This window comes from Ammospiza caudacuta, chromosome 16 (assembly GCF_027887145.1).
Source record: "Ammospiza caudacuta isolate bAmmCau1 chromosome 16, bAmmCau1.pri, whole genome shotgun sequence".
In the NCBI taxonomy this organism is placed as follows: Eukaryota; Metazoa; Chordata; class Aves; order Passeriformes; family Passerellidae; genus Ammospiza; species Ammospiza caudacuta.
The window spans coordinates 12,124,038-12,185,173 of NC_080608.1; the positions used below are offsets into that span (position 1 = coordinate 12,124,038).

A 61,136-nucleotide genomic window follows, 5' to 3' on the forward strand; every position below is an offset into this window, starting at 1 on the left:
GCTCAGAAGTTGGTAGCTATTTATTGCACTTGAACACCAAGAATAAAACTGACACTCGCCCTCCCTCCCACGCCCACCCCCACCCCGCTCCCCATCCCTCCCCAAACAGAGCATCCGATTTGAGCAGTGATCATTCTGTTCACAGCCGCAGGTTCAGAAAAGACAAAGGAAAAGGAAACAAAATCAATCCTCCCCCACACCCCCCCACCCTGCCCCGAGTTCCCACTGAATCCAACACGGTCACACTGCTCAACAGTTCGAGTGCACTTACAAAAAGAGAAGAGAAAGGCTTCAGCTGCAACCGTACGGACAAACAGACACGAGGGGACAGGCAGCTACCCCTCCCCGGGGCTTGATTTTTGTTACGTGACAAAGCTCGGTATACTCTGAATTATAATATATTTTCTGCAATCATCTTAAATAAATATTTCCATAGAGATTTCCTGTAAGTATATATATATTTTATATATATATATATAATATATAAGAGAGATAGATCTCATTTTCTTTCCTTAAACCACTGTTAACATATTTTCCCTGCTTGTCCAAAAAATGTTACAAAAGCCCTAAAATTGTGCAACAATTAGAAAAAAGGGACAACAATCCAAAGAAGGAAGGAGCCACTCGATACAGTCCCCTCCACTGCTCCCTCTCTCCCACTCCCTGTTGATGACCTGCAGGAGGGAAGGAGATTCAGATCAACTTGGTGGCAGAGTGGCCACCAGCCCCTGCTCTGGTGTCCCCACAGCCTGCTCACACCTGGGTTTCCCTGTCTGACACGGATGGGACCTGCACCTTGGGACACGGGCAAGGGTGAGGTCTCCTGGCTGGAGGATCTGTGCAGCATCAAGAGCGTGGGGTACACCACAACCCATCCTGTGGTGGGGAAGAAGGGTCAGTCTGTCTCCTGGGGTGATCAGAGGATGTGATCTCCTGCTGGCAGACACTCTTGGTCCATGGGGCTGTGTGGCTGCCCCTCACACACAGCACTGCAATCCCACCACAGGCTGCAGAGCTCACCAGGAGCTCCAGGTGGGAGGAGATGACTGCTGCCTGCTCCTGCTTCTGGAGATCCATGGGGCATCCATGGGAGGAGAGGCAGGTTGGGGGTCAGACAAGGATTTGGTGCCTGGCAGAAGGGGCATTTCATGCAGGTTTGAGGGGAAAGATAACTCTCCCAGCAGTGCCTGGCTGGGGTGAGGAGGAGGGTGCCTGCTCCTCCAGCAAAGAGCAGAGGCCTCTTTTTCTTCCAAAGGGGCTGCATCAGCAAGATGTGAGAAATGATGATGTTGTCAGTGGATCCTGGCAGGCCAGAAGGGAAAACAGGCAGCTCCCAAACCCACCTGTGGAGCTGGGAGCTCGACACCACTACAGCAAGTGCCTCCAGTTAGACATCCCCTGTGGTCTGGGAGAGGAAGAAGAGAGGATGAGTTTGGAGGACCTGGTTTGACCCAGGCACCAGGAGACCAGAGGAGAGGAGTTCTGTCTGTGCCAGGAAATGAAATGTGCCATAGCCTGATCTCCAGCCTTGAGGCCAATGGGACGGGAGGTCCATGGTGGTAAACTCCATCCCAACAAGGTGTCCCTGTCCATGCTGCTTATTAGGAACATCCCTGGACGTTGTCATTCCCAGAACCATGGTGGGGTTGTTGGGGCAATGCCCATTTGCATGTGTCAGGGACAGTGTCAACAGCTTAAAAGTAGAGATATGACAGCAGCATCCCTGGCTCTTCCAGCCAAAGAAGGATGGCGGAAACTTATTTATATAGCTTTCCTGCAAGTTTAGGAGAAATCAGCAAATGGGAAGGAAGACAGAAACAGATGCTTTCCATGGATACTGAAAGAAAAGGTGGAGGTCCATGAGTGCTTGCTGAGATGCTCTGGAGATACAGGAACCCACTCTGGAGAAGCAGGGCAAGGTGGGGCAGAGACACCAGGCAGGACAGACCCCTAAAGTGCAGGTGCTTAATGCTGCCAGCAAGGGCATGTTGGGAAGTTGGGTCTTCCTTGGTCAGGCTGCAGCTTGCCTGGAAGACTAGAATGAGTTTAAACTTCAGACTCTGCTTCCCTTGCAAAGGAGTGTTGCAAGGACATCCAGCTGCTTCCTGAGGAGATAATCTTAGGGAAATATCAAGGAGGAGAAACTCCTTCCAAAAAGACACCTCAAAGCCTTCCTGGGAGCCAAGACGCTTCTCCCTAGAAGTGACTGTGGGTTCTCAGTCAAAGAAGCTTGTATCTACCCCAGCATCTCATCTGTTATTCCCAGGGAATCCCACCAGACCCCCAGTCCTTTCTCAGTAGCAGCTGCTGGAGCAGCTTGACCCTCACAGCCCACCCAATGTCCACAGCTATCAGCAGCTTCAAAACCAGGCTGTGATGGCATCTGCCCTTCAGCCCCCATGCAGAGCCCTGATATGATGTCCTCCATCATCATCCACCTTATACCAATTCCCAAAAATCCTCTTGACACCTGGAGAGCTTGGACATCAGAAGGTGGATGACACTGACCCACGGCTGGCTTCAGAGCCAGCTCTGGAGAGGGAGAGAGAGAACTGTGAAAGAGCTGAGTCCTTCCTTTAAAAATTAAAAAAAACTTCAGCACTACATGACTACAGGAAGAAAAACAGATCTATAAAAACACCCAAACTCTACCTTAAAAGTTAATCCTTTCCCTGCATGGATTTCCCTGCTCTGGGGAACTCTTGCAAGCCTATGGTGCACAAAGGCATGGGGAACCCCATGGGCACCCATGGATCAGCTCTGTGATTTGCCCCCAAAAAGGCATCTCCTACAAACATCACCAGCAGCCATCACACTGCTGGCACAGAGGAACACACCAAAACACTTCTCAGGGCCTGTCCGTGCCCCAGCAGTTTAGATTTCTTCCCCTCCATCCAGTGGGAAAATATTTTTGCAGTCTGCAAGGACGCAGCTGCGTTTGGCATGGTGGCTGTCCCTGCCTCAACAGAGAGCAAAGCATTCAAAACCACAGAAAAGGCAAAATACACACTCAGAATTTACATGGAGGAATAATTTCCTCTATTTTTTTCCTTTTTTTTTTCCTTTTTCCTTTTTTTTTTTTTTAGATCCAAAACAAGCAGTTTTTGTTCATTTCTTTGTTTTTCAACACACGCACCGTCTAGAAAGTTAAACACCATGCAGACAAAGAGAGTGGAGCTAGAAAGTACCCCGGGGCAGCAGTGCTGCAGGAGCCTCACACCAGTGAGTGAAGAGGCTCCAATCAGGAAAAAGAGAATGTGAAACGGAAGAATTGCCAGAAGAACACCCACCCTCAGACCTCTACCTGATGGCAAAGAGGCAAGACCAACGTTCCCCTTCTCGGCCATGTTTTCTGTCCTGAAAGCCACATGTTGGTGGCACTCCCAAAGCCACCACTGTGGTTTGCCCTGCAGGAAGACCCATGGGGTGCAGGAAGGTGCCACGGTGATGTGGGTGCCCCTGGAGAAGGGGGCTCCTGGAGATGGGTGCCTTTGCCACCCAACACTGCAGGACAGAATGGGACAAGCCACCACAGTGTGAGAGGAGGGGGCTGGCAGCTGTGGGACCCCTGGCAGGAGCATCGTGGCAGAACAACCCCACTTCAAATGTAAACGCACTGAAAAAACAGCAACCCCCAAAAATCCCCCCTCCCGCCCCACTTAAACAGTTGAATGTTTCTAGTTATTACATAAAGATCCATTTCAGCAAATACTCAAAATCAAGTTACGAAATACACGGTAGGTTGGTTTGTTTTCCCTATAAAAAGGCATGCGCTCAAAGGAGAAGACAGCGAAAGGCTCGTTTGTTGTCGTTGAAGCACAATCAGATTCTGCAGTTTGTCACTAAAGCTTGCATTCCTTGTTGTCGCTGGAAGGAGTCACGGGGGCCATGGAGGTTGGTGCCCCGAGCCAGCAGCCAGCTCGGCTGCCCCCATCCCATCCTGGGAGCTGGGAGCAAGGGAACGCCAGTGCTGTGTGTGGGGAGCAGGGGTGGGTGCTGGGGTAAAGGATCCAGGCTGGGTGGTGGGTGAGGAGGAGGCTGCAGGGGCAATGCTGCCACCCAGACATGGATGGGAGAGCCCCAGCTCCCGTCTGTGCTGATGGGAAGCAGTTGTCATTCTCCTCCTCTCTTCTCCCAGCATCGCCAGTCTCTGCTCCAAAGGGAGAAGGGAGGAAGAAGGGAGAGCATCCTTCTTGGCACATCAGTTGCCCTGGAACCAGGGTGCAAACCTACTTGCTCTCCTGGGAAGGAGCCAGCCTATGCTGGGAAGAGAAAATGAACAGATAGTCTTTACTCACCCATCCAAACACGGCCCTCCTTGCACAGGTACGCATGAAAAATGGACTTGGCAAATGGATTGAGTTGCAGTTCCCTGGACGAGGCTGCTGGGAAGCAGGAACTCGGGTTGGGAGCAGGCAGGAGTCATGGCAGCAGACAGGGACCTTGATAGCAGCAAAGCAAAATCCACCAGCACGCAGGGAGGATGCAGCAGAGAGCGGCTCAAAACTGCCCCCTTTCCTCGGAGGGCTTCCAGCAGGGGTGGGGATGGAGGTGGATGATGAGCCTGAGCCCAGTTCAGGAGATGTGCTGAGTGAGGAGGCCACCAACGCTGTGCAGTCGATGAGGGGGGCCTGTACACAGCCAGATGCTTGGGTTTGAGTTCATGGTTTCTCTTGTTCTGGTTCATGCAGAGGAGAGGGCCCAGTGCCATGACCCTGGCAGGGTGGGGGTTGATGGATGCTTGTGCTGTACTGGCGGGGCTGTCGTGTGTGTGCGGTGAGAAGCGAGGGGTTATTCCAGCGGGAACCAAGCAGCAGAGCCAACAGCCAAAGTCCCGTAGGTGAACATGTCGGAGGGGGTCTCCCCTTGGTAGTCAGTCAGTGACAAACCCAGCATGGGCAGGGCCACACTTCAGCTGCAAAACACAAACCAGGAAGAGCCGGAATTCGCTTTGACCACCCCTTTGGCAGAGCATCCCTCTCCCTATTGCTATCCCACAGCAATCAGCCATCTCCCCACCACAGATCCTCAGGAGAGGATCCCACCTCCTGTGAGCTGCAGTGTGCCCATCCTATCCCTCGTGCCCTGCCCCTGGATGCTCAGAGGGATTACTGCGGTAGGACTGAGGGCGTGCCGGATCTGTGGAAGTGAACAATCTGCCATTTGCCATCTCGGTGGTGGCAGATGCATCCCTCTCCCCATTGCTATCCCACAGCAATCAGCCATCTCCCCACAGCACAGGATCCTAGCTCCTGTGAGCCACAGCATGCCTACCCCCAGCCCTCCCCATCCCTCGTGCCCCTGGATGCTCACAGGGATTACTGTGGTAGGACCGAAGGCGCGCCGGATCTGTGGAAATGAACAATCTGCCATTTGCCATCCCGGCGGTGCCAGATGCGGGTCTCCTCGGACTGGGCAGTGCGGGGGATCCCTCCAGAGTCCACGTACTGCGTGATGCGGATGTAGGCGATGCAGGCAGACTCGTCCCCCATCAGGTGGATGTGAGGGTTCAGGATCGTCGTGTGCACGGGTTTGCTGTTCCGGGACCACACTGGAGAGGGGACAAGCACAAGTGGATTCAGGCAGGGGAAGGAGTTTGGGTGGCTCTTGCTCAGGGTGGCAGCAATGTTGGAAGGGGAGACACTTGTGTTAAGCTCCCTGCTTGATGGTGATGAGTTAAATGCTGTACAGGTGGATTCAGGGTGGGTCCATCTAGAAAACAGCTAACCTAACAACTTCTACAGATACCTGGCCCCAGGTGACCTAACACCTCCTGCTGGGATCTTCCAGATCAGCCAGAGATGCTCCCACAGCAACCTTAGCCCTATTCCCTCCCTCTTGACAGGCACCTGGGAGGTGGCACCTGGGAGGTGGGAGGGGTCCCTCACAAAGCAAGTGAGCTGCTTACGGTTTTCAAAGTAGAATCGGTGGAAATCCAGGCCTTCCACAAGGTTGCCCAGAGCCTCAGGCTCAAAAGCAGTCATTCCAGGGTCACACATCTTCCTGGGGAGCCAGGAAAGGGAGAGAAAAGGGAGAGGTTATCTCACCACTTCTGGCATGAGAGCCTCAGGAACTCAAATGCCTCCTGCTCAGGATGGCTCCCTCAGCCTGAGGCTGAGGAGTGTCTGCACCAGTGAGTAATTATAGCAAAAATCTGACCTCAACCCTGCATTCTACCCAACACACCTCTCCTCCTGCCCACTAACTGTAGCCAAGGCCCCACCAAAGCGGGGTGCCTTCTCCATCAGTCACGCTGTGCAATTAAACATTGTCATCATCTTTACAAAAAAGGAAGACATCAGGGAAAAAGCTCATATTATCTGCTCTGTGTCAAAATATCCCTGCTGCGATCCTCTGAGAGAGGGATGACAACCTGCACTCAGTCAGACATCACTAATTACATCAGCCTTGGACACAGAAGAGGTGCACTCTGAACAGCATCAGCTCAGCAAGCAGAAATCATCTACACTTCAGAGCAGCCTGTAGCAATCTGGATATAATGGATTCCATGGATACAAACACTTCTTTCGCCATAAGTCATGTTTACAATTATTCCTCTTTCTGCAAACCAAAAATTGGGCTCATGTGTCAGAGAGACCAGAGAACTGTGGCCAGCTGAGCATAAGAGCAGCATCAGGCTCAGAAACTGATGTCTCCTTCTTCTCTTGGATGGTGCCCACTCTTTCCCACCACATCAACCTTGTCACCCTGCCCTGGGCAGCAGTAAAATCTCCTGGGCAGCACTGTAAGAGTGTGAGACCCTGGCCTGGGAGGCTGAGCCCTCACCCAGCCCAAACCCACACTGGGCACACTCACGTGTAGGACTCGAAGTCGCCATTGCTTATTGCTTCAATCAGCTGCTCTGTGACTTTAATGATTTCTTGCTTCCGTACTGTTGGTTTAAAGAGAAAAGGGAAATAAAAGGATAAAACAAACCAGAAGTAGGCACTGGTATTACCATATCGGTGAGAGATATTTATCTCATCAGAAACAGACCACAGGACTTTGGAAAATGTACAGGGAAAAAGCAGGAGAGCAACTAGGAGAGAGAGGTGGAGAAGGGCTCTTCATCTCTAGATTTTCAAAGCCAGGGCAAAACTGAAAATGCCTGTAATTTCCTAAAGAGCCAAAAGGTTAATCACCAATTGGGAAGCTACCCTTAGCCCAAAAGTTGGGACAGGTTGGTCTTGGCTGAAGAACCTTGCCAAGCTGGGACCCTCTACCCCATGAAGTCACAGCAGAGGCCAGCTAGGGCAAGTTGGACCAAGGATGCTCTCACCTTCTTTTTGAAATGGGAGGAGACAGTCTCAGAAGGGAGGAGAATGGGTGAGTGACATGTGCAGCCACCCCAGGAGATACAAGAAGGGACCCTGCAAAGGGCACAGAACTGTGCAGCCTCTGCCAGAGATTCCAGGCTCTGCTGGTTCATCTGGGAAGGGATGGGGTCCAAAAGTGGCTTTGGGGCTCCCAGGGATGCAGGAGGAACTGTCAGAGGCAACCCTGGGCTTATTAACAAAGCTCTGCTTCAAATGCAAATTGTCATCGTGCTTGACTTTTTTTCCCTTTGCATTGTGACTCATGAAAGGAGAGGGAGCGTGTTCCTAGGAGCTGTTCACAAAGGCGAGGGAATCCCATCACTTCCTGAGCACCACCTGCCTCCACAGCCAGGCCCAAGGAGCCCCTCTCCAGGAGGACAAGTTGTCCCATGAGCTCTCATGTCAGGCCAAAGTCCATTTTGCTTTGTGCCGAGATCACTTCATCGAGAGACTTTACAAATTAACACAGATAAATTATCCCCTGGGTTATTCTTAGAAAGCTGCCTCTGGCAGGTAGGCAGGCAGGCAGCAGACAGGGATTTCCCCTGGAGGCTTTTCCCAAAGGGAAGCTTATTTTAAAAGAGCAGCCAGACTGCTATCCCTGCAGATTTCTGCCATTTCCACACCTGCTTTCAGGGGACATCCCTGTTCATGGGAGCACCTCGCTCCTCACCAGCAGTGCCCCAGCTGCTCGTGTCAGCAACCCAGCAGTGAGGAGTTAAAGCAACTTCTGACAGGCCCTGAGGCAGCTTCATAGTGGTGGGTTTTGCTGTGGCAAATTTCTCATGAGGGGTGGCCATACCCATGGGCACCTGTACAAAACAACCTGCCCACCTTCCCACTCGCCCTCACTGGTACCTTTGGTGTCTTCATCCTCAATGGTGGTGTTGGTGCTCTCCGACGATTCCTGAGCAAAGAACAGAAAGGAGACATGGCGTGGTGAGGAAAGCCTTCCCCCCATGACAGATGTGCTCCTGTGTTCGACAGCCCCCCGAGTCTGACCCCACAGCTCAACTGTGCCAACAGACAGAAACCAAGGAAACGCCAGCAGGTCCAACCTGTCCTCAAGCACAGCTCTAGGGCAGCACTGGCAGAGCCCTCCCTGACCTCCACTCCTTGTGGCCAAGGGCACAAGAGGTGGGCTGTGGAGGGTCTCGTAGGAACGGCGCTGCCTTTCCTACGGACACCTGTGGGGACAGAGATGGGGGCAGGTCCAGGGGCCATGTGGAGGGTTCCTAGGAGCGTTGCCGGAGGGGCAGGGAGAGGGGCTGTGCAGGGGTGGAAGACACCATGTTGACTGTACAATAAAGAGAGAGATGTACAAATTAACAGCGAGAAGGAGCTGGGATGAGAAAGAGGGGACTGTGCAGGAGTGAGAGAGACCACACTGACCGCAGAGTAGGGAGAGAAATGTACAATAAAACAGTGCTTCCAAGACCCACATGGACCACTGAAGGCTGAGACACAGCTCTTTCAAGAAACAGCTGAGCACTACACAGATTTGGGGGGAGAGGGGTACTGACCCCCCGTCTCTCTCCGGGAGCCTCATCAAGGCAACTCTGCTAGCGGAGCTAGAGCAATGGCTCTGCTAGCTCTTCCCAGCAGAGCCTTGCTTGTGTATTACCCAGAAGACCCCGATGTAGGTTGGCAAGGTGTCCCATGACCATACAGTCCCCGCAGAGGCATGGAAGGTGTTTCTCCAAGGCTCCTTGGACCGATGCAGCCTGCAGACCTGAGTCAGGAGAACTGGGAGAAACGGCATGAGAACCCATCAGCAAGAACCAGGGCTGGCTTCCCACCAGCTGGTGGCCAGCGAGGGCCTGCACCAACCCTGTTAATGGGGTTTGTGGGTGATACGGCTTTGAGGATGTTCCCTCCAACCCCGCTGTCCCTTCTTCCCTACCCCGAGGTAACTTCCAAAAGCGGGGGAAGCTGGAACATGTGGAGAGGCCCAGCAATATCGGCATTTAGGAAGACGAAGGACACTCACCATTAACTGAACGCTGGAACTGGACTTTCTTTTCTGGAAAAACAAGGAGAAGAGATGGAACAGGAAGAGACATAGAGTGAGAAAGGCTGAGAGCAGCACACGAAAGGCAGCAGCTCCTGAGCCACCCTTCTTGGTCCTCATGGGCAAATGAAAGGCGCAGAGGGATTCGTGGCTCCTGTGGGGACGTGCTGCTGGCTGCAGTGTTGGTGGTGACTTGCCAGCTCCCTCCCCACATTCCTGCCAGCACTTTTCTCTCCTGACCTGCCACAATCTCTGAGGTTACTCATCCCAAGGACCTGGCTAATCCAAAAGGGAATCCCCTAGGAGTCACCGACCACTCTGGTGGCCTGTGGCCAGGCCAGGAAGCTCACAGGAACAGAAGCAGTGTGCTGAAAAGCTAAGGCATCTTCACCACAGCCCTGTGCCCAGTGTGAATGCTCTACTGACTTCTCCGGTTCTGCTCTGGGTGCATCTGCTGATGGCACTGACTGCTGTGGAGACACTCCTTTAGCTTTGAAACTAGACCAGTCCTAAGCTGGCTGGTTTAAGGCCAGAAAGGCGTTAAGGCCTCAAGGCAGGCTCGCAGTGTGGGAAGCAGTCCTGACCACAGCTCCAGTGCTTTAAATCAGGACTCCAAAGAGAAGACCTGCACATTTATCTCCATCCTTGACCACTACCACTAGGTCTTAAGGTTTTTGAGTGGGATGACCCCATATCCACTCTTCTGCTTGCAATCCCAAACTACTTCTAGACTCTCCTTCCTTACTGTGCTCTGCTCCCCATCTCCATCTTTAATTTAGCTGGGAGACAGGAGGACATGCCTGCTGACCTCTTAGCCCTTCTGCACCTCTGGCTCCCAGGGAATGAAGCCCAGTGTGCGTCAGGGAATACCAACGTGCAGAAATCAGAATCTGCAGTGCCAAATAAAAAAGTGCTGTACCAGCATATTTAACAAGGCACCAGCTGTGCCTGCCCTGCAGAGGGAAAAGCAGCACACACTGTGCAAATCTCTTGGAAAAGCCCATAGAGCGCCCCATTAGGGTGCGTGGATGGGCTATAGCATAAAAACTGATGATATCCATTCTCTCTCATTGCTCCTTCCACATCCTAACTGACTCCCACCAGCATCCTCAGTGAGTTTCCCCCTCAGAGAACTGCTGCTCTCCCCTTCCTTGCTAGGTCATAGAATCATGGAATCACAGAGTGGTTTGGATTGGAAGGGACCTTAAAGATCTCTCCAGTTCCCAGTAGACCAGGTTGCTCAGAGCCCCATCTAACCTGGCCTTGAACACTTCCAGCAATGGAGCGCCCACACTTCTCTGAACAATTTGTTCCAGTGCCTCAACACTATCACAATAAATAATCTCTTCCTTATATCCAATCTAAACCTGCCCTTTATCTGTGTGAAGCCATTCCCCTTGTTCTGGAACTCCATGCCCTTGTCCAAAGTCCCTCTCCAGCACCCTTGTAACCCCTTTAGGCACTGGGCCATCTCTCATCCTTCCTTCACCAAAAAAAAAGATGTCCTAAAGGACAGAGTGAGCTGTGGTATTTTGTCAGGAACCTCATGGAGAAAGGGAGCCCCTGGAGCTGGGCTGTTGCAGGAAGGACTGACAGCTTCTGCTACCCAAGGACATGAGACGGGGCAGCAAACTGCAGAGATTTCAGACGCAACAGAATGCAACACAAAGCAGCGACTGCACCGAGTCTGGACATACAGTGACAGGATGGGACACGGGGCAGTGAGCTCTCAGCCCAGGACGGGACAGGATGTGACACGGGGCAGGGATTCCATCGGTTTACAATGGGACAAATGTGACACTACACAGGGCAGTGAGCTGCTGGCACCATAGGGCCTCCCCCGGATCCCAGAGCAGGGCTCCAGGGGGAATTCTGGTCCCAGGAATGCTTTTAGTAGGTGAGGAATTTCCTCAGGAGGGTGAGTTTTGAGCCCTCTGAGCCTGGGCTGGCTCCGTGCTGGTGTTGGAGGGCTATGCAGACAGGCCAGAGGGCAGCTGCAGCTGCCTGCTGCCCACCAGCCCAGCTTTGGGCAGGAGAGGCAGGGCTGGCTGCCTGGGGTCTGCCTGCTCTCATGAGGATGGCCAGTCCAGCACCTTACACCAAGTGGGGACACCACTCTCCTGACAGTACCCACACCACGTGGCCCTGCTCTGAGCAGGCAGGACCATTCCCTTCCCACCGTGCCAACCACTCAAGGCAGGCTTCCAGGTTTCTACCTTGCTTTTCCAACCAGTTAAAGAAATTAACACTGCTCAGCAGTGTCCTGACATTTGCTGGTTGCCCAGTGGGCCATTACAGCTTCACCCACAACACCCAACGTCTCTGTGAATGAGTTATGCTGCAGTTCCCCCAGGCTGAGCATGGAAATGAGAGGTGGGGATGGTTATGCTGAAGGTGGACAATGCAAGGAAGCTGTTGGGAGTGTTGTCTCTACCTTGTCTTCTCCTGCACCTTCCTGGCCATCTAGCCAAGCTGTCTCCCATTACTTGTTGAAAAGAGGGCAATAAAAAAGCAAATTCATTCTCAGAGTTTGTCCACATTCTTCAGATGAGTGCTGGTGGGTAGGCTGCACTTGGAATGAAGCCTCATCATCTGCTCACTTCTGGCCAGCAAGGGCTGAGGGCTGGGGATGCAAACCAGCCTCTCTGATCCCGCTCTGAAACCAGACTCTCCTCACTGAGTTTCAGTGAAGAGCCAGAAGGTAGTTCACCCAAACAAGCTATTTTGCTGCAATAGGAAGTGCTTCTTTTCCCAGGATAATGTCTGCCCTCAAAGCTACTTTGAAGTCCAACAGTGAGCATCATTAGCAAGATGGGCTGGCAAATAGTTGTCTATCACAACACAAAAATTCAAAACTGTGCCTTTTTGCTGGAAAATTAGATTCAGGACTGTGCCTGATGAAGCCTCTTCATCCAGCAATCTCTCCTTTAATAGGTTAAAAATGCATCTCCTGTTTGGTCTCACCTGTGCTCCAGCAAGGAGCTTATACCAAGTCAGCTCTATCTGTGGTGCCACATCTTAGGTGACTCTCAGAAGCAACCAGGACCTCAGAGCAGCTGAGGACAGGCCAGCAGTGGCTGGCACAGGGGGTGTTGTGACTACCCTGGGATCTGCCAGCCCCAGCCCTATTAATTCTGTTCTGGGAGTCTCCTGATATCCTGACAGCCCAAAGTAATGTCCTCTCAGAGCCATCCAGGCCATCAGCCTCATGCTGCAGAACAACACTGCATGGCCAGAATGGCCTCTCATGAAGCTGAGCCCAGGTTGAAGGGTTGTGCATGGTCTCAGTCCTTGCAAGCTTCTCCTGTCCCAGATGCTGGGTCTGGGAAGAGTGAGAGAAACACACACCATCCCTAGACTGTCCAGCTTCACCAACCATCCCTACTGAGGAAGGAAGAAGCTGGCTGAGGGCTCTGCTCTTCCAAACCCTGCACCTGTCACAGCCCAACAGTGGGGTCCCTGCAAAAGGGCAGGAGAAGGTTCTGTAGGTTTTCCCAGCAAAGGGACCCTATGGAGGAGGAAGAGCAGCCACACTGCAGTCGAGCTCCCAAAGCTCTGCCTGATGGAGGATGCCACCACGATGGAGGATGTCACCACACCAGCTCTCCTTGCTGAGTGATCCATTGTATTTATGAAGGGAACAGGTAAGGAGAGAAGGAACCTCACATGGACCATTCCTTCCTGCAGGAGGAGTTTAACAGAGCTCAATAACCACTTCTATCCACCACACCTCCATGTCACCAGAAACAGCAGAATTCTGCTGCCTCCTGGAGCCACCTTGTCCTGGAGCAGTGCTGTACCACACTTCAGAGGGGCTGATGAACCTGCAGGCTCTGCAGCCCAAGAAACAAGACCCACCAAGCACCCGCTTGCTTTTAGAGCATCACCAAGCCATTTACTCTGTCGAAGCACCACCACGTTTGTTTGCTGTCTGCACTGGGAACAGGGGACAAGCAGCACTGTTAAAAGCACCCCCGTGTCACCCAGCAGCACACCAGCCCTTGGCACAGGATGGGGCAGAAACTGGGACCCGCCTCACCAGCTGCAGCTGGACCCCCATGCTGAGCCAGCAGGAGATGAGGCCACCCATCCCGCTAGAGAGCTACTGTCGGAGCCATGGTCCGGGGCTGCAAAGCCGCCTCCTGCTGTCCCCTGTCCTGCTCCAGCCTCTGCCTCTCCCCCTCCCTGGGGGCAGCGAGGGACACGAGGATACTGCCGGCACTGAAACAGCAGCGAGTTCCCGCAGCGCTCCCTCCATCCAGCACCAGCCCGCTGCCCTCGCCCCTGCGCCGCCAAGCCCCCGGTGCACTGCCTGCGCTGGCAGCAGCCCGGGGACACACCGGGGACACACCGGGACAGCCGAGCCAGCAGCTGCCCTTTAAAGCGCGGGGTGCAGCAGGGACTGCCGAGCGCAGAGTACGGGCACAGCACGGAGCCCCCAGGGGCAGCGGGGCACGGGAACGCTCACCGCCGGCACGGCACGGCACGGCACAGGGACACCGGCACAGGGACCCCCGGCACGGCACGGCACAGGGACCCCGGTACAGGGACCTCCGGCACAGGGACCCCCGGCACCGCCCGGCAGCACCGGGGCAAGCAGCACAGGGCACCGGGGCTCAGCTTACCTTCACGCCGTCATTCTTCTTGTTGCCACCACTTTTGCCTCCTGGAGAGAGGAGGAAGGAGATTAGCAGAGCCAGGCAGGGCACCAGGACCAGGAGGGCGAGGATCAGCAGCATGGTGCCGGGTGCCAGGGCGGCGGGAGCCCCCGGCCCGGCTGCTGGGGTTCGTCTTCTCTCCAGCAATCACCGCCGCACCCGTGGCAGCTCAGGGGCGACCTTGCCAGCGCTGTCCTGTCCTACCGCAGCTCTTGGCCCGGGGCATGACCCGATCCTAACGTCACGCCAAGTGCCCGGGGCGGCCGGAGGGGCTGGCAGGGCTGCCCGGCAGAGGCGGGCTCTGCCCGGGCGGTGCTGTTGACCCGGCGTGGTGCACTGTGGAGGAATGGGCTGCCCGCCTGCCGCCCTCTAATTTTAGCCCCATGCTGCCGGGATCATGTGCTGCCGGCCCGCCGGCCCGACAGCTGCAAGCCCGCATTTTGACAAGGATGAGAAGCAGGCGCCTTGCCCTGTGCCCACCCTCCGCTGCCGACACTGCCCCCGGCTGCACAGGCACTGCCCCGGAGCCCAGCGCAGGGTGGCACCGCCGGAGCCCAGCGCCTGTCGCCCACCAGGAGGGACTGCTGAGCCCCTGAGCCGTGCGTGGGACGGGCAGCACCAGGAGAGATGCTTTGAACTTCCTTCCTCTCAGGGCTTCCTGTCCGCCTCTCCCGGCGTGGGGCTGACATCGGATCCCCCCAGCTGCCCGCCACAAGTGCTAAATGTGTCTGCGCGATCCCCCCACGACAAATGCAGACACCAGCCCTGGCCACGGCCCTCTGCCCTGGCACCCCTGCCCACCTCCTACACCTGGCACTCGGGGAGCCTCAGCAAAGCACCCTGACACACCCAGCTAACCCTAAAGAGCTGCATCCTGAAACAGCCAGCTAACCCCAAAGAGCTGCATCCTGAAACACCCAGCTAACCCCAAAGAGCTGCCACCAGCCAGCTGAGCAGCGTGCAGGGCTTGCCTGGTGTGTGCCAGCCCTGCAGCACCACTGCAGGGCCATCCCCAGCGCTGGGCAGGGCAGGAGGTGACAGCGGTGGCTGAGCCCTCCAGTGACAGGGCTCCATCTGGTTCCATGCGTGGGGAATGGCCTGTGACATCCCATGTGCAGTGAGGTGTCCCCAGAGGAACAGCTCTCTGGGAGGGTTCTGGAGCAGAGGGATTCTGGCTGCACTGAGACCTCTCCAGTGCACAGGCCGGGCTGCCATGTTGGTGCTGTCACCATGGCAGAACCAGGGATGTAGGGACGCAGGAGGAGAGTGGGGAATCCTGCAGGATTAGCATCCACCTGCCTGGGGAGAGACCTGTGAGATCCTGCTGCCATCTGCCTGTGATGGTGCCAGGGGCCTTTCCCTGCTCCCGATGCAGAGGATGCTCTCCCTGAGCCACAAACATCTCCAGGAGGACACAAAACCAAACCCGCTGCTTGAGCTCTGCTGCCCCCAGCACCCACATCCCCATCCCTGCACAAACCAGCTGGTTGGGTGCATACAAACCCCAAAATCCTAAAGCACTGTGGATCACTGAGCCTCAACCCCACACTTTTTCTCTTGCATTCCAAGCCAGCAGCCAGCCTGGAGGTGCCAGGTGACCTCTCCTGGAGGAGCACCCAAAGCCACACATCCCCAGAGGTACGAGGCTGCAACTTCAGCATCCCGGTGACACATGAGGCAAAGCCAGCTCTCCAGGGACCCTACAGATTTGCCCTGGGGAGACAAAGGGATGAGTCCCAGAGACAGCACCTACCGGAGAAGTTCCTGGTGGCCAGCATGGTGGTGAGGATGGCTCCCTGGAAGACAAGGAAGGCAGAAGGAAAGGGTGTGCTGACCCCACGTCCCTGCACTCTGCTGCTCCCCCCATCCCTGGGGGAGGAAAGCCCTGCTCAGCACCTGTCCCCAGCCACAGGAAGGAAGGAACTGGCTCACGGATTGATATTCTCCTCCTGCCATCAAAAGCAGCTCTCAATACCTGACTCCATACCCCAGCACCATGGCTGGCATTGGGTTGCATCCTCTAAAACTGCCTTCCCTCTGAGATTAAAGGGATATTAAATATTTGCAGGGCACTTTTCATTCCCATACTGCCCTGTCCTAGATGAAGCACGACCCCACTGACTGGGGCCAGCAGCTGGCAACAAGGGGACCCACTGGGAGTGGGACTGGATTTAATTGTGATTAAAGCTGTGCCAGCTCAGAGCAGCAGGGCAGGGATTGCTCATGGGAGCCACGCAAAGATCACCACCACAAAACAACATTTGTAAAAATCCTTCCCCTTTTCCAGCTGAGTCTACTAACTAGTTGCTAAGTGTATAATGAGATTACTTTGGACTAATTGCTTACAGTAATGGATTACTATTTTGAAGAGTATGCCTGAACAAATTTGATTACTTGTCTAGCTGAAAAGTAATAATAGTTTATAGCCAGTTTCTTTGCCTGATAATCTTGTCAGTGGTCTGCAGCTGCACTGCTCTGTGTCACGCTGTGTTCAGGCCTGGAGCACTGATGGCTCAGGCTGTGGCACAGAGCAGCCTCACCCTGCTCTGCAGGCAGCACTGTGATTTCCAGAGCCCATTCCCAGCTCCCTGCTGCCAGCTGAGGCTGAGCAGCACCCAGGAAATGGGTGCCTCAGGGAGGTGCACAAGCTGGAGATGGTGATTTCAGAGGGGTCCAGGCTGTGGTCCATGGCAGCATCTGAGAAGGGAAAGGCTGTGGGGCTGCTGGGGTGGGTGAGCTTTTTGTCTGTCTGTGAATCACTTTATTCTTGGCTGCAAAGTGCCTTGGCCATCAGGCAAAAGGTCTAAGGCCTCTCAGGCCCATGTCCAGCCCCAAAAAGAAGCTACCTGGACACTGGCTCCAGTGGAAAAGTCCTCAACCAGTGTCCAATGTGACTCAGTGCTTTCCTTCGCAGTGGCTTTCTTTGAGCAGTTGGGAACTCCAGCCAGATGAAGCTGTCACCCCACTCAGCCTCCTTCCCCTTCTTCACAATGGGGGTCCCCAAATGCCCATTGCCCCCACACCACTGCCACAGACACCACCCTGTCATTTCCCACCAGGGAACAAGCCCACCAATGATCTGATTGTGCATTTAGCAGCCAGCTTGGACAGAGTTACCTTCAGCTTCCTGCGGGCATTGAACTTCTTCAGACAGTCCACAGTCTCCTGCCTGTGCATGCATGAGGCCACGGTGGCACGGTGCTGGGGGGAGAGAGAGCTGCCTCAGAGCAGTTCCGGGGGGAAGGGGTCCCCCAGCCTGGCTCTCACATGCTCACACACGTGTATGACCTCCCATGGCCGAGGCACGGGCCAGAGCTGCCTGCAGCAGCAGCAGCAGCAGATAAAAGTTTAATGGGCAGTGGGAGATGGAAGCTTTGGAGTCAGCAAGATCTGCTCTGGTGGTGGGAGTGTGTGGAGAACTGACTGCCCCCTGAGTTAAGCCCTTGGCTGACCAGCCATCTTTAGCAATGTGCTCAGGGTTTGCATGTGTGTGGTTAAGCCCACAGACTCCTCCTGCCTTTAGGATCTGATTCAGAGTGAGAACCAGCAGCTGAAACTGTGGGATGCAATGAAGGGTGCAGGGATTGCTGGAGTGGATGGATGGATAAACATGAACCTACTCCCATCGCCTCTGAAGACCCCCCCCCCCCCCCTCAGCACAGCATGACACTGAGAAATTAGTCAGTTCCCACCAGGGCAGGGAGCCTGTGTGTCCCTCCCACCACCAGGTCCCCCAGGAACATGCTGTTTGCACTCACAAGCTTTTATCTGCTGTAAAACCTCAAGGAAAATGCTGCTATGAGAGCACTGAGAGGAACCCTGCCAGGAAACCATCCTCTCAAGATGGAGAAGAGAGCTGGCAGCATGTTTGATAACAAGTGATCCCCAGTGAGATGTTCCCCACCTGTGAATCCCCCGATCTCTCTTCCTTGGGCCCCAGCTCACCGATATCCAGGGGTGCTTCAGAGCCTCGGCGGCCGTGATGCGCTTGGAGGGGTTTATGGTCAACATCTTGTTGATGAGATCTTTTGCTTCAGGAGTGACCGTGTCCCATTCAGGGGAGGGGAACTGCCAAAGCAAAGGGACGAGGGTGAGACATGGCAGAGCCCCTCTGCACTTGGGACAGGTTGGAGAAATGGTGCCACTGGAAAGAGCTGCCAGGTGGAAAACCGAAAAGCAGGAGTGGAAGAAGGAAGTTGGAAGGCTCGGGCTCTCCCACAAAGCCCTGAAATGTGCCAATGTGTGCACTGGGCATGGCAACAAGGCCAACATTCTGTGACCAGGACAGAGGAAAGTGCTTGTTCCCATCTCTCAGAATTTGTCTTGGTTGCTCTTCTAGAGCAGCAGTCTGCGAGGCAGGGACAGCAGGAGAGAGAGGAGACTGTGAAAGGGGCAGCAAGACAAACCCACTCACATCATAAGCCCCAGCCTTGATCTGCTGGTAGAGTCGGTGTTGGTCTTCATCCCAAAAGGGTGGGTACCCAACCAGCAGGATGTAGAGGATGACACCTGCCCAGGAGAAGAGATGGGATCAGTGGGAAAGAATTCATTGCTGGCAGCAGGGGCACACACACAGCCTGGGGACTGACCAAGCTCAAGCAGAAAAACAGAAATTAGGGAAGCATGAAGATTTGCTCACTGTTTAAAGATCAAAAGGCTTGGTTGGTGGGTCCAGTTCAGCACCTAGGGAGGTTCAGGGCTCTGGCAGGCACCAGGCAGAGCCCAAAGTGGGTGCCCTGGCAGGGGTGGGTGATGCCTCCTCCCCATTGTGGATGGAAAAGGGCTCCCCTCTGGCTGCAACTGCAGGGAGGCACTGCCTGACTGCACCAGCACCACAGGGAAAAGAGGCAGTGTCTCGCCTGACTGGGAGCTTTGTGTACATAATTCCCAGTAAGGCACCCACAGGGGGGTGATGCTTCAGAGAAGGGTCCCACTGGATTGTGAGAGAGTGTGTTGCCCAGGGTGATGTGCCATCTCCTGGGTAAAACCTCCACCCTGACTGCGCTGAGGTGTGACTGGAAACTGCAGCTTGGGACACGCTGGATGAGCAGCCTGCCTCATCCCACCCAGCTCATCCCATCCCACCCGGCACAGCCCGGCACAGCCCATCCAGGCGCAGCCCGGCCCCGGTGTGACTCACCACAAGCCCACAGATCCACGGCTTTGCCATAGGGATCCTTCCGGAGCACCTCGGGGGACAGATATCCCGGGGTGCCAGCGAAACCTGGCGCAGACAGCACAGTCAGCACACACAGCCCGTCACTGCCACCACCAGGCCCAGCCCCGTGCCCCGGCTCACCAGCAGGGCCTGCTCCCGGCCAGGCACAGAGAGCCCCTGTGCTGGCACATCCCGACCCCCGGGACAGAAACCTCTGTCACTCCTGAGGGCAGAGCAAACTGTTTTTCTGCCACTGCCAAACCCCAGATGGTGCCCAAGGCTGGAGTGCTCTGCTGTGCACTTCCAGCACTTTCCCCCCTCTGGTCTGGCCCTGTTGCCAGCTTGTCCATCTCACGAGGACACCTCGGTGACTCACAGAGTCCCCGTGGAGCTGTTTGCTCCACATCAGCCTGCTCACCCACAGTGCTTCCTGGGCTGGTGCTGTTGGGGCTCTCCCATAAACCTGGGCTGGAGGTCCTGGAGCCCCCCTGAACCACCATGCCCCACCTCAGGCCAGTCCCACTCACCAAACCACGCTTGCTGGTCACCCTCCACCTCGATGGCGAGGCCAAAGTCAGCCAGCTTGACAGCAGCCCCCTTCAGCTTGGATGCCAAGAGCAGGTTCTCGGGCTGCAGAAGGAGATGGGGGGTTGGAGAGGAGTGAAAACCCCTCAGGGTTCTGCTATTGGCAGGGGGAGCTTCCCAGCAGAGCACAGAGGAACCTCTGGATGTGCTCCCCAACTGCTTTGTCCTGCTCTTTGTCCTGGTGTCCCTGGATCCCAGACTCCCTACCCCATCTCCCGAGTGGTCTGTGCTCTGTGGGTTTCCCGCAGCCCTGCACGCGTTCCTCCCTGCTGTTTCAGCACCCTGGAGCACTCTGGGCGTTGTTCCACAGTGCTCTGCATCACAGATGGGGTCCCCTGTCCTCCCACGGCGCTCTGCCTGCAGCTCCTACCTTCAGATCCCGGTGAACCACCCCCATCTGGTGGCAGTGCAGGACGGCCTCCAGGATCTGCTGGATGCAGTGGCTGTGGGAGAGAGGAGAAAGCTCACACGAGTGCCTGGTGGGGCAGAGTTCTGTCAGACACTTCTATTCTGCTGCATTTCACCCTCTCCCCATCAGCAGCCCTTGCAGCCCAGCTCAGCATCCCCCTCCACTGACACCCACACACCTGTGGGGAGCAGTTCTAACCCAGCAGGAAGCTAACAGAGCTATTGTGCACCAAATAATGGTGAGCAGGAGCTTAGGGGACACAGCTGAGCCCGTGGGGATCCCACAGGAGCAGCACTGGAGGCGGGGAGCTGGAGACCAACAGTGGAACCACAATACCAGCAAAGATTAGGTCTCCAAACCCAGGCAGAGCAGATGTGCTCTGTGCAACCTTTGCCCCAGCCCCATTTCCCTGCTTTCCTCTAATGCAGGTGGCTCTGCTGTGTCTGCTTGCTTTATATCTAGTTCATTACATTCCAGCTCTGCTGTGTGCGTGAGACAGGAAGGGAAAAAGACAGAGGCACTGATCACTTCTGCTCCAAAACAGCTTATGTGCAAGGCAGAAGGTCTTTATTTACATGTATTTTATTTTATTTGTATGACACTAATAAGTGGATGGGCTCTAAGTGGATTCAGTGCAGGCAGCCCATTAAATGAGATTGTTTTCTGCCTAGAAATAAAGGATATTTCCGTGCAGAGAGGCAGTGTAGAGTTTACCACCCCCTTGGACGTACATACAGGCTATGCTTAGTAAAGCCAAGAGGCACAGTGATATGTGGAGACTGGGGAGGGCCAGATCATGTCCCCTCAAAAGAGTGAGACCAATACTGTCCCCTGGATGAGCTGTAGGGACCAAAGGGGTGGCTGAAACGGCTCTGCAGAAGGTACCTGGAAAGTGCCAGTGAGAGTGTGGGAGGGAGCAGAGCTCCAGCACAGCCTGTCTTGACTGCTCCTCCTCAGTGCTTTCAAGTGGCAAATGCCAGAGGAACACTTGCAGAGGGCTGGAATGCAGCTCCAGGGGGAAGGAGTGACATCTGCAGGGTGTCTATGCTATCGTGGCCCTGGCTGGCCACCAGCCTGGTGTTGGGTTTCCTCCCTGCCAGCCTGGGGAGCCCTGGTGCCCCCAGAGAAGGGAGCCCCCAGCACCCTGTTCAATTACAGAGAGGTCAGATGTTGGTTACCCCAGCATCCTGGGGATGAGGATGCTGTGGGCAATGGCTGGGAGCCACAGGAGCCAAAGTGGAGACCAGTGCTATGGCAGCACATGCACCTCCTGGCACAGGAGCTGGGTGAGCTAAAAAGAGCATTTTGGGTGGTTTTAGGGGTTTTTTGCACCACAGTTCCAGACTATGAGTATGTGTTGCAGAGTGTAAAACACCTCCCAGTACAGAACGAGCTGGTGCTGCAGAAAGCCCTCCCTGGGAGGGAGCAGCTTGTGGGAGAAGGGGACACCTCCTCCTGTCCCCTCCCCAGCCTGGCTCACCTGGCATCTGCTTCGCTGTAGTACTCCCTGGCCACAATGTCCTCAAAGAGCTCCCCGCCGGTGACCCTGCAGGAGGACAGGGCTGCATTGACTGACAGCACAGCACACCCAGCCCTGGCAATCCCCCAAAAACGGCACTCCACATGCATGGGGGGTGCAGCACAGGGACCTGCCCTCTGCCCGGCCTGGGGGACCCGAGTTTGGGTCAAACCCAGCCTGGGGAAGGGCTCAGGTGAGGGGGAGGTCAGGTCACCCCGGGGGCAGCACGGAGCTGCTGTGGGTAGGGGATGCATTACTCACAGGTCAAATATCAGGTAGTGGTGGCCCTCTTCAGAGATGCTGTCGTGGAGCCTCACTGCAGCAGAAACAGAAGGGTTATGGGGTACACCTGGCTCCCACCCCACTCCCTGGGAATGCCTCTGCTCCCCTTTGGGCACAAGCAGGAGCTGGGGAAGGGCACAGCAGGGCTATTTCTCTTGCTATTGCCACTGGCTGGGTGGGGGTCCCTGCTCACCACGGGACCCCAGCCTTGGCCCCAGCCTGAGGCAGTCATGCAGGCTCAAAGATCACATCCAAACTGGGAATGCCCCAGGGCTGTGCCTGGCCAGAGTTCCAGGCAGATGCTGGGCTATCTTGGGCACTGGGAAGGCTGGGTGTCCCCAGTCCTGTCAGGAGAGGTGCCCAAGCAGAGGGAAAGCTCAGCAGGGAGCTGAGCTAACAACTCTGGCACTCACAGGGCTTTTTATTTTCTGCTCATAACCTTCCTTTTCTCCTTGGGAATCTCTACGGGATGAATTTCCCCATCTCCTGGCACCCTCTCCCCTTGGGCACACCCCTTGCCAGGTGCAGCCAGGTACAAACCTGTCACCCTGCTGCATGCTGGTTATTCAGGCTCAGATCCCTGCTCACACTTAGCAGGCAGGTGTGCAGCAAGGGGACTGGCACAGAAACAGGTGGGGTGGATAAACAGACTTCTCTAGTATCCTCTGCCCCCACCTTGTATTTTGTTTGATTCCCTTAAGGCTATAAATATTCAATGTTTCCTCTCTCTCACCTGGTTTCAGCCTGATACAACTTTCAACATATTTGAGAATGTTGGGAATCAGGGAAGAAAAAAGAAACATTCAGGTGAGAGATTTTGTGGCAGTTTTTACTCCTAGCCCCTTTCACTGCATCTAAATCAGCGGAGCCCTATATGGAAACATCCTCCAGACTGAGTGTGAGCCAGGGGAGATAACAACCCCAGCACTGAGCACAGACACTGCACCGTGTCACTCTTATCTGCCAGGCCAGCAAACACCACTTTGCTGCTCCTTTTCCTGTCTCCAAGCTCCATGGGCAAATCCAGAGGCTGCCAAGAGCATGGTGCCAGCAGCATCACCTCACCTGGCAGGGCACAGAGCAAATGAGGGCTGATGGATGTCACCCTGTTCTTCTAAGCCTTCCAATGTTTATATTTTTGTAATGGAGTTTCACATGCACTTTTCATGTAAATAATGATTGTTTTGCATTCCTTTCTGGAGGAGGAGAGAATTGATGGACTGTTGGTTTGATCAGTGTGGCTGGAGAGGTGGCAATTTCATCCTCCAATCCATGGTCACTTTTGAAAGTCTATAAATATTGGAGTTTGGAAATAAACTACTCTCTTTTTACCTTGGACATTTCAGCGTGTGCATGTCGTTCATTTCGTGTCCTATTGTGACAGATGGGCTGGTCAGAATCTTTTCTGTGTCTCTTGTGGACTTGGCTACTGACACAAGTTGCTCATCTCATTCCCAGTTATCCCTCCTGACTGCTGGCCTCTGCAGACATCCCCTGTGCTCTGACATCTGTGTCTGCTCCGTTTTTCTCCAACATACAGCCCCAGCTTTTCTGCTTTCCTCTGCTGGAAGAAACATATTTCCTCCCATTTCATCTCGCCTGGGAGGGATTTGGGGGTATCATGCCTGGGATCCCACAGAAACCAAAGTATTCTCAGAGGGATTAGATGAGTTTGGTGTGGGTAGGGCCAGCAAAACCATAAGCATATGGTCCAGATACCGTCCCTGCTCGGGAAGTCCCAAAGCCTGTGGCTGCCAGGAGCCAAGAAGGTATAAGAGGGAGCAGCTACTCTAAATATAGCATGATCCTACAAGTATCTGTTACTGCCCATAGTCAGAGAGAGCCACACTGGCCAAACCACTCCAGCTCAAAGCTGAGAGCCAAGGCAGGAGCAGGACACAGCTTCAGGAATGAGAGTCAGAGGACAAGTACCTGCAGTTCAAACTCCAGGGCTGAGTGCAGCCAAAGTTTTCCCAATAAAGGAAGATTTCCCTGAATGGAAACAGCTCTCCCTAGTATATCACCCAGTGCTGTGGGGTCCTGGGGACCTGGGCCTGCCCCTGCACAGCTTTCCATGTGAGCTCTCCAGCAGGCATGGCACAGAGCACAGGTTGGTTCCTCCGGGAATTGCAGCACGGCATCTCATGGGAGATGGAAGGACCCTCCCTCCCTGCAGGGAGCAAGTAAGAGGACAGCAAAGGCCCTTGGCAGCTGGGGTGCTTCTCCCCAGGAAGGGCTGGACAGGGCTGTTTTGGCTCCTCCAGCAGCAGTGCCTCCTGTTCCTCAGGCCAGGCTGCTCTGCAGTGCACTGCTCATTCCAGCTCCTGTGTGGGTACCAAGCGCCTGTGGAAGCTGCAAGCCCAAGTTTCCAGGCAGCAGGAGCAGTGGAGGGGGGGTGAAAGGAAAGAGGGTGTGGGGTGGGGGGTGGAGAAGAGCCTCCTGAGTATAAATAGCAGCAGATTGGGCTTGTTAGCATCTCATGCTGTTAACCCCTTCCAGCCTTTGCAGCTCTGAAGCTGCCGGGTCACAGCCAAACAGCGAGGGGTAGTGTAGGGATGGGGGACAAGGACAGGGACAGATGAGGTGTTTCAGACCTCAGAGAGCTTGCCAGCCCCACAGGAAGGTGATGGAGAGGGAGGGGTGGAAGACAGCAGTGGGAAAGAGCTGTGGCCAAGCTGGGAACCCGGGGAACCTGCAGGTGCCATCCTGCAGATCTCACACGGTGAGCTCCTCCAGGTTTAGCATTTCTTCCTACTCACACACTTTGCAGTGTGTTCCTTCAGGTCTCGGCAATCCCTGCATGTATTTTGGTGCAAAGAGGAGCTGGAGGCCCCGGAGGGACCCCTGCAGGACAGCTCCTGGTGCTGCTGGAGCAGAGGCTGGGAAATGCTGCAGGGTCCGGCAGCCCAGCAGCGAAGGGGAGACCTGCCACGCAGCCGTGTGCCCGAGACAGATGGAAGCTGACAGTCTTTTTTGGAACTGAAATATTTATGGGACAGGAGCCACATGGCCTGTCCCAGTGGCCCTGGTTCTAGCTCCCTGAATCTGCCGCAGCAGCTCCTGGGGAAGGATGGATCCAGGTCACCGGAGCAGTGAGGGGGCCAGGGAGCAGCTCAGCCACACAGGAACCCTCCCAGCTCCCGACTGTGGGTTCAGAGGGCTGCAGAAACCACCAAATGCTTTCCCTAAAGCTGCAGGATCTCACTGGGGTTGGCACATCCTGGGGTGCAGCACAGAGAAGAGGGGGTTCACCCAGACCATCCACAGGGATCAAGAGCCTGCATCAGCATCGCTTCCACGATGGAGTTTAGGATATATATTTTTTTTTTTTACTGCAGTTTTTTCCCCTCCCCTCTCTCCCTCTCTCTCTCTCTCCTTCTGGCCTATTTTTGTCTTTTGCAGGGGCTCAGGAGTTTTCCTGAAACAGCTTTTCCGAAGGAGGCTACTTTCAGATGGACGGTCGGTGGGAAAGTCTTCGCTTCCCCCCGCCATCGCTCCTCCCACACGGCCCGCGCTGCCGCTGCTGCTGCTCCGAGCCGCAGCCGCTTTTTGGAGCACGCACGGCAATTCGGCACCGAGCGGGGGGAGAGCAGCAAAAATAGCCTCTTGCAGCCTCCTGGGGCTCCGCTGCTCCCCGAGGGAGCTCTGGCCAAGTGGGTTAGTCCGGACCTACTTCAGCCCCGCTGCACCCAGTGGGGGCATTTTTCCCCATGACCCCGTCTGGAGATGAGGAAGAGGAGGGATAGCTCTGCAGATCAGCCGGGCAGGAGGACACCGAGCCCTTCTCGGGCTCTGGGACAAGCAGTCCGTGCTGCTGCAGGCAGGGTTGGGTTGTGGATGGAGAGTCCCTGGCCCTGGCTGGGACATGGGAGGGCAGCAGAGCCAGGATGGAGCACCAGCCGTGGGGTGCACTTACCAATGTTGGGGTGCTTCAAGAGACGGCAGATCCGGGCTTCTCGCTCCAGCTTTTGGTGATCTGAAAGAAGCAACGACCATAAATTAGGATCTAAGGAAGGGAATCAATGGCTCTAAGAGGAGGTGTTGGCACAGGAAACCTGGGGGGACAGAGCAGCTTTTTTTTTTGCTAAAGAGTAACGGATTTTGGGATAAGTTCTGCATCAAGGCACGATTGGGCACAATCCCAGCACAGATGCAGTCCTTGGCTAAGCCCCTCAGGCACTGATGCCATGGGCAATCTAGGGTTTGGAATGATCCCTCGCTCTCCCCTCTCCCTTCTCTTTGCTGAACAATCTCTGATCACCTCCCAAATATCCTGGATCTGCCTGGGTTATCCTTGCTGGCAGCACTGTTCCTTTTTCTCCTATTCAGCCAGGCACAGGCAATCAGCCAGGACCCTGCCAGCCTGGCATGGTACAATTTGAGCAATTGAAGGCAGAGTGAACCAGAGAGAGGTGTGAGGATGAAATGAGGCTATGGGCTTCACTCCCCCTCGCCATCGTCAGCCATTCCACCCCAGGGCTTTGCTCTCCTACACGGCAGAACCCTATCTCAGAACCAGTGCCTGTCTCCAAACAGGAAGCACAGGTCCCACTCCCCAGCTTTCAGCAGCCTTGGGGATGTGAGACAACAGAGCTCTGGGCAAAGCAAGTTGAGCTGAGCCAAAAAATCCTCCGCCCTGGGACAGCTCAGAGTGAATCTGCACATCGTTTTGTTTCTTATCCTCTGCCCCTCTCTCCTTGCTCACACCTGTCCCAGCCGCCCTGCATGGAGGTGCCTGACTGGAGGCATTTTGTGCAGGCACTCAGCAGCCAGGACAAGCGAGGATATAATTAGGGCTGCTGTCTCTCAGTGCTCTCACTGCTACCTTGCAGGTTCACACCCCAGAGTCTCGCTCTGCATCAAACCAGACCTGGGTGTCTCCGACCGCTGAGCCGTGAAAGCAGAGCAGCCCCATCTCTGCAGGGCTGCAGCCTCCCCAGGGCCCAGGATCCTGTCCCAGAGGCACCCTGGGCCTGGGGTGAGCTTTGCAGCCTGTGCTGGAGGCTGTGAGCTAAAGGCTGAGATAACCTTGGTGGCCTCATTCAGCTCCCCACAGCTTTTCCCCCGATGGGTGACTGCCTTCCCAGGGTGGGACAGGGTGACAAGGAGGGGATGGAGTTCAGGATGTTCTCACAACTAAAGTGCATTGTGGGGTGGATGATGGGGATGGGATGGAGGGACAGTGAGACCAGTGGGGCAAGCACTTCACTGGGGATGTGGGTTACAGCCTCTCCTATGCCACAAACCCAGGTCCTGCACAACCAAACCCCATTTTTCCTTTAAAATCTCCACCTTTTCTCCTCCTGGCCCCTCTGTGCTGGCAGTCAGGAGGACGTCTAAAGGAACAGACCATGACTGGGGATGTTTTGCAGCTTCTCTCACCTTCTCTCCAATTCTCTCCTGCCTGCCCTTTGTATCTGAGGAGGTGCCATCCCCCCTGGTAGCACTGCAGAAACGGGGGGCTCCACACCATTAGCTAGAGTCACTGGTGATTCCAGCTGGCAGAGCAGGGAAAAGAACCCCAGTGAAGCCTCTCCAGGGGAGTGCTGTGCACTGCAGGGACAGCACAAACCCCAGGAGAGAAGGGAGAGGGGCAAACAGCCGGAGGAGGCGAGCGGAGGCAGGAGGGAGCACAGGGAGGGCGGCTCAATCTGCTGCTCCAGGCAGCCCTGAAAACTGGGAGGCGTTTGCCAGCTGGGGAACCCGGGCAGGAGCCAAGGGCTGAGCCCAGCACTGCACACCCTGCCCAGAGCCCAGCCTCGGGCTTGGAAGGCAGAAAATTATCTGCATCTCTGAAGAGAGGCAGGAATCAGTGCTGGAGGACCTCGGGGGCTCAGTGCCGGTGCTGTGCCGCTTTGGCAGAGCTGTGGGGGGGACCCTGCGACATGCTGGTTGAATTCCAGGTCAGAAAGGAGCTTGTCGCTCTTTTCTTCATTTCATTTTTGCCTTCGGAGGTCAGCAGTGGAACTGGGAGAGACACCGAGGGAGGTTAATTAAACCGTCCTGGCAGGGTGCTTCCTCCAGCACACATCCTGCGCTGCCGGCAGCCGCGGGGAGCCGGAGCGGGGACACGGCATCTGCTGCCTCATCCTTTCAATCCTCCTCACCACAGCTCCTCTGCCAGCTGGGGCACAGGGGGACAGAGGGGTCCCTGGCTTGGGGCAAGGCTGGGTAATGATTTCTGTGCTGCCTCACTAGAGATAGACCCACCAGGACAGACCCTCTAGGACCACTTCCAGCAGCAAGCCAATATGTTCCACCAGAGCAGAAAACAGCGAGGTCTGAGGACCCATTTCCAGGTAGAAATTAAGTCAAACCCCCACCTTAAGGGATGTTCCCCTTTCATTGATGTAGGTGTATGAGTAAGAAAACTTAGAGGCCCCAGAGCAGGGATGGGGTGTCAGTCAGCAGGGGCCCTCTCAGGAAGTTATCCTCCCAAAATAACTGTGCTACCCTGCACCCAGAGCTGGTCTGACTTGTTGCAAGGCTGTAACCATCGTTTTGCTGCAGTGTGTGTGCAGGGTGGTGGGGGGGTCTCAGGGACAGAAATGGGGTGCTCTGGCTCCTGAGGCAGATTGGGGTCAGGGAGTTGCCCTGAGCCTTGGCACGGCCAGGCTGCAGATGCTTCCCTGTGATCAGATGGCATGTGGCAAGCAGCCACCAAGACACCTCCTCGGGATGTTCACCCCATCCATCAAGGAGCTCAGGGAGTACCACAGCGGGGACAGGGTGGGATGAAGGGTCCCCCTCAATCAAAAAGCCCCCACCTCATTGCACATCAAAGGCATCATCCCAGCGCCATGCAGAAGGGACAAATTCCCCTATATGAGCCCTGCTCACCTCTTTCCTTTGCCAAAACCCCTCAGTGCTTACCTCGAGCAGAGAGCTTCTTGGTGTTGATGATCTTGGCCGCATACTCCTGTCCTGCCAGCACCTTCACGCATCTCCGCACGATGGAGAAAGCGCCCCTGGGAACAGCAGAAGGCAGAGCTGAAGGGCTTGGTGTGGGAGCAGGCACAGCTCAGCCCTCGTGTGGCTGTGGGGTCAGGGGCAGCCACAGGCATGGCGACAAGGATGGGGATGGGGATAGGTGCTCACTGGGGCAGGGATCTGTGCAAAGCCTGGAGGGATCACTTCCCTGCACCAGTGTCCTTGAGGAATGATGGGAGGAGGCACAGGCAGACCTAGAGAGGAATATGAGCTTCTCCCCTCATGCTCCTCTGGGACACCCCAGGCACTGTGCACTTTTCCTCCTCTTCCTCCTGGCTTTGCCCTAGCTGTTGCCAGGAGGGAAGGGGCAGTGATTTACTGGGGGCAATGGTTCCCAAGGGAAACCCTGGTGGCTGCAGCCACGTAGCTCTCAGCCACTCCAGTCTGTGTGGCTCTCCCTGTTCTAGACCTTTCAGTCACAGCAGGACTTGGCAGCTGTGCCCCAGTACAAAACTGTCACCCAGGCAGGGACAGCCCAGGGAACCCTGCAAGGCTGGAGCCCAGCTGGACAGGGATGGATGCTGCACCTTACACAAGTGCAAAGCTCTTCTGGGGTCTGGCAGGCGAGCAAGCATGAGGATGGGACGCTCCAAGCACTCCTGCCTGCCCGGGTACCCCCTGCCCCAAGTCCTGCCAGCTCCTGGCACTGCCAGTGCTGGTGCAAGGCTGGGAGCTGCAGCACTGCAATCACACGCTCATGCTCCAGCCCTGCTGAGCACAACCTTTGTGCCAGGTTCCCTTTCCTGCCAAACCTCTCCAATCGCTAAAATAACAACTATCAACAGCAATCCCACCTCCTGCCCCACCCTCCCCCAGTCCCCTTCGCCCGCTCCAGCTCCCTGCCGAGCAATGAAAGGCCTCGGGCTGCCGAGAGCGGCTGATAATTGATTTTAGCGGCGGGGGCGGCTGGAGACGGGCAATTTGGGTTGGAATGTGATTTTTAGGAGAGCAGGCGAGCAGCGGGTGTGGAGGGATGGGGATGGAGCCCCAGCAGGGCTGGCAGCCCACGCTGCCGCTCAGAGCATCGCTCATGGCACGTGCCAGGCAGGAGCTGGGGGAAAACATCCTGGTGCTTCCCAGCTTTCCTGTCCTGCCATTTCATCCTGGCTGCTCAAAGAGCTGAGCTGTTCATATCCCTGAAAACTGGGGAAGAATTAACTGGAAAGGGTGAGTGAAATGCTTCATGGCCAGCTTGCCATAGGTAGGCAGGCCAGAGCTATTGGCAGTCCTGTGGTCTCACTCCCTTCATCCTGCTGGGAACCCCACACTGTGCAGGGTTTGTGGGCTCCTCTGGATCCCTGGGACTCATATTCTCTATTTTCTTTTCCTAAAGACATGTGTGATGTTTCTGCAGTGGCAGGACAGTCTGCAGCAGAGAGTGCAGCAAGCAGGGATGTCCCTCTGCCCCAGCTCGGGGTTTCACTGCAGAACCCAGCAGGTTGGAGGGCTGTGGGTGTCCCAGACCCACTGGAGGCTGGGGACTGATGGGGACTGATGGGGACTCACTCCTAGTCCCAGTGTCCACAGCCACTTGCTCATCTTCTTATTTGAATTGAACAGCACAGAAGAGGGAGCCATGGGAAGTGACTGTTTCATTCCCCCATCTGCATTCCTGGCTTTTGGCTCCTCCAGACCTTCCTAACAGAAACCAAATGTCTATTTGTGGTCTGTAAAGCATAAGCAAAACCCTGTGTGCCTGGAGGGTGGGTGGAACATGGAACACTGGATACAGGTGCAGGATACCCAGGGGTACAGCATGCTTGCCATACCCCCATCCTTGTTCCAATTGGGTCCTTCGGTGGCTCTGCATTGGTCAGGAACCCTCCACATTGGGTGTTTGACCTCCAGCCAGGCTCTGCTCCCTGTGCCAGGCTGCTCCCTTGCTACTCAGCTCCATGTAGGGGAAAAAAAAAGCTCCCCTTTGCTCCATCTAAATACAGCATCTTTATGGTCTTCATGGCAAAGGCAGCATCCCCTTCCACACCAGGGGCTCATGCAGCACTGCAGGCACTGCTGGGGATGCCAGGCAGGGAGCTCAGCCCCCCTGAGCTGCAGGAGCCCCTCTGGAAGGAAGGAATCATGTCCTGTTCCCTGGCCATGGGCAGCAGCTCCCAGGGCTGGGTCTTTGGGTGGGGATCACCCCAACCCTGGTGGCAGCTGAGGATCCCCATCTCTGCCTGGCTTGGATGAGACAGCACGTCCCAGTCTGAGCAGAGGGCAGGTACATCACCTGCAGGGCCATGGGCACACACCGTGTCCTTGTCACCTGGCTGGCTGCCACCGCAGGGCGATGCTGGAGCCAGAGCCCAGCACAAGCCCTGTCTGCAGCCCCGAGCCCTGGCACTGCTGAGCCCCAGCCCTGCAGCCCCTGTCCCTTGATCCCTAGGCAGGCCTGACCCCGTGCCTTGTCCCCAGGGCCTTCCCCACCAGCTCAAGAGCGGCTTTGCCACCAGGCTGCTCCGCTTCTCCCTTTTTCACACCTTCCCTGCCAGTGCCCGGCTGTGCTGCTGCCACCCTCCCTCTCTCCAACACCTCCTCCTCCTCCGAGGGATTTTTTTCCTTTCTAGAGAGAAGAGTGTGGGCTGGGGATTTTTTGTTCCTCCATATTTTTTTTCCCCTTTTTAATAAGCCCCCTCCCCTGCAGCTCCGGGAGCGGAGGGGCTGATCCTACGGCTCGGCACGGTAATTGTCTCCAGCCTCTCCCTGAACCTGCTGCGGGGGCGTATTTGGAGGCGCCGATGGAGCTGCACTTGATGTTTGTCCTACTCCGGGGGGCCGTGGGCAGGATGCTCTCCGTGTCCCCCCCGCTGCCCCCCGCCTGATTCCCTCCTGCCAGCGTGGGGGATCCGAGCAGCCCTTCCTTCCCTTCCTTCCCTCCCTTCCCTCGCTCAGCTTTGCGGGGGCTGCCGCAGGAGTGGGCTTTCCCCGGCTCCGTGTGCCCCGCTCGGGACAGATGTCCTGCCGTGCTTGGGATGTGCCAAGGGCAGGCTCCGCAGATCTCCGTCCCCATCTCTGCCTGCCCACAAAGCCCCGCCGTGGTGCTGCCATGAGGTGTGTGGCATCTCCCCATCTCTGCCCTCTGCCTGCCCGGCTGTCAGGGTTGGTGACAGCCGAGCAAACGGCAGAGACACGGGGTGGGTGCAGCAGCCTGGCAGCCAGAGCTGCCCTCCTGGCGGCCGGGCTGGGGACACACCGTGTGCCCCACAGCAGCCGCCCCAGCCCCTTGGGGACAGCACACTCAGGATGGACCCTCTCTGCCCTGAATCCTTGCAGGACGCTGCTCCCTGGTGCGGCAGAGCCGTCCTGCCCAGCCCTGCCGGGACAGAGCCACCCCGGCTGCACCGGGAGCATCTCCCCGGAGCAGGAGCGGCACTTCCAGCGCGAGCAGCTGCCGCAGCAGAGCAGAGGTGCGGCACTTCGTCCTGATTTCCCTCTCCAAGCCCATGAAGCAGAAATTTCCCCGTGGGAAAGCGCTGGTTTTTGAATGTGCCAGGATGTGCTGGAAAGCATCCCAGCGGAAAATCCCCAACCAGCCCCACAGCACCTTGGCTAACCTGGTGAAGCCCCTAACTGGGGAACACCTCAGTGCTGCTGTTGTAGCTGCCCTCTGGAGTGGATGGAGGAGCTGTGGGATGCAGGGAGCTGAGGCTGCTGCCCCTGCCTCAGCCCAGGACTGGCGTGGTCAGGGGCGATGCTCGCAGGGGCGGGTGAGCTGCTGCGCCAGCTTTGCTCCTTTATTCCTTTAAAATGCGTCTGTCCAGGTGGTTTGAGACCACAGTGCCAGGCAATGCAGGCAGCCCCTGAGCCTGGGCGCTCAGCGCTCCAGTCAGCACCCACCCAGCAAAGCCTCACAGCCCAGAAACCTCCAGGAGCCTCCTGGTCTTCCCCCATCACTCCTGGCCTGTGAACTCCCCTCCACATCCCCACAGCCTCCTCTGCCCAGCCAGAGCCCCACAGCCTCACTGCTGGCATGGAGCAGCCACTGCCTCACCTGCCCATCCCCGGCCACCACCACAAAGCCCTAGAGCCCTGAAAAGCCAAGAAAAGTCTGGAAGAAGCAGGTCCCACATCCCACCTTGCCACCAGCTCCCCAGAGGGTGCCCATCCTCCTGCCTGCAGTGCCAGCTGGGGCTGTCCCTGCCACAGGGACCCACTCCCCAGCCCAATCCCCTGCTGTCCACCAGCCCCTCTCTGTCACCCTGATGCCACAGGGATGGGTGTGAGTGTCCCAGGACAGAGGGGTCCCTCTGCCTCCACGGAGCTGCACTTCAAATCAGCACCCCAGTGCCACAGTCTGCCTGGGGAATGTGAGCAGCACTCAGCCCAGGCAGCACAAAGTCCTCCTGTCTCAGCCTCTCCATTCCCCCATCTCTGCCCTCTCCCTCGCCCCCGTTTCACACACCCACGTGCAGGTGGGCACACACTCAGGCAAGGCTGCTCCCGCAGGGCTGCGGGCTCAGAGCATCCCTGTGCCTCTGGATGGACGGAGCTTCCCCTCCAGAGCACAGGCACCCCGAGCCCACCACCACACTGCCAGCCACCCCGCAGGGACGGCGGCCACACGGCCCACATTTACACACCAGCTCCAAAAAAAGGCACAGAAACCAAAACAGAGGCACATGCCTGCTCACTCCTGCACCGTTCACAGCCACACGCTGGGCGGGACGGGAGCATCCCTGCATCCCTCCACACGGGGAGCCTGGCATCCCCTGCTGCACCCGGGGTGCTCAGTGCTCCCCAGGATCCCCTTGCTGGGCACAGGCAGCTCTGTTTGCACACACACACACACACACACACACACACACACACTGATCCAGGCACACACGATGCCACCTGCACCCGAGGAGCTGAGCCCTCCCTCGCAGGAGAGCAGGGTCAGACAGGGCTAGGGCTCACCCGCACTGGGACAGGGCTGGGGAATACCCTGGATCTTTCCAAAAGCCACCAGGATTCTCCGGGGGCTGCCAGGCACACTGGGTCTCCTGCAGGTCTAGGTAAGCCCCAGTGAATCCACACAGATAAATTCCCTACAGAAATGTGAGGGGTGTCCACTGCTCTGGCTTTCCTCCTCAGCCGTCCTGTCCCTCCTCCCGGCTGGGGAACTTCCCAAGGGAGCTGGCAGCCTCCTTTTTTGGGAGCAGCTTTTCCATAAGAGGGGCAGCCAAGCCCTTCCCAGGCAACTCCAGCCCTCTGGGGTGTCCCAAGCCCCCAGCCAAGCCCCCATCAGCAGCCCCTGAACTCAGGCAGGGACAGAGAAGCAGGTCTGGGGCTGGAAGCCCCCATCCTCACTTGCGTGCCCTCTCTGATTCCCGCTGCATTCTCCCCATGCCCACCTCCTTTCCCTCATCTCCAGCAGTTCCCAGCTCCGCTGAGTCTCTCTCCCAGCCAGGGCACAGCCCTGCTCTGAGCATCCCAGCCCCATCTCCAACTTACTTGCCCAGTTCCTCAAAGAGCTGGTACTCCTCAGTGAAGCGGTTGCAGGTGATGGTGGCCATCCTGAGGGGCTGGAAATGCTCCCTCCCAGTGCAGAGTTTGGGGCAAGCAGCTCTCCTCTCGCTCCCTCCCTCTCCGTGTGCTCCCGGGGCTCTCTCCTCGCTGAGGTAAATAAGGGAATATATTTGATTGACAAGCCCAGAGATAATGATGAGGGCAATTTGTCTTCTCAGCTTCACAAGCCTTCGTCAGCATCGCCGTCCCCATGGTGACCACCGCTGCCAGAAACGCCCTGTTTCTGTTGCCGGGGCAACTGCTTCCCAACCCCGCCGCCCTCTGGGGGACCAGGGCCCTGCTGGGGACCCGGCCCGGGGGCTGCCCGGGGGTCACCCCCCTGCTGCACACGGGGGACACCTAAAATACAACTATTAATGGCAAATTAAAGGCTGTGGCAGTGGTAAAATAATTGGGGCAAAAAAGGTTTCCATGGAAACCGTGGTTTCCATGTTGCAGGAGGATGCTGTCACCCCAGCAACTGCTTATCTCCCCCCCCCCCCAAAAAAAAAAAAAAAAAAAAAATCCAGGCCCTGCTGGTACCTGCAGCAGCATTGCTGGGGGCCCTGGGGGCTGTGGGATGGGGCCATGCTGCAGCAGGAGGGAGCAGATGGAGCAGAAGTGTGTCAGGAGAAGCTGGAGAAATCATGGCAGGTCCCCAGGTCCCCAGACCGTCCTGCCTTCAGCCAGGGTCCCCAGAGGGGCTGGCCCTGATCACACTGCAGGGAGGGCTGGCTGCTCCCACCCCCCCTTTTCCCACTGTGACCCCCAAGGGCCCTGGAGCAGCTCCTGAGGGTCCCCCCAGAGAGGGGCGAGCAGCCTGGCCTGAAGCACAGCCAGAGGGGAGCACAGAGCCCTGGGGTGCTGTGTCCCTGGGCTGCCCAAGCCAGGGTAGACAGGGAGGAGTTTCAAAGTGGGAATAGGAGGAACGTGTGGCCCCCCAGTCCTTGGACTTTTTGTTGCTGAGTCGCCTCTCTGCTGTGCTGAGCCTAAGAAAGCACAAAAAGTGCAATAAAAGTGGAGCTGTGAGGTCCAAAACCTCAGGGAAGGGGTTTCCCTCTGAGTCCCCACCAACCCTCACTGGGGATCCAGCAGCACCCTCTCTGTCTACACCACCCCTTGCACTTTCCACCTGCTGACTTCCCCCAGAAGAGCTCTCTACTCAGCTTTTGTCCCAAATCTGGATGATTTTGCAGCAGCAGGGCCCTCCTCACAACAGGAGAAGGGACTCCCTGTGCCAGCTGGGAGAGCATTGCCTTTGGCAGCTGAGATGGATTGAGTTCCCTTTCAGGCTGCCATCGAAGGGTTAAAAGGAAAAGAAAAGGTTCTAACCAGACAAAAATAGGGAGAAATCTTTGAGAGGGGAGAGAGGAGGAGCAGAGAGGGAGAGAAGAAAGGAGGTGGAAGTGGAGGAGGACAGCAAGTGGCGGAGTGAGGAAGAGGAGGGGGAGGAGGAGAAAGGTCTAATGGCTTTTCCATTAATTGCACCATTACCCACCTTCATCCCCACCTTGCACCCCTGCATCCAGCCTCCTGCTCCTGCCTGGTCCCATCCAGGGGACCCTGCTGGCAGAGCAGGGACTGATTCCCAGCCAGGGAAGGGCACAGGGATGGGGCCACAGTCCCCAGGGGCTGATGACCTCCAGACCCACCCTGGCCGTGCCCTGGCACGGGCAGAGCACCCCCGGCACCCTCGCTTGGGCTGCAGGCAGTGCACAGGTGCCGTCCGTGCCCTGGGGACATCATGGTCCCCAAAACGCCTCCAGGCATCTGCACAACCCCTCCCCATGCTGCTCCACAAAAAGGGGGTTCACTCCCCATGCCAGGGCGGTGCCAGGAGCTGGGTGCTGCCATGGGGGCCGGTGCACCCAGGTGTTTGTGGGAGTGCTCTCCTCCTCCTGCAGCGTTCTGCTGCCAGCCCCCAGCAGCGCCCTGGGACCCCAGAGGCAGGAGCAGGAGGCCCCCACTGCCAGGACCCCCTGGGTGCCCGTGGGCAGCTCTGAGCCCCCTCCCCACTGCCAGTGCCTCCCACCTGCGCCGCGTTCGTGTCCCCGTGCGCTCGGCAATGTGACCTGCCCCCTCCCGTGCCACCCCCGCGCTGCCACACGTGCTCAGCCCCACACGCGTGACTCTGCGTGCTCCAGGGACGGCTCTGGCCCTGCTGCAGCCCGGCCCTCACCCGGGCAGGGCTGATGGCACAGTCCCCACCAGGACCCTGCCTCCCTCCCCAGGGCTCTCCAGGAAAAGTTTCTCCCTCTCTGCTCTTCTCTCTTTTCATTTATTTTTTTCATTTTCCTCGACATTTTTCCTTCTGGGAGTAAGGGGGTGTCAGACTTCTGCGTGCTGAACAGGCTCTGCTTTGCTGATAATGTTTTCCCAAGCAGGAACTGCTGAGTGGTCCCAATGCTGGGTGCCTGGGGACAATCCCAGGGGAGCAGGAGCTCTGGGTGGAACCTTCCACCTCTGGGCTGGGGGCTCCCCTGCAGGGGGGAGCAGTCCCAGTCCTCTCCCAGAGGCTCAGGATATCCTTAGGACGTGTGTTCCCAGCCATCCCAAGATTTGCTCCTGCAGGGCTTTGGAGCCATGCCGCTCTCCTGCTGCCATGCTCGGGTCTGGCCACCTGATGGAGACCTTCATCCCCAGTGCTCCTCTCCATCACTGGGCTGGCCTCTCCAAAAATGCATCCTGCTCTCCCCACCCTGCTCCAGCTCTGCCTGCAGAGCTCTGGATTCTGCATCCCAGCACGGGACTGGCCCAGGGTGAGCACCCGAGGTTGGATTCTGAACCCCAGCCAGACGGGCTGGGGCGCTCAGGATGGACCCACGTGTCCTGGGGGGCTGCAGCAGTGCCCCTGCTCCCAGGGGATGGGGCTTGCAGCAGTGCCTCGCACACCAAACCAGCCAGGCAGCCAATTACATACTGCAGAGATCCCAAAATTACTGGGACAGCTTCACATGCAAGCTGGGGTCTGGGGGATGCTCAGTTGCTGTCCTCTGGGAAGCTGAATTTGGGGTTATTTTTAGATAAGATTATAAATACCGTGCTGAAGAGAACTGATTTACATTTAGGGCTGTGTTTGCAAACGTGCCCTGTCCCTACAGGCCCAGCACCTGCTCCTGCAAGCACAGGAAGATGGTTTTGCCTGAGACAGGGTGCCCTCGGTGCCACCCTCTCCCCTGCAGCTGGGCTCATAGGCAAAGACCCTCCTGGGGACATGCCCATGAAACCTGGGGACACTCAGCAGGTGCCAGTGGCTCCCTGTGCACTGGATCTGAGTGGGGGAACCTGCAAAACCACTTGTGATCCTCAGATCTCTGGCACGAGAAAGGACACAAGTGCCCCCGATGCAGAACACCTTCTGAGGTGCTCAGGGTGCTCTGCCACAGCCACTGGGCAGTTTGCTGGGATGCCCATCCCCTGTCCTGACACTGGGCTCCTTCCCTCTCTCGGGTGGGAGTTGCCTGCAGGGCTGGAGAGGCTCTGACGCACCCCCAGCCCTGCCCGATGCATCCCATCCCTATTCCATCCCTGTCCTATCCCATCCTCTCCTCTTCCAGCCCAGCCCAGCCCAGCCCCACCCTCCTCTTCTCCTCCTCCCCATCTCTATCCCGTCCCAACTCCATTCGTTCCCAGCCCATCCCCTTCCCCCTCGCTCCAGCCAGCCCGGGTGGGGACAGCGGGTCCATGGCTGCAGGGAGGCAGCCACAGCCCCCCTCCATCCCCAGGGCCCCGATGCATCCATCCCCTGCCCTGCCCTGCCCTCCCCGTCCTACACCCGGCTCCTGCGGGGCTGGAAGGGAGGCTGGCAAGGAGGGGAGCCTCAGCCTGTCTGTGAAAACATCTCCCGGCTGCAGGGAGCTCCACCGCCCGAGCATCCCTCCAGCTGCATTAACTCCTTGGCAGCCAGAGCGTGCACACAGCCCAGGGGAGTTCAGCTCTCTGAAAGCACGGGGTTTTGGCACATGGCTGTATTCTCCCCAGCACAGACCATTAATGAACATTGCTCTGATGAGGAGAACACGTGGCAGCAGCTGCATCTCCTTTCCCAGCCCAATGTTCAGACACAGCACAGCTGGAATCAGGGGTGAAGGACAACTGCTGCCCTGGGGCTGGAGGCTTTGCTCTCTCCAAGCACCCAGAGATGCTCCTGCCCACCTCTCCTCTTTGTTTTCAGGGACTAAGATTTTCCTTCAGCAGTTTCTTCTTGCAAAGATTCAGAATCCAACTCTTTTTAATTAAAAATAGAGATGACAACAGATCCACCACTGTGGCCAGGCTGACTGCAAACCCAGCATCAGCCCAGCAGCTCCAAACCTGGAAAAAGGAAGTGTGACCAGAGGAACATTTTCATGGGGATGTTAGTAAAAAGGGAAGGGAGAAAGACTGAGCATGTTTTCATGGAAATTTCCATTTTTGAATGAAAAGAAAATAAAATAAGGAGTAAACTTGGATGCATTTATGTAAATATGGAAATGAAAGCTGTTTCCCGAGCCTTGTCATCACCTCATGTCCAGCCCTGCTCTCTCCCATTCCCTTCAGCACCAACTCTCCCTTAGGCAATATTTGTTCCCAAGCCCCTGCAGCATCACCCCCTGCTCTCCCCTGGCTTTGGCTCTGCCTGCAGCAGCCTCCTCTTCTTCAGCAAAGTGTTGCTTTATTTTCAGCAACTGCTTGGCTCTGCCAAATGGGAGCCGGTGCCGCAGTCCCACTGATGGAGCACATCCCCAGGGACCAGGCTGGCTGGTTTGGTTTGAGGTAGTGTGAGGATGTGGAGCATCCTTCTGGGGCTCACCCAGGTGATGCTGTGGGGACCAGTCCTCTTGGAGTAACACGCTAAGGGAGCAGGGATGGAGATGGGGCTGATGGAGGAGATGAGCCCCCTCTGAACCCTGTGCTTGGGATGTGCCTGCAGGGATGCAGGGATGCAGGAGTGCTTGGGGTGTGCCTGCAGGGATGCAGGGATGCAGGAGCCAGCAGGGTGGGATGGCACAGCAATGGGCGTGCGCGGAGCTGCAGGGACTGGCGCACACGCTGCCACACTCCAGCTTTTCAAACTCCTTCCCAGCTCCACAAGAAGAGGCCTCCTCTCTTCTGCCTTGCTGTCAGCTGGTTTTTTTCCTTTGTTTCTATAGAAAATCCCAATACCCCCAAATAATCCAGCTAAGAGTAAGAAAAAAAAAAAAATACAAACATGTCATTTTCTTCCCATCCTCATCCCTCTCTCACACACAGGACTTGAAAGAGCACTGAAAGGTATTCAGTGTGCATGCTGCCAATTGTCACATCTTTCAATGACAGATTTTAAATGAATGTTATTTTGCAAGGGAGAAAGAGAGGGGGGAAAAGAAAAAAAATAGAAAGCCCACACTGCTCATCCAAGAGCTGACAAGTCCTAACGGGCCTCATTTTCCAGAGACAAAAATAACTATTTTCAAAATTCACAGCAGGGCCTTCGCCTACACACGCTGCACCAAGAGAAACCTGTGGGGAGAAATGTAAAACACATTGTGTAAATGGAAATGCACCATGCATCCAAAATGATTTCAAAGCTATTTACCCCCTTCCATCCTCGCCAGCTCTCCTGCGAGCGCACGTATGCGCGCTCTCACCCCGCCGAAGGCACGGGGGCTCTGCTGGCTTCCCTGGGCCCGGAGCTCCGCTGGCCTCCCTGGCCCCTGGCAGTCCCTGGGCTGGCTCCCCCAGCCGTGGATGATGGGGAGGTGTTTTCCTCCCCACGCGTGCGCTGCTGGAAGAGCAGTGCCCATCTGCGAGGAGGGGACGTGGCGCGGTGCTGGCGGGCGGGAGACGGCCCCGTCATCCCCGTCCTCCACCGTGGCTTCAAAAGTCCTGCAGCTGCAAAACAGCAGATCAGCTTCTGCAGAGAGGTTCTTGAGATCTTCCCTCTGCCCCAGGTTCAGCAATGGGATGTGGGGACAGGGACAGCTCCAGCACTGGGTGGTTGGCTGGTTGGATGTGTAGGATTCATAGGGAGGAGCAGGGGTGCCTAGAGGCTTGCACGTGAAGGGGTGTCCAGGCAAATTTTGGGTGAAAGGCTTTGCTCTACCTATGTAGAGTCCACCACCAGAGCCTGGAACAAACCTTCCTCCCAAATGTGGGGCCAAAGAGAACCACCTGTCCTCTGGGAGCATCCAACCATGCCTCCATGGGCCACAGCTCCCCATCAGGGCTGCTCCTGGCTCCCCAAGTCAGTGGAGAGGAGAAGCCATAGCCCCACATGAGGTCACTGTAGCAGCATGACTTAGTCCAGCCACGTTGATCTCAGGTCTGACATCCATGGTCAGGAATCCATCCCTCCACAAAGAAGCAATGTGGTCTTGTGTTTGGGGAAGGCCCTCGAGTTCCCAGAGCAAGAGTAAATGTTGCAGCTGCTTGGGAGCAGGCTACAAACCAGGAGCAAATAGAGGGGAATGGCGAGGGTTCACGTGAAGGCAGAGCCCCCCATGACTCCTCCTGCCCTTGCAATGGCCAACACTTAAAGCTTATGATTGGCTGCAGAATCCTTGAGGAAAGGGTCTCTCTCTTTGGAAGCCACTGTGCAGGGCCAGCCCAGCTCAGCACAATCATTCACCACCACCAAGCACCACAGCAGAGACCACATCACCCTTCCTCACCCACTGGGAGCAGCTCCCTGTGGCCACCACTCCAGCCAGGGAGGAGAACTGTTTTGGAGTGAACCCTGGAACAAGGGAGAGCAAGAGAGCACTGGCCACCTCCCTGCCTGTCCTTCTCCCTCACTCCCATCCCATGGCACTGCAGTCCAGAGCTCCACCCTGGCCAGGATGGGTGGATGCTTGGGGAGTGTCCTGTCAGATGCGGTTGGACATGAGCCTGGTGTTCAGCTTGCGGAAGAAGGAGCGCAGCTTGCAGATCTTGCACTTCTTCTTCTTCTTCTTGTTCCTGCCTTTCAGGGACTCCCGGCCTCCTTCCCACTCCTCCTCCTCATCCTCAGTGGCCCACGGTCCCCAGGCACCGCCATTGAAGTCGGGGTGAGCGCGGGGGTTCTCGGCAGGGTAGCGCACCGGGATGGCCGTGCGGTTGTAGTGCACCAGCCTCAGCAGGAGGCTCCTGACCACGTCTGGCCGCTGCTCTGAGAGGTCGTAGCGCTCGTAGGGGTCGGCGGTGATGTTGAAGAGCCACACGGACTTCCTTGGGCCATCGGTGAGACGCTCCAGGTTCCACCAGCTCCCTGGGAAGTTGGTCAGGGTCTGTGGGGGTATCCAGTCGCTGTACCCTGGGTCGCCAGTGAGGAGCTTCCACTCCCCAACCCTGATGGAAGCTTGCACAGCCGTGTTCCAAATGCCGAAGCCGTCCTCCAAGGAGCCGTACTTGGCATGGTTGTACAAGGGGTCAATGTTGTGCAGGATTTCAGTGCGTGGCGACTCCTTACCCTCACTGATAGCAGGCCAGACATCGTAGCCATCCAAGCCTTGGACATTGCTCAGGTTGCCCCTGGCCAGGCTGATCAGAGTAGGGTACCAATCTGTAATGTGAACCAGCGCCCAGCTTGTCCGACGCTTGCGCTTGATCAGGGGACTGTGCACAAAACCAATGCCCCGCACTCCCCCTTCCCAGTACGTCCCTTTGCGACCCCGCAGCGGCCAGTTGCTTCCCCCGGAGAAGGTCTGCCCACCATTATCCGTGGAGAACACGATCACACTGTTGTCATAGTACCCATACTTCTTGAGGGCCCAGGTGATGTTCTTGACCGCCTCGTCCATGCAGGTGACCATGGCCGCGTACTTGCGGCGGGCGACGTTGCCCATGGAGCGGTAGCGGTAGATGTACTCCTTGGGGGACTGCAGGGGCGTGTGCACCGCTTGGAAGGCCACGTAGATGAAGATGGGCTCCTTGGGGCTGTGGGATGCCAGGATCTTGCTGACTCGCTGGGCATAGAGGAAGGTGGAATATTTCCCGCTCTGGTCCCACGCCACGTCCTCCCCCTCGTGCAGGTCGTAGCCGCAGACGTCGGGCCCGTCGCAGTTGTCGTAGGTGTAGTAATCCACGTTGCCTGTCAGGGAGCCCAGGAAGGTGTCGAAGCCCCGGCGAGTTGGCAGGCACTCCTTCTTGTAGAAGCCCAGGTGCCACTTGCCCACCATGTGCGTGGAGTAGCCGGCTTCCTGCAGCTTCTGCGGCAGGGTGACCTGGTCCAGGGGCAGGCAGTTGGGCTGCCGAGGGCGGATGATGGAGTGCTGCAATCCTGTGTGGATCTGGTACCTGCCAGGAGGAAGAGCCAGAGGAAAGCAATGGTGATGAGGAGCAGCTCTGGGTGAGGATGTGATGGCACTTTATGTGTTGGAAACCCAAAAACAAATGCAGATTTCCATGTCACCCAACCCAACCCAATGAAGCAAGCTCCAGCCAGGGACAGGGAGCTCCTCATCCGTCCATAAGTACCAAAAGTAGATGCAAAGAACACAGAGAGAGGCTCAGCAGACATCTCACAAAAATGCCACAAGCGTTTGTCCCCACTGCTGCCAGCCTGGGGAGGTGGCTGGGCTGTGTCAGGGCTGGGCAGCACAAGCAAGAGGGTTCATAATGCCCCACGTGAATGTCCCCACCATCTGTCCTCCCCTGCTTTGCACACCACAAAGATGTCTGGGACCCCTTAAGAACCATCAGGAGAAAAGGGACGCCTTTTCTTGGACTGTGGTGGGCTCTATCACCCCAGGCAGTTGGTGACCTCATCCATAGGCACCTCCCTGGGCCCACTCCTCAGCAGGAGGTGGTCTGGTGGGATCTGCCTCCTACAGGGAATGCTGACCACACAGCACTTCTCCAGAGAAAGCCCCACCTATCCCAGAAGGCAGAATGGCCCAGGATAAGGGGGCATCTGACTGTGGTGCCATGGGAGAGGACAATGGAGCAACATCCAGCCTGTGCTGGCCAGTGCAGCACTGAACACACATACAGGCAAAGCACAGACCAAGGGCCTCACAGCAAATCTCCAAGGGCCAGTGTGTCATGGGGACACAGCTGCTTGCCCAGCACCAAACACCTCCTGACCAGAGACCACCCTCTCCCAAAGTGTCATCCATCACCCAGCAGCATCCACAGTTTTGCTCTTACCATGTGCCACTCTTTATCCTCTGTGGAAATCAACTATTCACCCAGGAAGCTTTCTAGAGAAATCCAGATGTGCTGGAGGATCTCCATCCTCTGCCAACACACCAGGGCATCACTCTGGCAGCAAGCTGGGGTTAAGCCCCTCAGAGAAGGGACCAAAGGGGGACATGAGCAAGCTGTGAGCAGGCCCTGGCTTACCTGCCAGTTATCAGCTGGCTCCGGGACGGGGTGCAGATGGGCTGGATGTAGTAGTTCTCCAGCTTCACACCCTCTGCTGCCAGCCTGTCCAGCGTCGGTGTCTGGATATCTGAGCCGTGATAGCCGATATCGTGGTAGCCCTGGTCGTCGGTCAGAATGAAGATGATGTGGGGTGGCCTGGTGAAGGTGGGAGGCGGTGATTTCTCCATGGGGTCTGTGGCCACATCAGCCACCAAACTGGGCTTCATCCAGTCCCAGGACAAATAGCCAAAGCTGAGCAGGCTGACGAGCGAGAAGCCCGTGAGGGCATAGACGGCCATCCCGAAGCGCTGTGCTGCCTGCCGAGGGTGTTACTGTCCCAGCATCGCCCCAGAGCCACGAAAACAGGAGGGCTCCCCCTCCCTGCCCTAGAGGATGCTCCCCGCACCCCTCACAGCCGGTTTTGCGGGAGCAGCTTCCATCCAGGCACACTGGCGTGCACACAAAGAGCTTAATCCGCCGGGCTGGGTCGCCTTCAGTCAAAGGAAAACGAGCCCAGCGCTGCTCCAATCGCGCACATCTGCACGGCAGCACGGGCCCGGGGCCGCTCACCAGCGTCCCGAGCGCTGCAAACACTTCCTGCCTTCCTGGGGCTTTCTGCCTTTATGGAGAGCTCCACAGAATCCTCCTCAGACAAAGTTTCTGCGGCGCCTCGCCCGCTCCAGCCCTGCGCCTGCCCGGTCTCCAGCCGGCTCCTCGTTAAACTCCTGCGGAAGAGGGTGCTAAAGTTCAAGCCAGGGGTGCCGAGCTCTCCTCCGAGCTCTCGGGCAGGAGCCGCCCTCTCCTTTCCCAGCCTCCGCTCCGAGGCACGGTCCCAACATCTGTCAGGAGCTGTCTGAGCCGCCAGGTTTATGGGGAGCCGCCGGCTCGGCCCCTCCCAGCTCAGCGGCTCCAGCAAAAAGCTGGGAAGCCCCAGGGCATGCGGGGTCCTTCCTGAGCGTGGCATTCCCTGAGCCACCGACGCTCGGATCAGGGCCCTTGGTGGGATGCTCAGCTGAAGCCCCCGCAGCATCCAGCCCGGCAGGGCATCAGGGAGAGCTGGATCTCTGTCTGGGAGGGATGGCTGGTGCCGGCTTCCCACACTGGCAGGATCGTCATCCACAGAAATCCTGAGCAAGGAGAAGCTGCAAAAACTTGTTTGAACATCCCCAGTGTTAATAAAACCATCCTGGGATTTGTAGAGCACTGAGTAGTGGGTGCTGCTGCACACGTTTTCCAAGTGGGGAAACTGAGGCAGCAAAGGGCCATTGTCACATGAGAGGGGCAATGTTTGGTGGGAACCAGAGACTTCTGCCAGTGCAGGGGTACAGATCTGAGCTTGGGGTGCTGGGACAGGGGACCAGTGCCCTGATGCTTCAGGGAGGGGGCTGGCAGAGATGAGCAATGGCCCTGTGCAATTCCTTCTGCAGGGCCAGCATGCATCAGGGAGCCCTCGTGCCTGGTATGCCTCTTGTCCCCCCACTTTCCCAGCCAAGGACATGGCCCAGGAAGGGGCATTTTTAGCACAACCCCCTGTCAGAGCTGGGAGCTGCGCCCTGTGGCTGTTTGCAGTCCCAAAATGATGGGGACCTGAGGGGTCCCAGTACAGTGGGGACCCCAAGAGCCCCCAGCCCAGCCATCCCACCTGCCTTTACAACTGCAGGGCTGCGCTGGGGGCTCACTGGGGGCTGGGAGGGCTCTGCCTTCAGAACTGGCTCAGAAGAGCAGATGAGACAGATGGCTCCATGGCTCCCTACACATCTCCTTCCCCCACTCCCTGTCCTTCCACTGACCCTCCAGCCCCCAGGTGTCCCCCCTGCCCCACACCAGCCTGCTCCCTAGGACCCCAGACACCATGGAGGAGCAGAGAGGAGGGACCACCAGGCTCCTCACTCCCAGGGACTCCCTTTAGACACAGGCAGAAAGGATGGGGTCAAGGACAGGCACCAGGACCAGCTCCAGCCAGGGCTCAGGGGCTTGCAGGAGCACAGGGAGGGGTGCAGGGGACAGAGCAGGAGGCAGGGAGGGATCACTGTGTTCTGTGCTTTTCCCTGCTGGCAGCAACCCCTGCTCACTCAACAGCTCAGAAGGGCTGGGCTGAGCCCTTCAGTGAGCTTTGATTAATCCCCAGGGGTTCATCTCTCATTTCCTCCAACCAATTCTCTTCTCACTTTCCCTCACTCCTTCCCACCACTTGCCTCCCTTTCCTTCCCCAACACCTTTAATTTTGAACAATATCCTCCTCCTGGAAAAACTTGGACCTGACTGAAGGGAAGTAGAGGTGGGGGATCCAAAGTCTCCTGGGTCCTGTGTTCTCCTGCACACATGGCTCTGCACACACCCCAAAGCAGAGATATTGCCAGGGCTTGTAATCAGAGCTCTTCCCAAATAATAAATAATGCCCCATTTGGGTGAGTGTTACAGATGAGAGAGGAAATTGAAGATGTCAGGCCTGAGACATGGCAGAGAAACTGTGTTCAAGGCAACACAGATCACTGATAAACTGTGTCTTGCTTGGGGCCAGGGGATGAGCAGGAGGGAGGTGCAGGAGGGGGCAGCAGGAGGGATGTGTGGCCACAGGAGTGGGTCTGGAGCCCACCTACGAGGAGCAGGGCTGGATCCCACCTCTGAGGGGCAAAGCAGAGCCAAGCACCTCCTGGGTGTGTGATTTGCTGCTGAAGAGGGGTGTGGTGGGGCACATCCAGCTCACACCCTCAGGATGAGGAGGCACAGGCTGGGAGAGTCATCCTGAGCTTCAGCTGCTGTCAGTGGCCAAAGCTCAGGGTGGAAGGAGGGAAGGAGGTGGCAGCAGGGCTGACAGGGGCAGGGGACCTTCTGTGCCAGCCAGGGCAGCTGGCTCAGTTAAATCAGTGATGGGTCCAAGCTGGCCCCAGGTCTGGGGAGGAAACAGCAGGGTTAATTCAGCTGAGAGAGCTTTTCCAAGAGCCAAAGGGGGGATAAATAGTGAATCTGTTGGCAGTGACCCTGATCAGAAGGTTCAGGAACAGCTGGCCGGGTCTCAGCAGCACATGGACACCTTCTGGGTGCTCCTCCAAGAAATGATAAAAGGGTGAAAAGCAGCAAGGGGTGCAGTGAGAACACTCTAGATCCCAGGAAATGGGGTGCAATGGCACCCTCCAACCAGCCCTACTGATATCAGGACAGAGGCAGGAGAAGGGAGTGGCTAGCAGGGAGGAGGAGGAGGAAGAAATGACAAGTCTGGAGTTTTGGGGTCAGGACGATTTAAGCTGTCTGCACAGCTGCTCTGAGAGTGATTAATGCATCACAAGGTCTAGGGATGGAAAAAGCACTCATGGCCTGCAGGCACCCCTTCAACCGCTCTTAATGCAAGGCAGTCACTCGTCCAGCCTCACTCAGAGATGTCTCAAGAGCCAGGAGCTTCCTTGGAGAGCTCCAACATGTTGCACAATGGGGAGATTTCCCCTGGCAGGCGGCCCGGCTGTGAGCGCTGAGCCAGCCAGCAGACCCTGCCTGCTTTGGTCCTGCATCTGCCCTGGCAAGGACAGCCCTGCTCCTCCCATCACACCAGCTGCTGTGACACAGGACACTGAATCTCCCTCCCAGCCCGGTCTGCAGTGGCATTGCCAGTTCAGGGTGATGAGGGGGTCCATCAGCTGAGCTGGGTGCTGGATGTGGAGCTGGCAGCAGAACATCAACCCCTGAACCCCAGCCCAGCCCTTCAGGTGCCTGCAGACCCTTCCCAGCTGGAACAAAGCTCCCCATGCTGAGGAATCACTCAGCAAAGCCCAAACTGCTCCTTTTTGGTGCTTTGACACCCAGGAACATGACCTGCAGGGCATCAAACCCTGACCAGTGCCTGGACCATATCCCTCCATGTCCCTGCAGCTGTCACAGCTCCTCACATTTGCACAGCTGGTTCTCTGACCAAATATTTAATTATTCTTTTTTCTTTTTTTTTTCTAAATTATTAATTTTATGTGGCCTGGGGCAAGAATGAAAATAAACACAGCCCTTCCTGCTTTTTTCTCCCCACCGCCCCCCGGCTCCGGCCGCACTTGTGTTTTGGCTCCAAAAGTGCTCGCTGCAAATGGGGTTATGCAAACAGGCTCCACATATTTCCCTGTGCCTGAGATCTGCCACGAGGGCCACACAGCAAAGTTTAAAACTAAGCCTCAAATCTTTCTTTTTTTTTTTTTTTTTCACTTTTTCCCCCCCTTTTCTTTATTTTTTAACCCTTCCTGAGGCCGTAGCTGTTTCAGCACTCAATACTGCCTTTCTCCTGCCATCAATGGGGCATTATGGCAGGGGATTTATTGGAAGCAGAACTCCCAGGCTTTACAATGGGAGCTCTGTGCAAGGCAAATATTGCACAATCTGTTTGCACGCCGTCAGCTCGCTGCCCTTCCCCTCCGACAGCCCCACTCACGCCTCGGCCTCCGGCCTGCTGAAACAGGACCTTAAAAATCAGAAAAATGAAAGGTTTTTAATAAGTCCCTTCTCTCCCGCTTCAGAGCAAGACATTTGACCTAACAGGGCATCAGGGAGCCTCAGAAAAACACCTCTGGTCGCTCTCGCCTCTCAGATGTTTAAGGGTTTCCACTCTCCCTGGCCAGCCTGTGATGCATTTACTCTTTTATTGGCATGATGAAAGAGGCTAGGCAAGTCTGGAGAAGAAGGGAGCAGTCCCAGGAATGGGGAAAGGTTGTTTTGTCTAGAAAGGGGGGGAAAGGCTGACAGAAGGGGTTGGCCAGGTAATTTGTGGTGAAGGAAAGAGGCTGGAGGCATCACCAGTCCCAAGCCCAGGAGAGGATGGGGCTGGAGGTGAGTTCTTCTCCACTGACTTCGGGAGCCTTCAGGTGGTCCTGGACATCATGTCCTCAGCCTGGTGAATGGTTCTGTCCTGGTCTTCTCCCTGTCAGGAGCACTCTTTGCTCAGTGTCTTATCCTCCAGGGATATCCCCAAGGATGATTTTCGCTCCCTGGTGCAGTTCAGGCAAGCAGTATTTCTGCCAGGCAGTGCCAGGCCCTGCCTCCTCCCCCACCAGCCCTCCATATTCTTTTGCCCACTCTGGGACCTCATTTTTCCCACACAGAGCCCAGCACCTCTCTGCCTCTGGCCACATGGACCCTGTGGATAGAAACAAATTTTCCAGTGACAACCGCTGCAGCAAGACCTCCACCAGATTACAGGGTTAGGGTTTGAGTTGGGGAAACTCAGAGGTTTTTAAACACACCATAATTCACTCTCTGGGAGCTGGAGCAAGAGGAAGAGAAAACAGCAAATCTGCATCAGTTCCTGGTTATGCAACCCTGATCAGTGCTGAAAGGACGAGGAGCGGTGCAGCAGCAGCCGTGGCACAGGATGCCAAAGCCACCAAGGCAGCACGTTATGGAGCAGAAGGGAGAGGATCAGCTGTCCCTCTGACAGGGGCTCTGGATTTTTTTCTTGAAGCCAAATGGTCTTTTTTTTTCAATTCCCTGCCTGTATTTCACACCATTTGAGCAGTTGAAAATAATCATCACCATCAAAATGCACTTGGAAGCCATAGCAGAGTATTAGTCTTTTCTAATGTAAACCATAGCCTCTAACAACACATGCTGGGCTTGGCCAGGGTTTGTTCCCCATCAAAACATTGCTGCTCCCCTTCCTCCTCTCCAGGTCCTGCAGTACCAGCAAAATAGGAAACAAAAGCCCTGAATAAGAAAAGTTCCTCTTAGGGTAAGGAATTTTTCTTCTGTTTTTGGTCACTGTGATGATGAATCTAAATGATTCTGCAAATCCTCCTATGAAATTACTTCTACGCCTTCCTGCTCATGTTTGTTTTCTTCCTTCTCTCTCATTCAGGAGACTTCAGTCCATCAGCTTCCCTTCCTTCACATAATATTCCTTCCCTTGCCTTTTCTCCACCCTCTGGGAAACTGCAGCTCGCCGCCTTCTCCTCTCGTCTCTCTAACGACTTGCTTTGAAGAGCTGGAGAGGAGCCCATGGGTTTGGCACCGCTCCCTCCTTCCCATGCCTTATGGCAAGCTTTCCACGTCGCCTGGGTGCTCTCCCTCCTCGTCCTGCTCCCTCTTCTGCAGCCCAAAACCCAGCACTCCCTGAAGCGAGGTGCTCCCCCTGGAGCTGTGCAGCTGAGCCCCAGGGCTCACGTCGTGGCTTGGCAGTCTGGATGGAGAATTCCCTTTGCTTGTGAACCAGGGGTGACTGGAGATGTGGATCCCCACAGGTTTCAGAGAGGGTGATAGGAAGCAATTCAAGTCCGGCTTTGCAGGTAGGATAGGCTGGAGATAGGGAACCGGCCCAGGTGTGGAAGTGTTTGATGGAAGATTGAGAGCACGTGGGCATTGCCTGGTCCCGTCAGGCTCTCATGGCTCAGGTTCCTGGTGTGGACTTCACCCCCAAGACACCTTCCAGAAGGACTGAGCCTTGCTAAAAAAATTTATAAAAAAAGAGTCAGCAGTTCCCTGGACTCCAAGGGCTCTCTTTGAAGCAGAGAAGGTCCCAAGGCAGCGGAAGGAAGGATTTAAGCATTTAGCATAGCTGGTTTCTGGCAGCACTGCCATGTGACCCTGACACTGGCTTCCCCAGCTTATTGATTTTGGACTCCCCCACCTTCATTCCTGACACGATTTATCATGGGAGACACAGAAACTCCTCAATCCTCAAAGTATGCAAGATGCTGGCATCACTTTCAGCCTCACCCAGGCTGGGAAAGAAAAAGCAATTCTTCCCAGCACCTGCCTGGCAAATGTCTCCCTATCCCAAAGCCATTCCAGGCTGCAACCCAGCACCTTTGGTGGATTCCCTGAACAGGTTTCCCTCCTGGATCAGCCATGGCCTTCAGGTATGAGGGACTCTGCAAACTCCTGGGTCCACGGGAGCAGCCCCAGCCCCTCCTTGTCCTCCTGATACCCCACCAGGCTCCTGGCTCTCCTCCCAAGCCACAGCAGAGCAAGGGACCAGCCATCCTCTCCCCAGGGCTGGGCAGCCTCCTGGCTCCTGCCTGCCCTCAAATTCCATCTCCCCTTTCAGGTGCAGCCTCTTCAAAGGCAGGCAGTGGGTTTGGGCTGGCAGAAGATGCGAAGGGCGGTGGGCAGGGTGCCCACCCAGAGCTCTGCCTGCTGCCCCAGCCAAGGCATGGAGCACGAGCAGGGTGAAGCCCAGCTTGGCTCAGGTGCCTGCCCCAGACAAGGAGCCCTTTCTCACAGCTGAGCTCGCAGCAGGGCAGGGCAGCATGGCCTCAGCACCCTGCTTGTTTATAACCCCACCTCAGCACAAGGAAAACACACCTGCCCGTGCCAGCAGGGCTCACACCTGTACCCCCTTCAGGCAAACAGCCCCCTGTTTATCCAGGACATGTTTGCTCAGCACCTGGGGGCCATGGCAGAGATGCTGCTGCTCCCCAGCACCAGGGGTTGTTTTCCATCCTGGCAGGAGACAGAGTCAGAAAGCTCAGGAGTGGCATTTCAAAGAGTTTGACATCAAGGCTGTCCACAACCACACTGCTGGAGCTGGAGAAGGGCAGGGAGAACATCCAGCCAGACCCCACAGCTGCTCCCCCATCCCTGCAGGCAGCAGCCAGCCCTGGGCACAGGAGCTGGAAGCTGCTGCCCCCACCCTTTCCAAAGGTCTCTGTGCTGTTGAGCAGTGTCTGGGGAGTGGTTCAGAACAGGCAAAGAGCCCAATTAGACGCTGCATTGCTTAATACAAAAGGTATCAATAATCCAGCAGGAGATGAGAGCTCTTTCTCGCCCAGGATGCCAAGAGCACAAATTGCCTTCTTGTAAAAGAACGGCTTAATTTCCATAGAACATGACAGATTAAAGTACAAGTGGGTGGGTCCACTCTATTATTCATCAGTCTTCAGTGCTAACAGAAGAGGGTGTGCTGCCTCCTTTGAAGTTTCTTCGAAGGCCCAGGGTGCCCACAGATATTTTACCAGGGTGGGAAGCAAAATATGAGGGAATGGAGCTTTGAACACTGAGCACCCTGGGTTTCCCTTCGCCCTGGGTTTGTAACACAGCAGCCTTGCTGTTGCTATTTCTTCCCAAGAGGAGTCAAACCAGAAGGTTTGATTTAAACCCAGACACCCTATAGACCTTAAACCAGCAGAGAAGAGGTGCAGGACAACCATGGTGCTGTATCAGCTGTGCCCAAAGCCCAGCAGAGCTTCCTTTCCTGGCTGTGCAGTGATCTCTGTCAGCAGAGAAATTAAACTTTGGAGCTTGTATTCCGCCCTCCTGAATGAGAAACAGAGCAGAATAATGAGAATAAAACCCAGTTTCTCTCAGCTGAATTTACTGAGGACAACACTGGAGTATTTCACTCAAACAGAAAGCTCCAGGAGTGATTCCTCAGAGGCAGCACATGGCATTTGCAGACAAACTCTGCAGGGTGAGATTTTGCCAGGGGAGGTTTAGATTGGATGTTGAGAAAAATTTCTTCACTGAAAGGGTGGTGAAGCATTGAAACAGGCTGCCCAGGGAAGTGGTGGAATCAGCATCCCTGGAAGTGTTGAAACAACATATAGATTTGGTGCTTAGGGACATGGCTTAGGAGTAAAACTGCCAGTTCTGGGTTAATGGCTGGATATGATGATCTTAGAGGGCTTTTCCAAACTTAATGATTCTAAGATTTTGTGAAGGGTGCAAATAACTTCATTCCAAAGCAGAGAGGGGCCTGGAGCAGCCTCCTCCTGGAGCCATGGGTGAGGGTGAGCTCTGCTCACTCCAGTGCAGGCAGCTGCCCACCAGGCACCAGTAAAAACACCAGATCAAGCAAAGAGATGCAGTTTCCTAAACAGAAAACACCAAACCCAGCACTGGGAGATCATGTAGGGCAACATAGGCACCCAGCAGGACAAATGTTGAGAAAGGGCTGGAGGCAAAGTCCCAGGCTGGAACGGGGAGCTGGAGCTGAATTACAGCATGTGTACCAGGACTCCTGCCACACACAGGAGGAGAAATGTGCTCTGTTGGAGAAATGTGCTCTGCAGACAATGGATGTGGAGCATCATCCCCATATTCCAATCCCACCTGTTACCATTGAGGGTTTTCTGCTTGTAATCACTGGCATAACTTACAGGGTGGTTGTTGGGAGGCTTTGAGTACCTATATCAATACTGCAGAGGGTGATTCATGATTATCTGCAGTAATCCAGAAGCTATACAAAAAATTGCTAATAATAGGTCTTCAAAACCGACATTTTAGTCAAGATAAAAAATGACTGGAACAAAATCCAATCATGCTTTGCTAAAACTATAAATGGAAAGGTATAACCCATATTCAGCTCCCCTAAACACCAAGCTAAATGAAAACAGGGGATGCAGCTCCAAGTCAAGGCAGGGTTGGGATCCCTCCCTGAGAGAAGCTGATTCTCAAATATGCTGAAAGCAGCTCCCAGTGTACCAGGTGCCACAGGACTGGCTTAAATCCGGGATGATGGAGGGGATTCAGGAAGGGGAAAGCATGAGCATGGATTATGTAGCTGCCCTGGCAGCACATGACAAACTGTGTGCTGGCAACTGCAGAGCTGCCAGAGCCGAGGCTGCAGCAGTGGGGATGCGGATGTGGGGCCCGGCAGGGTTCACAGTCCTGCTGAACACCATTTATTTCAGGCTGCTGTGCGATCTGATGCACAGTTGCTAGGTGACCAGAGCCCAGGGATGGAGGATAACGGGGGAACGGCTGCGCAGGTCAGCCCTGGTCCAGCTCCTCAGCACCACATCCCCAGGATGGTCTCTGGGATGCATCAGGATGTGCTTCCAGCACAAGGAAGGGGATAAATACAGAGCTTGTGCAAGGAGATGCCACGCACATGGTCCTGCCCCTCAGCCTGAGTTCCCAGCCAGGAGAAGGGAACAGAGCTTTCCCCAGCCCAGGTCCCAAACCTTCCTCTCCCTTGCAGTTCCCACACTCCTCCTGCCTCCAAATGCCTGCTTACCCTGTTGGGAAATCTCTTCTCACCCCGCCTGACTCGCAGTGTTTCATCTGCCCACGGATGGAGAAGCTGATAAGATGTGCTGAAGGCACTGAGCTCCCTCCATCCGCTCCCTCCATCCACCAAACCCGCGGCCAAGCCCCGAAAATCTCCCCTGCCATTAACACTGAAACAGAGCACAGCGTCTGCAGGGCCAAAGTAAACACCAAATCTGCAGGGATTTTTGTGGTATTGAGGACAACTTAACGACTGGAGCCTGAGGCAGATTTATTGTCACAATTTTCACTGAGGTCGGTAAAAGCCAGCGTGTTACAAGCCAGTCGTTAACATTGGCTTTGGGCTTTCACAGTTCTGCCTTGGGGAGGGGCAGAAAATGTTCCTGTGTGTTGCTGTGGGACTGAAGGTAAGCGTGGGATCAGCTGTTTCTCTCTGAAAAACCCTGGCCCCGTTAGTTTTGGCATAACCAGCAACTCTTCCATCTTCCCCACCCTTCTCAAGGGAGAAAATGTTTTCTCCCACCTCCTTCTTGGGGGGCTTCACAGTCCCAGATGGGTGAGGAAAGGTGGGCTTTAACCCCATGGCAGCTCCTGGGAGCCTAAAAGAGGAGTCTTTCTTACTTTTTTCCCTACCAAACCATCAGGCGTTTCAAGCCAACCACTTAAATGAAACCAGACTCCTTAGTCCAAGCAATTACTCATAAGCAGCTTCTAATTACTTCTAGTATTTAAAGAGAACAGAGAAGAATCTCCTTGGAGTGTAAACTCAGTGAAGAAGTTGCAGCTGCAAGGAAAAGCCTGTGTTACCCAGGCTCACACCCTCCCTCCTTCACATCACCCCATGTCCCTGCCACACATGCACCTCCCAAAGCACTTAGGGGTAATCACCCCTTTGTCCCCTTTTTACCAATAACAACAGAAACAGCTAGAAGCGAGGAGATTTGCAAATATACATCCCAATATACCATATCCATAATATACATCCCAATATACCATATCTATACATACACTCCTGCAACAGCATGAGGGGTAAAAGGAACCCACACTCTGTGGGAAAATGTTGCCCAGCTCTCCAGCCAGGCAGGGCCAGCCCTCAGCAGCCAGATAAGATCAGAGGCTGGCAGAGCCACCCTGGTGTCTGCTGCACTGTGGGCTCTCCCATCCCAGCCCAGATGAAGCTGCAAGGGAGCTGGGGCTGGCACTCCAGGCTGGAGATGCCTCGAGCCCACACCCGCTGCCCCAGCCTCCTGGGACACAGGGAGGGTGAGACTGGGGCTTGGAAACCTCCCAGAGCACTGCAATCTCCTGTCTTGGACAGTGCCTTCTGGACACAGAATTGCAAAGATCATCCTGCAGGAAGTTCCCCAGTCTGACCACACCACACCATGGGCAATGCTGCTGTCTCAGAGGGAGGGAGAAGAGGCAGAAGGGGCCACTGGTTCTTCCCAGGGAGAGCCACAAGGGTTGGGATCTGCAACAGAGTCCCCACAGGGCCAGCAGACCCCCAGCAGTACATGGCCAGGGACAGAAGGCCTATAAGGTGTGACATGTCCAGGGTGACCACACACTGGCACCTTGGGGACATCCCAAGCAGAAAGAAGAGCAGGAGCATCTTCCCTTTTCAGAATCACTTCAGGTGGCACAGATGCTCCTGGAGCATCCTGTCCAGTGGCACCAAGCTGCCTCCATCCCATCCTTGTCTGAGTTCAGGCAGTTCCTCCACCAATCCATGTCCCTGAGCCCCCAGCACGTTTGGAGCACTGGAAGGTGCAGGTTTGGCTGGTCATGAGTTCTCCATGAGCACAAAAACCAGCCATGGAGCAGCTCTCTGCTTTTCCAAATTTACTGTAAAACATGGGTTTCACATTAGACCACCAAGGGGGAGCAAGGGCAAGGCTTTTCTCTTTGTCTGCTACAGCAATTTTGGGGAGTTCCCCCCCTGCTTTTGGCAACAAAAATGGTTTGCTGATGCCAGAACTGATGCTAACTAAAGCTAGGTGGAATAAAAAGTCCCCAGCTCCTAAGTACCAGCATTCCATTTCCAGCCAGCACTCCCTTCCATCCAGGACTTCATCGAGGACTTTCCAAGAGTGTCTGGTTGCCCTCCAAAGGAGATCACTGTCCTCTGCCAGCCCGGGACACCTTTGGGTTTGTCCTGGGCCACCACAGCACAGGATGGCACTTTGTCACCCTCTTGTGGCTCACAAGGGCTGGCAGGCTGGCTGTGGCTTTGAGGTGGCCATGGCCAGGACTCCTGCTCCAGGGAAGGCAGGGGAGTGCATTCAGCATCCTCCTCATTGCAGCATCCCTGCTTTGGCTTTTGCTCCCAGGGATTAGGGGAGGCTCTGCACCCCTGCAGGATGGGCTCTCCCAGCTCTCCTGCCCATGAGTCAGGAGTCTCCAAGGCAATCTCAAGTTCAAGGAGGAGCTTCCCTCGACAAAGACATCCCTGCTCACCCCACACTCAGCAAGCCATGGAAAGTGCCTGCAAGTCACTCAGGTTGGGTTGCTTTAAGGCACTCCCTCCTCCCCGGTTTAGGTGGCTGAAAATCTCCTACCCAATTCCCAACCCACCCAAATCTTAGCTAGGAAATTAAGCTGCATCAGCCTCTGAGACACAGAGAGATTCATTCAGCTTTATCTGAAAGCCATTTCAAGTATGTCCAGATTCCTAATGAAACTTGGATAAAGCTCCAGAGATTAATAACAGTGCAGGGCTTTTTCAGATAATGGTTTTCTTCTGTTCCCAAGAGAAACATATATAGATGTGCTTTGGTGGAATCTCTGCATACATTTTTTGGCAGAAAAGCCAAAATAAATCCTTGTACTGCAACAACCCTCGAGCAAGATAAGGCAAAAATCTGTTTGCAATTCCTGCATATTGTTGTCATACACAGATAAACATGGCATCTCTGGCCATGCTGCCCCCTCAGCAAGGCAGGGAGAACAGGCACTAATGTTGCTACAGAGGTTCATCTTGGCTGTACCCATCAGTGCAGGTGCAAATCTTGTCCTCCCACATGTTAGTTCTTCACAAGCACACATGTACATGTTGCTTCTGCCTTAAACTTGAGTTTTTCTGGTACATCCAAGTTACATTAATGTAGAGAACCTGTTTTGAGCCAGTGTGGGGTTGTGTCCCACTTGAGCAGAAGCAAAGTTCCTCATAGTTCACCTGGGAAGCCCAGGAGCAGAGAGGTTTGGGTCCCAGGAGCACAAGCTTTCCATCCTGCCCACCTTCCTGTCTGGCAGAGGGCAGGCAGAGAGCAGAGCCTGTGCTGGGTCACCCACCCCTCTGTGGCTCCTCTGCTGGGCAGGGGCAGAGGGTTTGGGCTGCAGCCAGTCAGGCTGGCTCAGCACCCACACTTTTAGAGGATGAGGATGCTGTGAGCAGGACCATTGCCCTGCCCACCCCAAGCATCAGGAAGGGCTGGCAGCACTGTGACACGAGGCAAGGTTCATGCTGGATGTGCTCACACAAGTCTCCCCTGCCTTCAGATGAGCCCTGCCAGAGCAGGCTAGACCCTTGCAGGGTGTCATGACCCTTGTGGGGTCCCCCCTCAACCCAGAGCCACTTGGTCACTGAGTGCAGGTCCGGGGGGAGCCATGTCCTTCTCAACTCTCCTCCTCTTCCTGAGGCAAAACTCCTAAGGAAGGAGGCCTCCATGGCTGCCCAGAGCACTAAAGCTTCTGGCATCTGTCCACTCCACTCCTTTAACCACTGTGGCTTTTTCCATCTTCATAAGCAGGGAAAGCAATCAGCGTAATGAACGTCTCTGAGGCTCTCACCAGGGCTCTCAGGATGTGCTAAACGAAATAAACACACATCAAGAGCCCATTAACGGGGCTCTCTCGTGCCCAGCAGCCACATTCAGGCACAAGGGGACCAGGAAGGGATGCTAATGCACAAAGCAGAAACCCTCAGAATGAGAGGCCTAAATTCTTTTTCTCTTTTTCCCTGTTTTTAACCCTGTTTTCAGATTGCTGCATCCCCACTGCTGGCACATGGCTGTGCCCCACTAGAATGGTGCCATGCTAGGGTGGTGGGCCATGCTGCTGCACAGTGGTGCTCCCCTGCGTGATCCATCCTGCTGAGCCTTCCTCTCTTCCCCAGCCTCCCAGACTCTACACAGGGAGAATTCAGAGCAAACCAGCCGGCCACAGGTGGTGGTTATGGTCAGGGACTGTGGGACAGAGACTGCCAGGCTAAGGGGACAAATGCTGCTGGTCTGGTGGGAGCACAAGCAACAGGGAAGTGTCCTGAGGCAAAGCAATAGGATACAGCCACAGCAGTTGGGCTGCTGAAAAACAAGGGGTTGTTCCTTCTTTCCCAGTCTCATATTGTGGCATTTAACCAGGAACAAGAATGGAGCTGAGGAAGCTCAGGAGGCTGGAAAGACACAAATCCCAGCTCAGGTCCACAGCAGGACGCCAGCACAAGCAGCCCCTGCCTCCCACTGCTGCCTCCTTCCCCTTTTCCTGCCCCACACCTTTGGACTTCACTGGGAGCAGCAAAGGATGCCCGATGGGAGAAAAATAATACCCCAGATCCCCGAGTTCATGAAGGCAAACAGAGCCCCTTCCCTCTCCTCCCAGGTAGAGCTGCTGAGTCCTGGATCAACACAGCAGAGCTGTTGTGGCTGTTGGTGTTGGCCGTGCTGCAGGCGAGGCTGCCAGGCCTTTTAACAGGGATAGGCTTACAAAGGAGAGCAGGGGGAAAGCAGGGCTGGGCTGGGGGCTGGTTAATAACAACAGCCCTTCTGCTCACTGCACCCATGTGCCTTGGATCTGCTCCCCAAAAAAATGAGAAATTAAATGGCCAAATGCTACTCGATGTTCAGTGCCAGCACTGAGTATCTGCCACGCCAGCAGACACACAGGCAGTGAGACACAGCCAGAGACACTTCCAACCGAGGCTGTTAAGCATATTGCAACAAAATGTTAATGTCACGTCTTCTGCTCGTTGGAGTTCTCAAATCTGTTCTTTCAGCTACCAAATTTAAAAGACTGCTTTATATTCCACAGGCTCAGAGGTGACTTTTTTCCCCCTAGTTAATTAGTTTGAAACTAAAAGGGCTGGGTCATTCTGAGTTCCAGTGATGGAGCTGTTGGGATATGGGTATATATATACATTTTAATATTTTTCTTTTTACTTCTGAGCTGCTCCTTCTCATCTGGCAGCAAGCTGCCAGAGAGTGAGTCAATATTATTCGATGCCTGCCTCATAGCTGAGGGGAAATGATCTGATCACCCCAAGCAAAGCCTCAACAGCAAGCAGCCACATCACAGCCCTCAGGTCTGGCTCTGTGAGTCCATCCTGGCTGTGGGGCCAAGCAGGAGGCAGGTGTGGGGACACAGCTTTCCAGAGGGGCCAAGGGCTAAGCTGGAGGTGAGGGGGAGGGCTGTGATACACCAGGTGAGGCTCCCTTGATCTTGTTCTTCCACCTTGTGCAAAAATCTTTTGAACCTAACATGAGAACTGAGTATCATTTATAACTCCTGGAATCCCCAAAGGCAATGTGGAGCAGATGTTTCAAAACTAAACACTGGTTTCACCACTGGCAAAGTATCATGGGCTTGGTTTGGCCTCCAGAAATGCATCTGTTGAAATGAATGAATGTTACTTGGACACCCAGGTCGGGGAGGGCACCTGCCACCAGGCTGGTGGGGAGGCCTGAATGATCCTCAGTGTACTTGCAAAGCTGGAGGGAGAAAGCTGAAGCTGCCCAAGCGAGGGCAGCAGGGCCTGTGCACAAAACACATGCCATGATTCATCCGAGATTGCCATAACCCATCGCATTTCATCAGGATGCTGTGGCATTTAAAATGGCATTTCCTCCCATCTGCTGTGCATTAGCAGACAAAGAAAAAGGAGGAGGGGGGAGAGAACAGCAAAACAAAGTGGGGGGGAGAATAAAACGGGATTCCTGAGTCAGACTGTTCCCAAAGCAGCTCCTTGTCCTTGCAAAGCCCGAGCCCACTGGCTGGGCAGAGGATGGTGACAGTGGCACTGCCCTGGCACTCCCTGGCTGCAGCCCAGCACGGTGCCCAGACGTGGTGAGACCTGCTGTGACTCAAATCCCTGCCGAGCAGCACCTGGCAGCCCCCTCCACACCCAGAGCTGCCCAAGCAGGGGCCCCACTGAGCAAATCCCCACAGGCTACTTTTGTCATTTCCTTCTCAGCCCTCCTCAGATTTTCCTTTGCTTCGTACCTCCCTTCCCTGACTCATCTTCCCTTGCAAATAAGAACCCCTTTCTCTGTCCCTTCACTGCTCCCCCTGTGCCTCTCCCTGCCCATGCTCCCACCTTCTCTCCTCACTGTCCCTCAACACCTTTCCTCTCCATCCACCTCCTGCACCTTGTCCTGCCCCATCTGCACGTCCTCCACATTCCTTTCCCTGCTCAGCCCAGGTGGTGCTCCCAGGGCTCTTTCCAGGAGACAGAGGGCTCCAAGCTCTATGGACAGGGCATTCCTATCAGGGAAATTCAGCTCAGCTTCTGAACTGGGCCATGAAGATTATCCTTCTAAACATGACTTGCACTTTCAGCCAATGCTCTGACCCATGAGACACATCAGAGTTACTTGTTTGGGGTCACAAGGGTCCTGTCCCTGGCCACTCATCCCACCCCACTCTGGAGCAGAGGCAGAAGGAGCATTGTGTCTGCAGCTCACATTCTGGATGGGATCAACAGCCATGAAACATGTCAGGTGAGGAGCTGCTGCAACTGAGGAGCAACCAGAGCACCTTTCCTCTTGTCCCTGCTCCACCAGAGCACTTTTCCTCTTATCCCTGCTCCACCAGAGCACCTTTCCTCTTGTCCCTGCTTCACCAGAACACCTTTCCTCCTGTCCCTGCTCCACCACCGTGATGTAAACACCAGCAGCCAGAAGCAGAAACTTCCTTGGGCAAACAGCCTGGGACCTTCCCACATCTAGACCCCACATGTGCTGTGTACCACCCTGCCCCGTGATCCCTATGGATCACAGTCCCTTCATTCTGTAAGCCCTCAACATCATCAGGCATCAGCAACCCCATATGCACCAAACAAAAGGAAAGAGTGTGACAGAAGATGTGTCCCACACTGCTACCACACATGGTGTGCCAGGGTGGACAAAGACCTGAAGCCTGGAGAGCAGCAGTGCCTGGGGGCTGTCAGCTCCTGCTGGGGAAAAGCAGCGAGGACAGAGCTCCCCAGCCTGCAGGCACACTCCTGACCCCAGGCTTGGCTGGGACACAAGCAGTCATTCAGAATGGAATAGGTGTGGACAAGTTTGACCCCAAGAAACAACCAGGCAGCCTGTGAAAGTGGCAGCAAGCAAAGACCTCAGCTTGTAGGCTGAGGGCAGGGAAGGGCTGTGTGGTTATTAGCAGACTGAGCTGAGCTGGCTCCTCAATTACAGCTGTTTTATCCTGTCTGGACTTCCAACAGCTTCCTCCAATCCTTTCGTGACTCAGTGTCTTGGCATGGAGAACACATACCCGAGAGGTTGGCTTTTGAAA

General features: G+C 55.7%; 2 protein-coding genes across 3 annotated transcripts; both read right to left on the reverse strand.

Annotated features, from left to right (window-relative positions):
* Positions 1-217: 217 nt before the first annotated feature.
* Positions 218-34,581, reverse strand: CAMK2A (calcium/calmodulin dependent protein kinase II alpha). Of its 2 annotated transcripts, XM_058815264.1 has the most exons (19): positions 34,362-34,581; positions 28,812-28,906; positions 25,855-25,914; positions 21,918-21,972; positions 21,618-21,683; positions 20,099-20,171; positions 19,671-19,773; positions 19,126-19,209; positions 18,400-18,494; positions 17,931-18,053; positions 17,103-17,186; positions 15,739-15,781; positions 13,953-13,993; positions 9,307-9,339; positions 8,175-8,223; positions 6,817-6,892; positions 5,909-6,003; positions 5,314-5,551; positions 218-4,915 (listed from the first exon to the last, which is right to left on the reverse strand). In XM_058815264.1, exons 1-18 carry the CDS (start codon positions 34,421-34,423, stop codon positions 5,319-5,321), a joined length of 1,470 nt encoding a protein of 489 aa, XP_058671247.1. In that variant the 5' UTR covers positions 34,424-34,581; the 3' UTR covers positions 218-4,915; positions 5,314-5,318. The 2 variants fall into 2 exon arrangements, with proteins under 2 accessions (XP_058671247.1, XP_058671248.1); XM_058815265.1 differs by lacking the exon at positions 9,307-9,339.
* Positions 34,582-41,242: 6,661 nt separating this feature from the next.
* Positions 41,243-44,017, reverse strand: ARSI (arylsulfatase family member I). The gene is made up of 2 exons (XM_058815490.1): positions 43,698-44,017; positions 41,243-42,650 (listed from the first exon to the last, which is right to left on the reverse strand). Exons 1-2 carry the CDS (start codon positions 44,015-44,017, stop codon positions 41,243-41,245), a joined length of 1,728 nt encoding a protein of 575 aa, XP_058671473.1.
* Positions 44,018-61,136: the final 17,119 nt, after the last annotated feature.

What these genes read in the sequence shown, in the direction of transcription:
- ARSI (XM_058815490.1), bottom strand. Translation starts at nt 44,017, where the DNA reads ATGGCCGTCTATGCCCTCACGGGCTTCTCGCTCGTCAGCCTGCTCAGC. An exon ending in AGCCAGCTGATAACTGGCAG is followed by an intron (nt 42,651 to 43,697) that starts GTAAGCCAGGGC and finishes TCCTCCTGGCAG; the next exon opens with GTACCAGATCCACACAGGAT.
- CAMK2A (XM_058815264.1), bottom strand. Translation starts at nt 34,423, where the DNA reads ATGGCCACCATCACCTGCAACCGCTTCACTGAGGAGTACCAGCTCTTT. An exon ending in CTCTTTGAGGAACTGGGCAA is followed by an intron (nt 28,907 to 34,361) that starts GTAAGTTGGAGA and finishes TGCTGTTCCCAG; the next exon opens with GGGCGCTTTCTCCATCGTGC. An exon ending in ATGCCCGCAGGAAGCTGAAG is followed by an intron (nt 15,782 to 17,102) that starts GTAACTCTGTCC and finishes CTTGTCTTCCAG; the next exon opens with GGAGCCATCCTCACCACCAT.